A 72,089-nucleotide genomic window follows, 5' to 3' on the forward strand; every position below is an offset into this window, starting at 1 on the left:
ACCTCTTTCAGACTCAAGTTTCCTTATTTTAAAAATGAGAATAATCAGCATTGGCATTCCCTATACAGCTTTGGTAAGGTTTTCTCCATCTCAGAAAAATGAATTCTTCTGTCATTATTATTAATTCAAGGAATCTCTGTCCTGGTACTAGGAAAGAGGAGGGAGGCAACAAAAAAGATTGAGTAAAGACCAGGAATGACAGAAAAGTGGGAATGCCAAGTATACACAGTACCAGGGAACATCATCATCTGCAATGGGGACAAACTAGAAGCCTTCCCAATAAGACCACCTCTATTATTTAACATTGTACTAGAAACTTTAGCTGCAGCAATTAGAGAAGAAAAAGAAATTGAAGGTATTAAAATAGGCAATGAGAAGACAAGGTTATCACTCTTTTTAAAAAAAAACATTATTTTTATTTGGTCAATTTCACACTTTATTTCTTGGATGCAAAAATTATTTTCTTTTTTTTTAAATATATTTTATTTGATCATTTCCAAGCATTATTCGTTAAAGACATAGATCATTTTTTTTCCTCCCCTCCAACCCCCATAGCCGACGCGTAAATCTACTGGGCATTGGATGTTTTCTTGATTTAAATGCATTGCTTTGTTGATACTATTTGCATTAGAGTGTTCATTTAGAGTCTCTCCTCTGTCATGTCCCCTCAACCACTGTATTCAGGCAGTTGCTTTTCCTCGATGTTTCCACTCCCATAGTTACACAGAGACTGATACACTGTGGTACAATCGAAGGTAATGGACTTCTCCATTAGTGGCAGTACAGTGATCCTGAACACCTAGGAGGAATTTATGAGAAAAACCACTATCCACACCCAGAGGAAACAGTGTGGGAGTAAAAATACCAAAGAAAAACAACTGCTTGAATACATGGGTCATAGGGATATGGTTGGGGATGTAGACTCTAAATGAACATCCTAGTGTAAACAACATGAAAAATGGGTTCTGATCAAAGACACATGTCATACCCAATGAAAGTGTGTGTTGGTTGTGGGAGGACTTGGAGGAGGGGAGAGAGGGAAATAATGTGATTATTATAACCAAGGAATAATGTTCTAAATTGACTAAACTCCTTCAAATGAAAAAATAAGGAAACTGAGTCTGAAAGAGTTTAATAAGCAAGAGAAGCAGAGGCATAGGTGAGAGAATAGCAATAAACCAGGGATGAGGGGAGCCCTGGTGACAAAGAGGACACTGGATTTTCTCTGTGGTCAAGGAGAGATGGCAGTGAGAGGGGTAAATTCACTCAGTTACCCAACTTCCTCTTAGGAGAGTACAGTGTCAAGGGTGACAAGCCTCACCTGGTTGAGAGTGAAGTTTGTTTGGGCCCCATTGTCATAGCAACAAGGGAATGTTTGGTAACAGAGCCAGTGACTTCACAGAAGCTGGTCTTAATTCCACATTTCTGAAGCTCATGGAAGAGCAGAGCCAGCCAGGAGAGAATGTGGAGGCAGAGGAAGACAATAGTTCCCTTGGAAGAGCTGTGACTACTAGAAAAGTACTGTCCCGGTGAGTGTACTCCTTATTAATCTTAATACTCTAAAAAAATTTGGTAAAATAAGGAAAGAAGGAATCCCACCAAGTTTTTATGACAGAAATATGGTGCGGATACTTAAATCAAGAAGACCAAAAACAGAAAGATAATTACAGATAAATTTCCTTAAATGAACATTGATGCAAAAATCTTAAACTGGCAAAGAGATTACAGCAATATATCACAAGGATTATTCAGAGGTCGGTATTTATAATAGGAATGCGAAGCTAATTTTATATTAGGCAATCTATCAGCAAAATTTACCATATGAATTATTAAACCAACATAAATTTCATGTTTATCTCAATAGATGCCGAGAAAGACTTTGACAAAATAAATCACTCATTCCTGTTGAAAACACTAGAAAGTGTATTCCTTTTTGTCCCTATTTATTTTTCTCCATATATGTGTTAACACTAATTTTTCTAATATTTCATTCACAGCTTTAACCTCTTTCTTATTTATTTTTTGTTTTGATTTATCTAAATTTGATAGTGGTTGGATCAGGTCTCCCACTAATATAGTTGTACTATCTATTTTCTCCTTCAGTTCTCCTAGTTTCTCCATTAGAAATTTGGGTGCTATACCATTTGGTGCATACATGTTGATTAGTCATTGTATATACTCCCTTTTATCAGGATGTACTTACCTTCCCTATCCCTTTTGATCTGGTCTATTTTTGCTTTGGCTTTGTCAGAGATCATGCTTGCAACTCCTACCTTCTTTCTATCAGTTGAGGCTCAATACATCTTACTCCATCCTTTAATTCTGACCTTGTGAGTATCTATCCGCCTTATGTGTGTTGCTTGGGTTTTGGATTCTAATCCAGTCTGCTATTTTTCTACGTTTCATGGGTGAGTTCATCCCATTCACGTTCAAGTTATGATTGTCACTTGTGACTTCCCTGGCATTTTGATCTCCTCCCCTAATTCTGACCTTTCTTCTTTTGCTATAACCGTTTAAACTGGTAGATAACTTTAAATCAGTCCCCATAATCCCCTCCCTTGATATGCTTCCCTTTCTAGTCCCTCCCTTTTTGTTCCCTTCTTTTTTTAGAGTCTGTTAATTTCTCTTCCCCCTTCTCCTTCCCTCCCTTTTTGAACTCCCTACCCTCTTCTCCCCCTTAATTTCCCCTTCCCTTTTACCCTGTTGTATAAGATAGAATTCAAGATCCCAATGGGTCTAGATGCTCTTCCCTCTCAGATTTGATTTCATGGAGAGTAAGGTTTAAGTCGTGCCAATAAACACTCTCTTCCTCTCATTCTTATAAGAGAATTCTTCCCCTCCCCTTCCCATGTGTATATTTGTGGGACAAGTATTATTCTATTTAATTTATTTCTATTTCTTCTAGTATATCTTGATACCATCACCGATTCCCTCCATCCCTTTTTTCATACTGGCTCCTGGTGTCAGTTTTGGAAAACACACAAAGACTAAAGCAGTTAGAAAGGCCAAGTCTTTAATCAGGACCAGAGTGTGCTCAAGATTCCTCCACCACCCAGAGTCAAGAACTTCATACCACACAGAGTCAAAGCTCTGAGACTCTGGGAACAGTGTCTCTTGGAAAATATTCCCCAACCCAGAAATTTTCCAAAGAGTAGTAAAACTTGAGGGTCTTATATAGCTGTTGGGGAATAAAAGACAGGGAATGATGACTGATTAGCTTTACAATGACCTCAAGGAAATGAGGAGTCCAGGGCTGGATTGTCAGGGAAAGTCTGATGCTTTACAATGGATATAAAAGGATAATTCTAGGCTTGGTCTGGGCTACCTGGGAAGAGGTCTCTGATACAATTGGAAAGACCTCTAAGAACAAAAGTTTACTTAAGATTTGATCAGGTACTAATCTTATGTAAACTGGAATCATTAAATACTTTCAGTTTCCCAAATTTTTTTTGGCACTACAAAGAGCGCATTTATAAATATTTTTGTACAAGTCTTTTCCCTAATTATCTCTTTGGGGTAAAAACCCAGTAATGGTATTGTTGGATCAAAGGACAGGCAGTCTTTTAAAGCCCTTGGGCATAGTTCCAATTGCCTTCTGGAATGGTGAGATCAAATCACAACTCCTTTGTCACATCCCCTCCAACATTTATCACTTTCCTTTGTTGCCCTATTGGCCAGTCTGCTAGGTGTGAGGTGGTACCTCAGAGGTGTTTTGATTTGCATTTCTCTACTTATGAGAGATTTAGAACTCATGTCCTTATTGATACTTTTGATTTCTTTATCTGAAAAGTGCCTGTTCATGTCTCTTGCCCATTTATCAATTGGAGAATGGCTTGATTTACAATTGATTTAACTCCTTATGAATATGAGAAATTAAATCTTTGTCAGAGGTTTCTGTTATAGATTTTTTCCAATTTGTTGCTTCCCTTCTCATTTTGGTTACATTGATTTTGTTTGTACAAAAACATTTAATGTAATCAAAATTATTCATTTTACATTTTGTAATATTCTCTATCTCTTGTTTGGTCTTGAAAGCTTTACTTTCTCATAGATCTGACAAGTATACTTTTCTATGTTCACATAATTTACTTAAAATTTCCTTTTTTATATTTGAGTTATTTACCCATTTTAAATTTGGTATAGGGTGTTGTGAATCTTAAAACTGCTCAGACTGTACCTTAGAAGATTTGGTTAAGTTTTTCCCCCATTTTGACAATGGAGATACTTGATCAGGAATGTATTGAGAACTTTTAGAATTACTCCACCCTACTCAGACAGTGCCTTAGAGCAAGATGAAGTTGAAAACTCCTGGTTGAACAATGAAAAGTCCCTAACTCATACTTATAGTGAAGCTCAAACCTTAAGCTAGGTCTATTTTTAGATCTAATACAAAATGGTGCTCAGTACATATAAAAGTTAAATTAGTACCTAAAAGGTCAAGCAACTTACAAAAGGCAAGCTTAACAAAAGAGGTGTGAAGTACTCAATAGATTTTATCTAACCAGAGAAGGTGAGAACAAAAGAAAATGAGAACTAAGAATGGGCAGTCCTGGGGAAAAGCTTCTAATGTGATTTGTAGAAGTGAAAATTTAGAGGAGGTGACATAAGAGAAAATTTCTTTAAAAGGAAGGGACTTATTGAGTTGGAGGGAGTTTTTGGATTGGAAGTTAGTTGGGGTGGGAGTTCAGAGGTTTGGAGCTTGCTTGAAAGCAATCTTGTGGTGAGTGATAAAGACTGACTTGCTCTCCCTTAGGCTCTGGCCTAGGCTCTTGTGACTATTTTATCTTTCTCTCTCTCTCTCCTTCCCTTAATTCCTTCATTTATATTAATTTAAACCTCCATAAAACCCAGCTGACTTGGGTATATTCATATTTGGGTATTTTTCCATGGTTACCACTTATTTTTAGATTTTAAGTCATCTTTACAGTTTGGCCAAAACCTTTACAGTTTTGGCAATTCACAGTCTTGGCAAACCACATTTTCACGATTACAGTGTAAGATGTAGATCTAAACTTAATCTCTACCATAGTGTTATTTTTTTTTTAAAAAAACTCTTACCTTCTGTCTCAGAGTCAATCCTTTGTCTTTTGGCTCCAAGGTAGAAGAGTGATAAGGGCTAGGCAATGGGAGTCAAGTGACTTGCCCAGGGTCACACAGCTGGGAAGTGTCTGCGGCCAGATTTGAACCTAGGACCTCTGCTCTCTAGGCCTGACTCTCAATCCACTGAATCACCCAGCTGTCCCCTCCCATACTGTTTTCCAGTTTTCCCATCAGTTTTTGTCAAAGAGTCGATTCTTGTCCTCAAAGCTAGGCTGTTTATCATACACTATATTACTGACGTCATTTACCCCAAGTTTATTCCATTGGTCCTTCCTTCTGTTTCTTAGTCACTAGCATGTCATTTTCATGATCACTACTTTATAATATAGTTTAAGATCTGATACTGCTAGGTCTCCATTCATCACATTTTTTTCATTAGTTCCCCTGATATTCTTGATCTTTTGTTCTTCCAAATTAACGTTGTTATAATTCTATAAAAATGTTTCTTGGTAGGGTGATAGGTATGGCACTAAGTAAGTAAATTAACTTGGGCAGGATTTTCATTTTTATTATATTCGCTCTTTCTACCCATGAGCCATTAATGTTTTTTTTTCCAATTCTACAGAACTAGTTTTAAGTCTGTGGAATGTGTTTTGTAGATGTGTTCATATAATTCATGTGTTTGTCTTAGTGATTATATTTCTTTTTTTTTTGCTTCAAATATTTATTTTCATGGCAAAAATAGACTATAATATATTCATTTCACATATATTACATTCAGTCATTCAAGGTTTTCTGCCCACCAAATGCAATTTATACATTGTTTTACAAACCAATTTCAGTTTTACAACAATTAAAGCTGTTCTGATTATACATTTTTTACAATATCGATGACCAGACAATGAGACATACAGAATTATTTTTGAAAGCGGAAAATAATACTTGACAACTCAGTTGTGCTATCATTGAATAAGAAAACTCCCATTGCACTGGCCTAAATGATCTGGAAACAATTCTACCCACCAATTTTCTCCAAATTTAGTTTCAAGTTTCCATGAGAATTAACAAATTGTAGCAAGAGTTATTTCAAATGATCTAATATTTACCAGGAAAAACTTTTTTTCTTTCCCCTGAAAATTACCTCCTTACAAAGTTTGCTATATGGTAGGATTTGAATGGTTTCCTTTTTTAAAATTATGTAACAGAATATAAACAAAATAACTTTGTAACCTGCTATAGGCATCTGCTTTCTTTTATATGAACTTATTAACTTTTTTTCCACATCAAATTGTGTTCTCCCCATATGAAGACTACTTCATGTCATTAATCTTTTTATTATAAAATAATAATTTAAAACAAGTTTCTTAACCATTTCATTGAATCAAATAGGATGAACACAGGCAAACACACTGTCAAGTGTGAGTAGACATTCATCTGTTTTAAAATTGCTCTTCCAATATAGCAAGGAGAATTTCTTCCCCCTTGCATGTGTTGTTTAGAGATTTGGAAGCATATTGATACACCTGAACAGCTTATATCTGCAAAGACAAAACTGAGCTACTGAACTTTTAAGTTGGATGCTATTAACCAAAGAAATTTGTATCCAAAAATATTCAAGATGACCATTAACAAGATCTATAACTACTTATTCAATACCATGAAAAATATTCTATGTAATTAAAGCCCACTGGCTTTGCTAACATTATAAAAAACATGTTCCAAGTTCCACAATTTCCTCCTTTAGCTAAGTTCTGTTTCTCATGTTAATTTTAAGAAGTAATGCCACCTCCATTATTGGTGGCACAAAATATTTATATTTAACAAAAATAAAACCATCTGGTTTTGTAGATTTACAATGTCCTATCATTACAGGCCAAATTGTACTACTACAAATAACATTACTATAAAATTATATCCATAATGAAAAGAATTCCAAATCTGTAGCCAAATGAATTTTTTAAGTGAAACATGAAGCAAAAAAGCTTCAGTACAAGAAAATTTGGAAAGTCCCTTAACATGTGTAGTAATAATTTCTCCTATCTGCATTTACTCTTTAGAAAGTTGTACATTTAACCATGAAATCTGTCCTGATCTCCACAGTCAATTCAGGCAACTGAAGCAAAAATAGATTGCTCTTCTAAAGTATCCAGATAATCATAAAATCTCTCCATTTTGTTTTGGTTGTTGTGAATCAGCTCGTAAATGGCATACTGTCTTAATGTCCACATACTGACTTTTTATTGTGGGAATTACACACACACACACACACACACACACACAATTTCAGTAGTATCCATACACACACTTGGCATTTCATCTAAGCAAGAACTTCTTTTAATATAGACTGAAAACTTTTTCAATCTGCCAATGGTATGAATTTGGTATAAATTTATAAATTAATTCTACACAAAAATGTTATTATAATTTTTACAGTCTAATAATGTACAGATGCAGCCAGAAATAAATATAATGCCAAGATCTTATATATTTTCATAGTGGTTTTTATATGCTGAAATGTATAATTAATTAAAAGTTACTGAAATCATAAATAATATATAGCTGTTTTATCTTGTGAATGCTTCTTTAGAACATTGGAACATTTTGTTAGTAACAGAGATTAAATTTAGAAATTAAAATGCAATTATTCCCACTTGAATTTAGAGCTCATTAACCAAAATGAGATTAAACACCCCTACACACATACACCCCCCTACACACAACTATGGTCACCATTTCTTCCTTACTAATTAGAACACCCAACAGTCCAACCAGTTATGGAATACTTTAAGGAGTTTCTCTGAACTTTTAAGAACTGAACATTATTTAAAGTGTCTTGAGGAATAAGTCAGCATCTTAACATTTGCTTATGTATGCAATACATTGTATCTACAAATTTCCACTTTAATCATCCCTCCACCTTGAAATCTCTTCAACTGAATTTTAAAACAATTCTATGTTTTTTTTAAATCTAGAAATGCACAACCTTCCTAATATGCTGATAGCAACAGTTAATGATAGTTATGTGCCTTAATAAACACCTATCGCAATCTAAACTATCATTTTTCTTATCTGAGTAACTTTTCCCCCCTCAAAATTACTCCTTATAACCAGTTCTTTCTTAAGCCTTCATATTTAAAAAAATCAACTGAATTTTTAATTTACATTAAATTCTCAAACTAATTTATATTTCCAATAAACATCTTTCCCTAAATTAACCTTTTTTAAAAAAAAAGGTTTGCGCAAAAGAAAATAACTCTTGGCTCCATTCTTTCTTGCAAATTGTCCCAAATGAAACCTGCTCTTAATAAATTAATCAAAATACAGCTTCATATAAGTTTTCTGAAAGGTAAAACTACTTCAACCTATGAGTTATGGTGATTGAAAGTTGAAAGAAAACTTGGCCAGTTTTAAACTCAACTAAAAAGAAATATGCGGTTAAAAATCTTGAAATCCCGTTGTCCTATAATTTAGTAGGGAGGGGAAGAAGGGTACTGTTCATTGTGCTCTTTGCTTTCTGAAAATTTATACTAGCAGGCTCCTTCACTTACTCCTATCAAAACATTCTAAGAACTTGGAACTAAATTCTAGGGCTCACTTTCATGCTTCACAGTAGATGTTCCAGAAGAATATCATCAATTATTTCTATAAATACCTGTATGATATTCTAAAATAAGACATTTGCTTCTGTTTAAAATTATGCAGTAGAGTATTTCTTCAAAAGTACCTCTAATCAAGAAAAAAAGAGGGGTATGAGAAATGACAACAATTGGTCATTGGTAAATACTGTATTATAGCCTATTTTTGTGAAAGTATATATTTTGATATAAACTGGATAACACTTTTTCCCTTAGAATCTAAAAATAGCCCCTCAAATTAAGTATTTTCTAATTTTGATAGGCAGTAATATAATCAACTGCTAGGTAATAGTCAAGGTAAGGTCACAAACTTCTGTTGTTTTTGCTATATCCTCTGTGAGATCACATTTTTGTTTGAAAGACAAATTTGGAGAATTCGTAGCATAGGTATTTTCCACTAATCCCTTTTACAACTACCACAAAATGTTCAAATATTTAAAGGGTACAAAAAGCATTACATGGGTTCTAAGAACTATTAAAAATAATGCAACAGTTTAGGTATATTATTAAAGCTACAATAGTAATTTGTTTCTTAAATTATCACTTGCAATCAATTCATTAAAATGAAAAAATAGACATCTCATGCCTTAGTCTTTAATTCAATTTTCAAAGTGTAATATTGTCTTATCAATAGGGCATTTCTTTCAAAAAGGTTTAAACCTGATCCAGACTAGAGGGGGAAGGGTAGTAGCACCAGTGAAAAAATGTACAAAAGATGTACAAAAGACTCACTCAACACAATAATTCAGATATTTGTGGAGAAAGGAAAAATTGCCATGAGGAATAACACACATGAAGTGTCTGGTATCCTTTATAGCACTATATCTAAAGCACTGTTTTAGCCATTATTTGTATTATTATAATTCCATTCTCTCAAACAGCTAGCTTTCACTGAACATCATCCTTGGATCTACTATCCTTTAGATTGGATTTCTGAAAAACTGATATTGAAATCAATATTACATTCTATTTTAGTAATAGTCCTACATATAAATTGGTTCAGTTCATAACTTCTGATTCTTGTTTTTACCACTTAACTGGTCTCTTGTAAGTCAAATGAAGACTGGCAAATATGTCACTGTAAAAATGCCCCAAGTAATTCCTGACCCATGACTCGCAACACCACATACTTAGTTTTCAGTGATAAATTATGCTGCGTCTCTGATTTACCTTTGAGTTCAAAGCCATTCACTAATGGTCAAAGCATGGTGATGGTCTTAGAAGAGAACTGATAGGATGTTTGTTGGTGCCATAGGGAGACAACTTTGAAATGGAAGTTGGGGAAAAAATATAATAATGAGAATTTTTAAAATATGGAGGTTCATATACAAACAATTAGCCCATAATCTTCCTTCTAGCATCAACATAAAATGTAGAACCACCTTTTCTCCTTATGCCATTTTACTTGTCCCCCAAGTTAACCTTTTGTGTCCATTCTTGATGTACACAATGATTTCACCCATATAAAAAACAGGGTGGGGAGGGGAGACAAAGAACATGATGTGATTTGTCCCAGACCTTGAGTCCTCCTAGGGAGGACCCTGTCTCCTGTCAATCCTTCAACCATTTCCCTCACCCCTATACTCTCAGGAATAATGTTAAGTACTAAAGAATGAAATCAGTAATACTGTATCTTTGTAACAACAATAGAAAACAAAACTTTCTCATGTTTGCAGCCATGTTGCACTTCCTCACAACTTACTCTTCCTACATACTCAAAATCCTTATTTCTTACATTCAAACTATAAAGCATTTCTTTCAAAACATCACTTTCATTACAGGTGTTAATGTTTCCGCTCATAAAACAATACATGAATGAAACTTAAATGTACTGTTTTTAATATTTTTTAAAAGTGCCTTAAAACAATCTTATTTCAACCAATAAAAATCAAAGGGTCATCTATGGTTATGAATAATACTGAAAATATATTGAATGCTGTTGACTCTATTACTTAAAGCTTGAAGTAATTGTGCATTCAATTCCAACTTTTTCCTTTAAGAAACCCTGAAAATAATTTGAGAATATTTTCATTTTTACTTATAATTTGGATAATTTAGAAACTGAAAATAAAAAATTAATTTTAAGAATACAAAGAAGCTTTCTGTTTCCTTAATAAGACCTTTAAAGGTCTTTTTGTAGTTTGTAGTTTGATAACTAAACCCTAAGTAACCAAGAATAAAAAACAAACAAAAAGAAAACAATGAACAGAAAAGATATTAACATTTTAAAAATATATATAAAGTTGATGTGTCCAGTTGTAATTGTGGACAAGTCCCATGGAAAGTTGGGTTTCTAACTAAAGGAACCCCTAGATATTTTAGTCACAAAATAAAATTCTCCTATCAAAAAGTAGTTTTTAGATAGAAATCTATACATTGCCTTTACAATTGCTAGAACTGCCCAGCATAGCTTCAGTAAGGTAGAGAATTATTTTATCTAGAAAACAAAACCTCAAGAATGTGTGCAAGTACCGCAAATCAGCATAGACAGGAGCTGAGCCCAGTTACTCCAACTAAGTCCCCAATTCTCCAGCACTTCCCCCAAGCAGAAATCCACCTCTTTGGCCTTGTGACTTCCAAGGCTCAACACAATGCACCACCATGAGTTAACATTAGCACCCTACACCTTGTGTAAGAAGACTGGGGGAAAGTCCAAGAACAAATGGATTTTACTTGACAAACCCACTTTTTTTCCCCTTGTAAACTATAGGTAATTGGGTCCCAGGAGAAACAAGTAGAGGTTATATAAGCCTTGAGTTTCTCAGGAACTGAATGAGAACTCTATAGACAAAAGTATATTGACATAGTGTCTGCACCATCATCATCCTTTGATGCCTCAACATTTCAAGCACGCGTGGGATGTCCAGCATATCATTGTGCTCCAAACAGGCGATCATGATTTCCGACAAAATGACCACTCCACTTCTTCCTACACCAGCACTGCAATGGACCAGCAAAGGAGGGTTGGGACTTTTAGGTTCTGTTGTGCTGTTTGTGTGGCTACGAACTGATTGGATCTCCTCCAGGTATGACAAAAATCCCTTTAAGTCCTCTGGACAGCCATGCTCAGGCCAATCCGTATACTGAAGATGCCAAATTGTTCTTTCTTGCCCAGTGAGGAGATGTTTGATCTTCAAGCCAGTTGTGGCATAACACCCAGAGTCAGTGCGGAATCGTGTTGTGATCTTAAATCTTCCATAGGTGACAGTGTTATGTCTTGAACCAAGCCTTGGCCAATACCGAAAGCTCTTCTCTCGTCCACCTTCTTCTTCTGCTGTTGCCATTGCTATGATAGCAATCCCTTGTTCCCATACCATCAGCCAAAAATCCTGACATGTATTTTGCAAAGGTCCTTGGGTGGCAATATAATCCCATTCAATGCCACCAACAGAGACCTTAATATGTGATGCATTGATATAACCAGTATTATTTTCTTTGGTTGGGACCAGTTCTACTCTGGTATCATCATAAGGGAGCACATCTTGGAATCTGTTTCTTTCTGCATTGTCAGGGAGCCGTGCTATTGCACATTCCCCATCTATCCGCCGCTTTTTCAGAATGCGTTCATATTCTGTGAACACCATTCCCTGTTCTAAACGCTGTTCCAGAATCTTACACCTTTCATCATTGGTTGCTCTGGTAGGTACTTCTTTTCCTTCATCAGGCAAGGGCATTCTTGATAATGATAATCCATTTAAGGCAGCCAGTTTAAGAGGACCACATTTTTTTGCATCTGCTCGATTCTTTTTCATTCCCCCTAATGGAGGAAGACCTTCAACAACATTCTTCTTCCCTGAAAGAATATCCAACACAGGTCTCTTCTTCAGAGAATCCCTCTTGCCCCTATAGCGTCCTGATGTTGTTAGGTCAGACTCTGACATAGATGGAGTCAGTAACCCTTCTCTTCTAGGTACCTGGGCTTCCACTATCAGATGAACTGGACTGATGGCCCTAACTGACTTCTCAGTCTCCAGCATATGTGACTTTGGCTCAAGAATATGCAAAGGGTTGGGCCCTGGGGTTAATGAGCCATAAGGGTAGCCCAGCAAAGGTTCTTTGGAGAAGCCACCTATTCCCGAGGAAAGCTGTGTGGTCTCATCAGGATGAGGAGAGAGCACTGTACGTGCTTTACTTTCTTCCTCGAAATCTTCTTCTTCTTCTTCACTGCTATGAATCAGCATAGTGGCATCTGAAAGAGATTTCTTATGACCATATCTCACATTTTCCTGTTCTTCATTTTCCTCTTGTTTTGTTCTTTCGATAAAAACGTTCGGCTGAGAGCTGGCTGCTATCACCCGGGGCAGCGCCACATCAGCTGCAGAGGCAGACATGGTCCTCTCTTTAAGTCTTATTCCTTCAAAACTATGGGTCAATCCAGCGATCTCAATACTGTTCCTCTTCTTTAACTGAGCATGCCGGACTGAAGTCAAGGGCTCGCTGACCTCTTGCAGAGAGTGGGCAACGGGGAGACTGTCTTCTTGGAACGTCTGCACCGAGTGGTGGACTCGCCTTGTGATGAGGTCTGGATTGCTACTGCTGATGTACAGATGTCGGGATAAGTCCGGGGTGCTATTGGCAGGTCGTGGATATGGGTACGGTGGGGGTGGTCTATAAACCTGTGTTTTCATGATGTTGGGCGCCGGATAATCCTGAGCCTGAAGCTGGACGTTAGTCAACTCAGGCACACTCACTGCTCCAACAACAGGTCGCCTCTCAGTGGGATAAGGATAAGGAGACTGGCTATGAAAACTGTAATTTAGATTGAACGGATAGTGAGCCGACTATGGAGAAGTAAACTGAGCGCGGTCTCTGATTTCAGGCTGACTGTAGACCAAAGCGTCAGGTCTACTATAAGCATATGAATTTCCAATATTGAGATTTCTCAGGGAGTGGCTCTGCCGCTCTGCGTGGCTTACTCCGCGGTTAAGCTGCCGCATCACGGTTTCATAATCTGGGGTGGGGCAATAGGACGGTGGTATCAGGGCACTATGTCTATGTGTTGGGACATAGTCGGGTCTCATAACATCACTTCCAGTGATGCTTGGGTTGGAAGACATCGGGGAGGGTTGCAAGAAAGGCTGTGGGTTATTTAAAGAGTTTGTGCTGTGGGCACTATAGACGCTTCCATTGCGGATTCTTCCATTGTAGTCGAGTGCTCTATCTAGACTTGTCTGAGAATGGCAATAATATCCATTCTGGTTGTTCCCAAAGAGGTTATCTTGGGAAGAAGAATATGGCTCTGTGTAGTGTCCATTGTAATGTAACTGAGGTGGTGGAGGCATCACATATGGCTGTGGCTTAGGCAGAGACATCCTTGATGAAGACCTCCTCCTGACTGGATTCACTGCAAGAGTCTGGGTTTGCAAGTTGCATTTGTTTAGTCTGTAAAATTTGTGTCTTGCAACACACAGCCTCCATACATATTTTGCAGTTTCCATGTCTTCAGTTTGAAACTGGATGGTCTCCTCTTTATTTGTCAGTTCTAATGCAAAGAAGGACTTATTGTGTGATATATTGGCAATGTCATGCCACCTAAATATAACTGGAGGTCTTCCATTTTTGTGTTTCACAAAGATACCATCAAGACAGGCTCCAATACAGATGTCACTTCCTTGGCTATCCTTAGCAGGATAGCTCTCTTCCCCATAACCATCCATCCTCTCTACCTCTTGCATATATAGCATTTCAGCATCAGGTGGGGTAAGCCCTCTGTATTTTTGGTGTAGCAAGGCCACTTTTTGTGTTGCTTCTTCCAATACTTTTTCATCTTGTAACCATCCCACTGGAAACAAGGCAAATCTTTGTAAAAAGTCCTGAGATTCATACTGATCAAAGTCACCAAAGTCAGCTTGAACAGCTAAGCCAGCCAGATGAATTGCCTGTTCTAATGTGCAAGGAATATTTCCTTCCAATATATCTTTCTTCAGTTGCAGATAATACTGATACCTGGTAATTTCCTGCTGAAGTTGGGAAACTGTGGGCACATAATACACCACCCCAAAATAGACAGTTGGTTCCAGTGCATACTTGTCTAACTGCTTTTTCAAAGGCTTGTCCAAATCTACCCATCGGCTCTGATTTTGCTTGTTGTAATACCACAGGCTGAAGTAAGTAATCTGTTGCAGTGATCCAGCTGAAGAGGATCTGGGGTCACGCATCCTCAACTACAAAATGCAAACAGCACAGGTTCTCCCCTGGAAGACATCTCTCACCGGTCTCCTTTCACAGGGGTCTCGGTGCGTCCTGTGGGTAAGGAAAGGCATGCCAGGCTCCCCTCCAGCTCAGTGATAGTTTAGTGAATATATTTCTAAATATTTTATATTGTCTAGAGTGATTTTAAATAGAATTTCTCTTTCTAACTCTTGCTGCTGAGTTGTGATGGAAATATATAGAAATGCTGATGATTTACGTGGGTTTATTTTGTATCCTGCAACTTGGCTAAGTTGTTGATTATTTTTACTAGCTTTTTAGTTCATTCTCTAGGATTCCTACAGTAGATCATCATATCATCTGCAAAAAGTGATAGTATAGTTACCTCATTGCCTACTTTAATCCCTTTAACTTCTTTTTCTTCTCTAATGGCTATAGCTAGTGTTTCAAGTACAACGTTATATAACAGAGGTGACTTGCATCACTCCTGATCTTACTGGGAAGGCTTCTAACTTGACCCCATTGAAGATGATGCTAGCTGATTGGTTTAAATATATACTGTTTATTAATTTTAGCAAAGGCCCTTCTACTCCTCTACTTTCTAGTATTTTCGATAGCAATGAGTGTTGTATTTTGTGAAAGACTTTTTCTGCATCTGTTGAGATAATCATGTGATTTCTGTTGGTTTGGTAATGATATGGTCAATTAAGTGGATAGTTTTCCTAATATTAAACCATTCTGGTATAAATCCCACCTGATCATAGTGAATAATCTTCGGGATAACTTCCTTGAGTCTTTTTGCTAGTATTCTATTCAAGGTCTGGTAAAAGTCCTTTGTTTCTTTTGTCAAAGAGTTTGGGGATATGATTAGGGTTTTGACATCAAAAGATGACTCTATTGAAAATATGAATAACATGGAAATAGATTTTGAACAATGATACATGTGTAACCCAGTGGAACTGCTTGTCATATCTGGGAGGGGGGAAGTGAGGAGGGGGAATCATGAATCTTGTAACCATGGAAAAATATTCTAAACCAAAAAACATTTTTTAAGTTTTTTTTAATATATTTTATTTGATCATTTCCAAGCATTTTTCATTAAAGACATAGATCATGTTTTTTTCCTCCCCACCACCCCCATAGCCAACGCGTAAATCCACTGGGCATTACATGTTTTCTTGATTTGAACCCATTGCTATGTTGATAATATTTGCATTAGAGTGTTCATTTAGAGTCTCTCCTCTGTCATGTCCCCTCAACCGCTGCATTCAGGCAGTTGCTTTTCCTCGGTGTTTACATTCCCATAGTTTATCCTTTGCTTATGAATAGTGTTTTTTTCTCCTAGATCCCTGCAAATTGTTCAGGGACATTATGCCGCCACTAATGGAGAAGTTCATTACGTTCGATTATACCACAGTGTATTAGTCTCTGTGTACAATGTTCTCCTGGGTCTGCTCCTCTCGCTCTGCATCACTTCCTAGAGGTTGTTCCAGTCTCCATGGAACTCCTCCACTTTATTATTCCTTTGAGCACAATAGTATTCCATCACCAACATATACCACAATTTGCTCAGCCATTCCCCAATTGATGGGCATCCCCTCGTTTTCCAGTTTTTGGCCACCACAAAGAGCGCAGCTATGAATATTTTTGTACAAGTCTTTTTGTCCATTATCTCTTTGGGGTACGATACGGCTGGATCAAAGGGCAGACAGTCTTTTATCGGCCTTTGGGCATAGTTCCAAATTGCCCTCCAGAATGGTTGGATCAGTTCACAACTCCACCAGCAATGAATTAATGTCCCTACTTTGCCACATCCCCTCCAGCATTCATTACTTTCCTTTGCTGTCATGTTAGCCAATCTGCTAGGGGTGAGGTGATACCTCAGAGTTCTTTTGATTTGCATCTCTCTGATTATAAGAGATTTAGAACACTTCTTCATGTGCTTATTAATAGTTTTGATTTCTTTATCTGAGAACTGCCTATTCATGTCCCTTGCCCATTTATCAATTGGAGAATGGCTTGATTTTTTGTACAATTGATTTAGCTCTTTGATAAATATGAGTAATTAAACCGTTGTCAGAGGTTTCTATGAAGATTTTTCCCAATTTGTTGTTTCCCTTCTGATTTTAGTTACATTGGTTTTGTTTGTACAAAAGCTTTTTAGTTTGATGTAGTCAAAATTATTTATTTCACATTTTGTGATTCTTTCTATGTCTTGCTTAGTTTTAAAGCCTTTCCCCTCCCAAAGGTCTGACATGTATACTATTCTGTGTTTACCCAATTTACTTATGGTTTCATTCTTTATGTTTAAGTGACTCACCCATTTTGAATTTATCTTGGTGTAGGGTGTGAGGTGTTGATCTAGTCCTAGTCTCTCCCACACTGTCTTCCAATTTTCCCAGCAGTTTTCATCGAATAGTGGATTTTTGTCCCAAAAGCTGGGATCTTTGGGTTTATCGTATACTGTCTTGCTGAGGTCGCTTTCCCCCAGTCTATTCCACTGATCTTCCTTTCTGTCTCTTAGCCAGTACCAAATTGTTTTGATGACTGCTGCTTTGTAATATAGTTTGAGGTCAGGGACTGCATGGCCCCCATCATATGTGTTTTTTTTTTCATTATTTCCCTGGATATCTTTGATCTTTTGTTGTTCCAAATGAATTTTGTTATGTTTTTTTCTAAATCAGTGAAGAAGTATTTTGGTAGTTCAATGGGTATGGCACTAAATAGATAAATAAGTTTGGGTAGGATGGTCATTTTTATTATATTGGCTCGTCCTATCCATGACAGTTAATGTTTTCCCAATTGCTCAAGTCTAGTTTTAGTTGTGTGGAGAGTGTTTTGTAGTTTTGTTTATATAGTTCCTGTGTTTGTCTCGGGAGGTAGATTCCTAGGTATTTTATTTTGTCTGAGGTGATTTTGAATGGGATTTCTCTTTCTAGTTCTTGCTGCTGAGCTGTGTTGGAGGTATATAGGAAAGCTGATGATTTATGTGGGTTTATTTTGTATCCTGCAACTTTGCTAAAGTTGTTGATTATTTCAATTAGCTTTTTGGTTGAATCTCTAGGTTTCTTTGAGTAGACCATCATGTCATCTGCAAAGAGTGATAACTTGGTCTCCTCCTTGCCTATTTTGATGCCTCCAATTTCTTTTTCTTCTCTAATTGCTACTGCTAGTGTTTCTAGTACAATGTCAAATAGAAGAGGTGATAATGGGCATCCTTGTTTCACTCCTGATCTTATTGGGAATGCATCTAGTTTATCCCCATTGCAGATGATATAAGCTGATGGTTTTAGATATATACTGTTTATTATTTTTAGGAATGACCCTTCTATTCCTATGCTTTCTAGTGTTTTTAATAGGAATGGGTGTTGTATTTTATCAAATGCTTTTTCTGCGTCTATTGAGATAATCATGTGGTTCTTGCTGGTTTGCTTGTTGATGTGGTCAATTATGTGGATGGTTTTCCTAATGTTGAACCAGCCCTGCATCCCTGGTATAAATCCTACTTGATCATGGTGAATGATCCTTTTGATCACTTGCTGAAGTCTTTTTGCTAGGATCCTATTTAAGATTTTTGCATCTATATTCATTAGGGAGATTGATCTATAGTTTTCTTTCTCTGTTTTTGACCTGCATGGCTTTGGAATCAGTACCATGTTTGTGTCGTAAAAGGAGTTTGGTAGAACTCCATCTTTGCTTATTATGTCAAATAGTTTGTATAGTATTGGGATTAACTGTTCTCTGAATGTTTGATAGAATTCACAGGTGAATCCATCAGGCCCTGGGGATTTTTTCTTAGGAAGTTCTTTGATGGCTTGTTGGATTTCAATTATTTCTGATATGGGATTATTTAAGAATTCTATTTCCTCTTCTGTTAGTCTAGGCAGTTTGTATTTTTGTATATATTCATCCATATCTCCTAAATTGGTGTATTTATTGCCATATAATTGGGCAAAGTAATTTCTAATGATTGCCTTAATTTCATCTTCATCGGAGGTGCTGTCCCCCTTTTCATCTTTAATGCTGTTAATTTGCTTTTCTTCCTTCCTTTTTTTAATTAGATTGACCAGTACTTTGTCTATTTTGTTTGTTTTTTCAAAGTACCAGCTTCTTGTCTTATTTATTAAATCAATAGTTCTATCACTTTCGATTTTATTAATTTTTGCCTTAATTTTTAGGATTTCTAGTTTGGTTTTCTGCTGGGGGGGTTTTAATTTGATTGCTTTCGAGTTTTTTCATTTGCATTTCCAATTGATTGATCTCTGCTCTCCCTAGTTTGTTAATATAAGCATTCAGGGATATGAATTTACCTCTGATTACCTCTTTGGCTGCATCCCAAAAGGTTTGAAAGGATGTCTCGCCATTGTCATTTTCCTCGATGAAATTATTAATTGTTTCTATGATTTCTTCTTTAACTAAATGGTTTTGGAGTATCATATTGTTTAATTTCCAATTGGTTTTAGATTTGGTTTTCCATGTACCATTACTGATCAATATTTTTATTGCCTTGTGATCTGAGAAGGCTGCATTCATTATTTCCCCTTTTCTGCATTTGTGTGCTATGTTTCTGTGACCTAATGTATGGCCAATTTTTGTGAATGTGCCATGTGGTGCTGAGAAGAAGGTGTATTCCTTTTTTATTTATTTATTTATTGCCATATAATTGGGCAAAGTAGTTTTTAATGATTGCCTTAATTTCCTCTTTATTGGTAGTGAGTTCCCCCTTTTCATCATTAATGCTGTTAATTTGCTTTTCTTCTTTCCTTTTCTTAATTAGATTGACCAGTACTTTGTCTATTTTGTTTGTTTTTCAAAGACTAATTCTCGTCTCATTTATTAGTTCAATAGTTAAGTAGAGAAAAATAAATAGGGACAAAAGGGAATACACCTTCTTTTCAGCAGCACATGGTACATTCACAAAAATGCACCATGTACTAGGGCATAAAAACATTGCAAACAAGGGCAAAAGAGTGGAAATAATAAATGCACCCATCTCAATCCAAAATGAAATTAAAATAATAATTAGTAAGGGTATATGTGAATATTATTCTCCCTTTGAGCTAATCCTGATGAGAATAAGTTTCAAACATTTCCTGTCATCCTTCCATCTTCTTTACACTGTATGAACTTTTATGTGCCTCCTCAAATGAGATTATTTAACCCCCGTCTGTGTACCCCTTTTGTTCTCTCCTATTATTCATCCAATATTGGGGAATTTTAGATACCATTCCATTCTACTCCAGTTACTTCCATACTTATATTCATTTTCCTTTTCACTGCCCTAATAGTAACAAAGTTTTTAAGAATCTCAAGCATCATAGATGTCATTAGTGTCTTAATTATGACCTTTTCATGTAGGAAAGGAACCAATTTAACCTCATCGATGCCTTAAATTTTCATTTTTCTCTTTCTCTTTTTCTTTTTCCCTTTAATGGCAAATTTGGTCATTGAATTTTCATCCCAGCTCGTTTTTTCCTCTTCAGACATGCTTAGATAGCTTTTATTTCATTAAATATCAATTTGTTTTACCCTTGGATAATTATTCACAGTTTTGCTGGATATAGTTCTAAACTGTAAACTTAGATCCTTTACCTTTGGGAAGATCATATTTACTGCTTTCCAGTTCTTTAAAGTAGAAGCTGCTAGATCTAATGTAATCCTGACTGTGCCACCATGATATCTGATATTTTTCCTTTTCGCTTTTTTGGCCTGGGAGCTCTGGAATTTGGCTATAATAATCCTGGGATGTTTTATTTTAGGGGTCATTTTCAAGGAGGAGAACAGTGGATTCTTTCCATTTCTATCTTCTCATCATATTTGTGAATATCAGAGCAGTTTCCCCTAATGATTTCTTGTAATATGGTATCCAGGTTTTTTTCTTAATCCTGATTTACATTAAAATGATCTTTCTTGTAAATATTCATCCATATCACCTAGATTGCCATATTTATTGCCATATAATTGGGCAAAATAGTTTTTAATGATTGCCTTAATTTCCTCTTCATTAGAGATGAGGTCTCCCTTTTCATCTTGGATACTGTCAATTAGGTTTTCTTCTTTCCTTTTTTTAAATTCGATTGACCAATACTTTGTTTATTTGTTTTTTCAAAGTACCAGCTTCTAGTCTTATTTATTAATTCAATACTTCTTTTATTTTCAATTTTATTAATTTCTCCTTTAATTTTTAGGATCTCTAATTTAGTTTTCATCTGGGGATTTTTAATTTGTTAACTTTCTAGTTTTTTTTAATTTGCATGCCCAATCCATTGACCTCTTCCCTCTCTAATTTATTAATATATGAACTCAAGGATATGAAATTCCCCCTGAGTACTGCTTTAGCTGCATCCCATAGATTTTGAAAGAACATCTCATCATTGTCATTTTCTTAAAAGAAATTATTAATTGTTTCTATGATTTGTTCTTTAACCAATTTTGGAGAATCATATTATTTAATTTCCAATTAATTTTTTACCTCTCCATATAACCTTACTAATTATTATTTTCATTGCATTGTGATCTGAGAAGGTTGCATTTATTATTTCTGCTCTTTTGCACTTGTTGGCAAAGTTTTTGTGCCCTAATACATAGTCAATTTTTGTGAATGTACCATGTGCGACTGAAAAGAAGGTGTATTCCTTTTTCTCCCTATTTTTTTTGCCATATATCTACTAACTCTAATTTTTCTAAGACTTCATTCACTTCTCTTACTGCTTTTTAAATTTATTTTTCGATTTGATTTATCTAGTTCTGATAGAGGAAGGTTCATGTCTCCCACTAGTATAATTTTTCTATCTACTGTATCCTTGAGCTCCACTAGTTTCTCCTTTAGAAATTTGGATGCTATGCCATTTGGTGCATACGTGTTGAGTACTGATATTTCCTCATTGTCTATACTGCCTTTTATCAGGATGTAATAACCTTCCCTATCTCTTTTAATTAGATCTATTTTTTACTTTGGCTTTGTCAGATATCATGATCATGATATCCTGCCTTCTTTTTCCCAGCTGATGCCCAATAGATTTTGGGCCAATTGCTTATTTTTATTCTATGCATATATACCTTCCTGGTGTGTGTTTCTTATAGACAAAATATGGTAGGATTGTGGTTGCTAATCCACTCTGGTATTTGCTTTGGCTTTATGGCTGAATTCATCCCTTTCACATTCAAAGTTATGATGACTACCTGTGTATTCCCCATCGTTTTGAGTTTTCGTTTCTTGTCCTGCCCTTTCTTCTTTTGTTATTTCCTTCTACACCAGTATTCTGTTTTTAATCAGTCCCCCTAATCCCCAAACTTATTTTACTTTCCTCCCACCCTTCTCATTCCTCTCTTAATTTTCATTTGGGGTCTTTTTGAGCTACCACACACACACTCTCCCCCTTGTATTGCTTCTCTCCCCACCCTCCCTTTCTGCCCCTCCCTTTTTATTCCCCTTTTGGTTTTTTGAATATATGAAATTCCTTTCCACCTCTCTTTCCCTCTGCCCTCTTTAAAACTCCCCTCCCCATCCCATACCTTAGTTTTCCCCTCTAAGCTTCCCTATAGGGTAAAATGCTCTTCCCTCTCAGGATTGATTCCACTGAGAATAATGTTTGAGTGTTACCTTTTAGCACTCTCTTCTTCTCCATCTTATAGTTATATACTTTCCGTCCCAATCCCGTCTGCTTTATTGTGTAATATAGATTATCCACATTTTCTTATTCCTTCCAAATTTCTTTTGGTGTCATTTTCTCCCCTCCCCTTTTTTTATTCTTCTTTTTTTAATATATGATTTTAAACCACTTAGTACCCCAATTTCTATCTATGGATAATTCTTCTAACTACTCTAATAGTAAATACAGTTTTTTCAAAGTTACAAATAACATTTTCCATATAGGAACATAAACAATTTGGCCTTATCTGAGGCCCTTAGAGAACAGAAAAATAAGACTCCTCTCTTTCTTATTTACCTTTTCATGTTTCTTGTGCTTTTTGCATTTTGATGTCAAATTTTCTGTTTAGTTCTGGTCTTTTCTTTACAAATATTTGGAAGTCTTCTATTTCGTTAAAAGCCCATACTTTCCCATGGAAGTATATAGTCCTGGGAGTTGGAGGCCATTTCCCTGTTCCTCCCTGATCAGATGTCTAAGTGAGGAATGGGAGTGATCTTTGTATTCCACTCTGAAGAGGTTTTAGCCCTGAGGATATTTTTCCCAGTCCTCAACAGTGTCTAGCTGCATTTAGTGGCAGGTCCATCCCCTAAGAACTTGAAGATTGCCACCCCCTCTCCGCAAGCTCTACTGCACCTCATCTCCAAGTTTCCTCTGCCTCCTGCTATGCTTAGACTTGCTGTACTTATGGGCAGATGCAGCCCCTGAGAAATTAGAGAATGCCTGGAAGAGGTCTGGGTGTGGAGTGTAGGGAGGTCTCTGTATTGAGCACTGGAGAGGTTTTAGCCTGAGGGCTTTTTTTGGTTTTCTGTGGAATTTTGCTGTCAGCAGCCCCCTCTCCCCAATCTCCACCAAACCCTATCTCCATGTTTCCTCAGCCTTCCAGTATTCTGAGTCTAGTTTCTCTTAGAGGAAAGTCTATGTTGATCTCAGTCAGCCTCCCTCTTACAACTTAGGAGTTTGTCCCTTACTTGCTCTGACTCTGGAAAGGTAGGTGAAGTGGGGGTGGGGTGATGAGCTTGCCCCTTAGTGGGGGAAATTTCTCCCCCTTTTACCATGGAAATGCCATAACTTTGCCTACCTTCTGTGCTATGTCCTACTGTGGAACTCTTTCGCTTCTTTGATTTTGGTTTTGTCGTTTTGAGGAATGGTAGAGAGGAAAAGTAGAGTCTTGCTTTTACTCTGGAGCCATCTTGACCCGTAAGTCCCTGGATATATGATTTAAAGACTGATACCACAACTCCAAGTTAGGGGAACACAAAATAGTTTCCCTTTGGATAAGGGAAGTATTTATGACCAAACAAGAAATAGTATTATAAGATGTAAAATGAATAATTTTGATTATGTTAAATTAAAAAAGCTTTTGTAAAAACAAAACTAGTATAACCAAGTTTAGAAGTGAAATAGGTGTGTTACATAAGGGTTTAAATATACCCACACACACACATATATATATATATACACACATACATATACACATATATACATATATAACAAAATAACAGATTTATTTAACTCAAGGGGAAAAGGAAATGGGATCAGGGAATAACTAACTTTATTTGAAAATCAGAGACTAAAACCCTAACAACGTTTTATAAATCTTCTAAACTAACTCCTTAATTACTAATTAATATTGGGGAGTGTTTGGAAGGAGTTAAAACAAACAAGGGCCTAAATTAAAAGAAACATGATTTCCTAACAATGTTGAATTTCATCTAGTAATTTCATTCAAGTGATGCTTTTTAGATTGAACATGGCCTTTTAACTTCTTGGGTACATGATGCTCATTGCATAAGTTCCCTTATCTCAGCTTTGCCTTTTGATGAAATGAAAGATTGAAAAGAATTTTCCTAAAAAATTGGTTTATGGCAGATACCAATGACTATAATATCAACTCTTAAGTAAGAAAGATGATGAAAAATGTCTGCAAGTGGGTGTCTCAGTGGATTGAGAGCCAGGCCCAGAGATGGGAGATATGTGAATTCCACCAATTTCACCAAAATATAACATTCTAAACTTAATTCCATACTATCGGATTTCTTGATGGATGGTGAATGGGAAAATCTCTCCTTGACTACTGGGACTGAAGATCAAAACCTTTTAGTGTATAGGAAATTCAGGGAAGAAGAAAAGTCAAAAAGACTAATTTCCTGTGCTTCAGTCATAGAACTTCTGGAAAGAGGAAAAGAACATCACTGATCTTCAGAGACAAATAGATCCAATCCCGCCTCAGTCGGTATTTTTATTTTTATTCTCTTCTCTCTTCTGTTTAGAGATTTGGTCCTGGGAGATGCCATTGAGATATTGGTTCCCTAATATGACATTCAAGTATTTTCACCTCCCTTGGTTGGGTTCCTCATCTGGATAAGGAGGATGGTGGAATAGATGGCACCCGAGGTGCTGTCTAAGCCATAGATCCATTTAGGGTTGAAATGTAATGGACTGGGTGGAGAGGGAACTGAGAGAGAACTTTTAGGTTGCATATTAGAAATGTTGGCAGTGACTGAAAGGAGAGAGGGATAGCTTTCTTCAGAAAGGAATGATATAGGTTAGGGATGGAGAGTGGCTGGGGGAGATGGAGAGCATGGTCCACATGCAAGAACACTGGGAACATATGCTTATTTTCCCCACTTATCATCAAAAATCGTTGACTTGGTCCTTCCATGTCCATGACCTTCTCATCCTATTTTTCTCCTTTTTCTGGTTAGATTCCTAGTGAAGAGTATTGGCAATAGTTGTTTTCATTTCTATTCTTCTCCTTGTAATCATTTAGTCTTCTTTGAGCATATGATTCAATGAAAAATTCTCTTTCCAAAGTTACTAACCATATTTTAATTGTGACATCAAGTGGCCTTTTCTCAGTCCTTGTCCTTGTCCTAATCAATCATCCTTCCACGACTTTTATTCCCCAACAGGTATATAAGACCCCCAAGTTTGGTTACTCTTTGGAAAATCGCTGAGGTGGGGTTCCAAGAGACACTGTTTCCAGAGCTTTGACACTTGGTGGTATAAAGTGCTTGATTCTGGGTGGTGGAGAAATCTTGAGCACTCTCTTGTCCTGATTAAAGACTTGGCCTTTCTAACTACTTTGGGGCTTGTGTGTTTTCCAAAGTTGACACCTGGAACCAAACCTCCATCTCATTTCCTAGTCTGCAGCTTGACACTCAGGTGCCCCCAGAGTTCTATTCTCTTCTCTGCTCACTAAGGGCAGGGGTTGTTTTCCCTTATTGGATGGTTAAAGTCTACGCTTAGCAAGTCCCTGTTACATAGTAAGTACCCAATAAATATCACAACTCTGTCTATCTTTCTGTCTTTTGTCCATCTCTCTGTCTTTCTCTCTGTCTGTCAGTCAGGCTGTCTGACTGTCTAGCCATCCATTTCTCTATCTTTCTATCTATCTTTCTATACTTTGTTGTCCTGGTGAATGTCTGAAAACCAGCTCTTAGAAAAAACGCTTGCACAGCAGTCCTTTGAATTTTTTTGTGTTACGAATATCTTTTTCATCACTTTCATAAGTGTAATCATTAAAGTAAATCAAGCCTAGATCTGTACCGTATTTGTGCCAGATTCCATGATGTAAATGTTCAGACTGAAAATGTATTATGGGCTCTTATATATATGGATATAAGTTTGTCTGTCTGTCTGTCTATGTCTCTAGCTGTGTGTCTGCCCATGCATGGTTGGTCATTTCATTGCCATACAGGCAAGTACTTCTATGACATTTATTGTCCAAAAAGGATGCTGCAAAATCTTGAAAAGTTTATGCCAGAAAATGTTTTTCTCCTTCCGTGATCCACATATTACCTGCTTTTCTATCCTTCATTCTCCTTCAGGTCCTATAGCCAGTCAGGTGCCAGGTTTTATATTAACCCCATGAACATTCATCTGCTTTTCTCCACTCATATAACCTCATCCCTGCTCCCATTGCCTTTTACAGTTGTCTTCTGAAGGGTCTCCCTGCCTCCAGCCATTTCCCTCTCCATTCCATTCTCCAATAAGCTGCCAAAGGGATTTTCTTGCTCTGTGGTCCTGATTATGTCAATTCTGCACTCAAAAAACTCCACTGGCTCACTATTAGCTCTGGGATCAAATTTCAACCACTGTATCATTGACTACCACTTATAAATACCTAAAACGTACCGATCTAAACTTATCAGATGTTATTTCACTTTGTACACTCTAAGGCCAAGGCATATTAACCTCGTCGCTATTCTTCAACAACAACAAATCCTTTCTTCTCCATAAGCTTCTTCGCTGTGGCTCGGAATTCAATCCATTCTCACTTTTGCCTCTTGCAATTCTTAGTTTCCTTTGAAACCCAGCTAACATGTCATCTTGTCCTATTTATGGACTTTCGTAAGCTCTCTGCACTCAAATATTGAGTTCCTCCTTTCCCCCCTAATCTTGAATTCATTATGTTTTAAACATAAATATGTATATGTTTTCTCCACGAATAGGATTTAAGCTCCTGGGATCCAGAGAGTATTTAATTATTTCTCTATATCCCCAGTACCTAGCCTCTGGACTCACACATAGTAGGTGCTTGAAAAACATTTCTTGACCACTTCATTGCCAGGTAGGAAGTCAGGACATCCATTCACTGGCGTCTTCTGGCCAGATAGAATACTGCAGTCTCTAAAAAAGTAGGACAGAAACCAGTTGATATAAAGAGCAGTCTTGTGTCCATCACCTATCCAAATCTTAGTATTGCATTCTGACCCATCCCAAACCAGATTTTTATTGGTTCCATTATGTGATCACTGTTCTGACCAGTAGAAGAGAACAAAAGAAATCCTTGAGTGTAAACAGAGGTCAATCTGAAAAAAATATTTAAAAGCAGGTATGATGATGGCCTTTAACTGAGACAGAAAAACTAAGCTGTGACTTCCACTGAACTCCAGAATGAAGGGAGAGGACTTATGCCCTGTCACTCACATGGGACCTGCACTACTCACACTCTCATATGACTAAGAGAGGCCTCCATTCCATAGCAGAGGCTGGGGTACCGGAGAGCCACCTAGATAGGACAGGAGAAACCAAGAAGAGAAAAAGGTACATAAGATTTGACTTGTCCAGAGTGCTCAAGTTCCAATGGGACAAGGGGTCAACCTGGGGCTTCCTAAAACAAGGTTGTCCCAGGAAGTCAGACTAAATCAACAAAGAATTCAACTATTTTACTCTTAACCCAATTGAAGGAGAAATGATGCAGGTTAAGATGAAAGAGGAGTAAAAACAAAATGATTAGATGTCGAGAAACCATTTTATAGATTTTTGCCTACAATGTATGGGTTTTAAGGGTAAAGGACTAATATAGTCCAATCGCAAGAGCAAAACTTGGGAGAAATAAGGCCTCCTCCCCCACTTCCTCACCCCATTTGTCAAAGAGCTTTGGGGAGCCTCCCTCTGCCGACATTTTGTCAGGAAATGACTGAGAATAATTCGGCACAGGGGAGGGAAAGGTAGATTGGTCACCTTCAAGGTGATAAAAGAATGGAAATGCCTCCATCCTGTATCCACTCATACAGAGTACTTACTGATGCCAACATCCCCTGTGCCAGCAGTCACCTTCCAAGGACTGTGATGTAGAGGAGTTTTAACTCAGAGCTCAAGGTACTGGGGGCTGGAGGGCTTGGCCTTGTGGCAGCTACTGATGATTTAGAATCTCCTGCTCTACCTCAGGTGGCCCCAGGAGAGAGAGTGTGCTTGGGAGATAATGTCTTAAGTTCAGGATTTTTGTTCTGTTATTTCCTGAGTCATCCTTATTTTCAATAAGTGGTTTTCAATGCACTGAATTCTCCAACTTCCCAGTCATGTGACTATAGATAATTTTTATTTCATCATCTGAAAACTGCCTATTCATGTCCCATGATAATTTGCCAATTAGGAATGACTTGATTTCTTGTACATTTGAATAAGTTTGTTAAAAATTTGATAAATTAGACCTTTGTCAGATATTTTTGTTATACAATTTCCCCCTAGTTTACTGCTTCCCTTTTAATTTTGGTTGCATTGGTTCTGTTTGTATAAAAATTTAACTTTATATAACCGAAATTATTCATTTTTCATCTTGTAATATTCTCTATCTCTTGTTTGGTTTTAAATTCTTTCATTTCCCATAGATCTGACAGGTATGCTGTTCTATGTTCACCTAATTTACTTAGAATTTCTCCTTTATACTTAAGTCATTTACCCATTCTCAGTTTATCTTGGTATAGGTGTGCGATGTGGATCTGATCCTAATTTTTCCCATACTGCTTTCCATTTTCCCCAGCAGTTGTAGACAAATAGTGAGTTCTTGTCCCAAAAGCTGGGATCTTAGGGTTTATCAAACACTTCCTTGCTGAAATCATTTACCTCTAGCCTATTCCATTGATCCATCCTTCTATCTCTTAGCCAGTGCTATATTCTTCTTCTAAAATGTATTTTGGTTTAGAATATTTTTCCATGGTTACAAGATTCATGATTCCCCCTCCTCACTTCCCCCCTCCCAGATATGACAAGCAGTTCCACTGGGTTACACATATATCATTGTTCAAAATCTATTTCCATGTTATTCATATTTTCAATAGAGTCATCTTTTGATATCAAAACCCTAATCATACTCCCAAACTCTTTGACAAAAGAAACAAAGAAGGACTTTTACCAGACTTTGAATAGAATACTAGCAAAAAGACTCAAGGAAGTTATCCCGAAGATTATTCACTATGATCAGGTGGGATTTATACCAGAATGGTTTAATATTAGGAAAACTATCCACTTAATTGACCATATCAATAACCAAACCAACAGAAATCACATGATTATCTCAACAGATACAGAAAAAGTCTTTCACAAAATACAACACTCATTGCTATTGAAAATACTAGAAAGTAGAGGAGTAGAGGGGCCTTTGCTAAAATTAATAAACAGTATATATTTACCAATCAGCAAGCATCATCTTCAATGGGGTCAAGTTAGAAGCTTTCCCAGTAAGATCAGGAGTGATGCAAGGATGCCCTTTATCACCTCTGTTATATAACATTGTACTTGAAACACTAGCTATAGCCATTAGAGAAGAAAAAGAATTTAATGGGATTAAAGTAGGCAATGAGGTAACTATACTATCACTTTTTGCAGATGATATGATGGTCTACTGTAGGAATCCTAGAGAATGAACTAAAAAGCTAGTAAAAATAATCAACAACTTAGCCAAGTTGCAGGATACAAAATAAACCCACATAAATCATCAGCATTTCTATATATTTCCATCACAGCTCAGCAGTAAGAGTTAGAAAGAGAAATTCTATTTAAAATCACTCTAGACAATATAAAATATTTAGAAATATATTCACTAAGACAAACATATGAATTACAAGAACACATCTACAAAACACATTCCACACACTTAAAACTAGTTCTGTAGAATTGGAAAAAAAAACATTAATGGCTCATGGGTAGAAAGAGCGAATATAATAAAAATGAAAATCCTGCCCAAGTTAATTTACTTATTTAGTGCCATACCTATCACCCTACCAAGAAACATTTTTATAGAATTATAACAAAGTTAATTTGGAAGAACAAAAGATCAAGAATATCAGGGGAATTAATAAAAAAAATGTGATGAATGGAGACCTAGCTGTATCAGATCTTAAACTATATTATAAAGTAGTGATCATGAAAATGACATGCTAGTGACTAAGAAACAGAAGGAAGGACCAATGGAATAAACTTGGGGTAAATGACCTCAGTAATATAGTGTATGATAAACATCCTAGCTTTGAGGACAAGAATCCACCCTTTGACAAAAACTGATGGGAAAACTGGAAAACAGTATGGGAGGGGACAGCTGGGTGATTCAGTAGATTGAGAGTCAGGCCTAGAGAGCAGAGGTCCTAGGTTCAAATCTGGCCTCAGACACTTCCCAGCTGTGTGACCCTGGGCAAGTCACTTGACTCCCATTGCCTAGCCCTTATCACTCTTCTACCTTGGAGCCAAAAGACAAAGGATTGACTCTGAGACAGAAGGTAAGAGTTTTTTTTTTAAAAAAAATAACACTATGGTAGAGATTAAGTTTAGATCTACATCTTACACTGTAATCGTGAAAATGTGGTTTGCCAAGACTGTGAATTGCCAAAACTGTAAAGGTTTTGGCCAAACTGTAAAGATGACTTAAAATCTAAAAATAAGTGGTCACCATGGAAAAATACCCAAATATGAATATACCCAAGTCAGCTGGGTTTTATGGAGGTTTTAATTAATATAAATGAAGGAATTAAGGGAAGGAGAGAGAGAGAGAAAGATAAAATTGTCGCAAGAGCCTAGGCCAGTGCCTAAGGGAGAGCAAGTCAGTCTTTATCACGCACCACAAGATTGCTTTCAAGCAAGCTCCAAACCTCTGAACTCCCACCCCAACTAACTTCCAATCCAAAAACTCCCTCCAACTCAATAAGTCCCTTCCTTTTAAAGAAATTTTCTCTTATGTCACCTCCTCTAAATTTTCCCGTCTACCAATCACAGTAGACACTTTTCCCCAGGACTGCCCATTCTTAGTTCTCATTTTCTTTTGTTCTCACCTTCTCTGGTTAGATAAAATCTATTGAGTACTTCACACCTCTTTTGTTAAGCTTGCCTTTTGTAAGTTGCTTGACCTTTTAGGTACTAATTTAACTTTTATAGGTACTGAGCACCTTTTTGTATTAGATCTAAAAATTGACCTAGCTTAAGGTTTGAGCTTCACTAAAGTATGAGTTAGGGACTTTTCATTGTTCAACTGGGAGTTTTCAACTTTATCTTCCCCTAAGGCACTGTCTGAGTAGGGTGGAGTAATTCTAAAAGTTCTCAATACATTCCTGATCAAGTATCTCCATTGTCAAAATAGGGGGAAAACTTAACCAAATCTTCTAAGGTACAGTCTGAGCAGTTTTAAGATTCACAACACCCTATACCAAATTTAAAATGGGTAAATGACTTAAATATAAAAAAGGAAATTTTAAGTAAATTATGTGAACATAGAAAAGTATACTTGTCAGATCTATGAGAAAGTAAAGCTTTCAAGACCAAACAAGAGATAGAGAATATTACAAAATGTAAAATGAATAATTTTGATTACATTAAATGTTTTTGTACAAACAAAATCAATGTAACCAAAATGAGAAGGGAAGCAACAAATTGGAAAAAATCTATAACAGAAACCTCTGACAAAGGTCTAATTTCTCATATTCATAAGGAGTTAAGTCGATTGTAAATGAAGCCATTCTCCAATGGATAAATGGGCAAGAAACATGAACAGGCACTTTTCAGATAAAGAAATCAAAAGTATCAATAAGGACATGAGTTCTAAATCTCTCATAAGTAGAGAAATGCAAATCAAAACACCTCTGAGGTACCACCTCACACCTAGCAGACTGGCCAATAGGGCAACAAAGGAAAGTGATAAATGTTGGAGGGGATGTGACAAAGGAGTTGTGATTTGATCTCACCATTCCAGAAGGCAATTGGAACTATGCCCAAGGGCTTTAAAAGACTGCCTGTCCTTTGATCCAACAATACCATTACAGGGTTTTTACCACAAAGAGATAATTAGGGAAAAGACTTGTACAAAAATATTTATAACTGCGCTCTTTGTAGTGCCAAAAAAAATTTGGGAAACTGAAAGTATTTAATGATTCCAGTTTACATAAGATTAGTACCTGATCAAATCTTAAGTAACATTTTGTTCTTAGAGGTGTTTCCAATTGTATCAGAGACCTCTTCCCAGGTAGCTCAGACCAAGGCTAGAGTTAAACTTTTGTATCCATTGTAAAGCATCAGACATTCCCTGGCAATCCAGCCCTGGACTCCTCATTTCCTTGAGGTCATTGTAAAGCTAATAAGTCATCATTCCCTGTCTTTTATTCCCCAACAGCTATATAAGACCCTCAAGTTTTATTACTCTTTGGAAAATTTCTGGGTTGGGGAATATTTTCCAAGAGACACTGTTCCCAGAGTCTCAGAGCTTTGACTCTGTGTGGTATGAAGGTCTTGACTCTGCGTGGTGGAGGAATCTTGAGCACGCTCTGGTCCCGATTAACGACTTGGCCTTTCTAACTGCTTTAGTGTTTGTGTGTTTTCCAAAATTGACACCTGGAACCAAACCTTCATCTCATTTCCTAGTCTGCAGCTTGATACTCAAGTGCCCCCAGAGTTCTATTCTCTTATTTGAAAGTTAGTACAGTACCTGTTACATAGTAAGTACCCAATAAATAGCACAATTCTGTCTGTCTATCTATGTATCTGTCTATCTATTTGTCTCTCTGTCTGCGGTTTATTCTTGTCTCTTTGTTCATCTCTCTGTCTGTCTGTCTGTCTTTTCTTTAGTCTGGCATTTTAAGTGAGTATTGTGTAATTAGAATTTTGAACCTCAGGATTTGCTTTCCCAGCATCCCACTTTTGTTTTGTTACATTCATCAGTTTTGGGGATAAAGTTTGTGTGTGACACACACCCTCTCTTCTCTTTTCCTGTGAACGTGGCTGGGAAAGCTGGCTGTACTTAGCCTTTTACTTTTGTCCTTTTATTCTTTCTGCTTCAAGTAATTATTATTAAATCTTATAAAATCTAATTCTTGAAGTCATTGGATATTGATTTAAATTGACAGTATCAAGATTTTCCTGTATTTGAATAACGTGACACTCTGTGTGACCTTGGGCTAGTCACTACCCCCCACCTCCTCCCACAGCACTAGGACTTGGGGCCGTCTTTTTCTTTACAAGCAGCAAAAAGCTGAGTGGAGTCTCAGTGGGTCCCTTTCCCCAGCAGACCTCCCCTCTTGCTCCCTCCCCCAAAATTTTGGATGAGAGATAAAGAGTACACTCACCAGGACAGTACTTTTCTAGTAGTCACAGCTCTTCCAAGGGAACTATTGTCTTCCTCTGCCTCCACATTCTCTCCTGGCTGGCTCTGCTCTTCCCTGAGCTTCAGAAATGTGGAATTAAGACCAGCTTCTGTGAAGTCACTGGCTCTGTTACCAAACATTCCCTTGTTGCTATGACAATGGGGCCCAAACAAACCTCACTCTCAGCCAGGTGAGGCTTATCACCCTTGACACTGTAGTCTCCTAACAGGAAGTTGGGTAACTGAGTGAATTTACCCCTCTCACTGCCATCTCTCCTTGACCACAGAGAGAATCCAGTGTCCTCTTTGTCACCAGGGCTCCCCTCATCCCTGGTTTATTGCTATTGTCTCACCTATGCCTCTGCTTCTCTTCCTTATTAAACTCTTGCAGACTCAGTTTCCTTATTTTTTCATTTGAAGGAGTTTAGTCAATTTAGAACATTATTCCTTGGTTATAATAATCACATTATTTCCCTCTCTACCCTCCTCCCACTCTTCCCACAACCAACACACACTTTCATTGGGTATTACATGTGTCCTTGTTCAGAATCCATTTTTCATGTTGTTTACACTAGGATGTTCATTTAGAGTCTACATCCCCAACCATATCCCTATGACCCATGTATTCAAGCAGTTGTTTTTCTTTGGTATTTTTACTCCCACACTGTTTCCTCTGGGTGTGGATAGTGGTTTTTCTCATAAATTCCTCCTAGGTGTTCAGGATCACTGTATTGCCACTAATGGAGAAGTCCATTACCTTTGATTGTACCACAGTGTATCAGTCTCTGTGTACATTGTTTTCCTGGTTCTGCTCCTGTCACTCTGCATCAATTCCTGGAGATTGTTCCAGTCCCCAAGGAATTCTTCCACTTTATTATTCCTTTGAGCACAATAGTATTCCATCACCAACATATACCACAATTTGTTCAGCCATTCCCCAATTGATGGGCATCCCCTCATTTTCCAATTTTTGGTCACCACAAAGAGCACGACTATGAATATTTTTGTACAAGTCTTTTTCCCCATTATCTCTTTGGGTTGCAAACCCAGGAGTGCTATGGCTGGATCAAAGGGCAGACAGTCTTTTATCGGCCTTTGGGCATAGTTCCAAATTGCCCTCCAGAATGGTTGGATCAATTCGCAGCTCCACTAGCAATGAATTAATGTCCCAACTTTGCCACATCCCCTCCCACATTCATTACTTTCCTTTCCTGTCATGTTAGTTAATCTGCTAGGTGTGAGGTGATATCTCAAAGTTGTTTTGATTTGCATTTCTCTGATTATAAGAGATTTAGAACACTTTTTCATGTGCTTATTAATACTTTTGATTTCTGTAACTGAAAATTGCCTATTCGTGTCCCTTGCCCATTTGTCAATTGGAGAATGGCTTGATTTTTGTACAATTGGTTTAGCTCTTTATCAATTTGAGTAATTAGACCTTTGTCAGATGTTTTTGTAATGAAGATTGTTTCCCAATTTGTTGCTTCCCTTCTAATTTTGGATGCATTAGTTTTGTTTGTACAAAAACTTTTTAATGTGATGTGATCATAAGTATTGATTTTACATTTTGTGATTTTTTTCTAGCTCTTTCTTGGTTTTAAAGTCTTTCCTTTCCCAATGATCTGACAAGTACCTGTGTTTGCCTAAGTTGCTTATAGTTTCCTTCTTTATATTCAGTTCATTCATCCATTCTGAGTTTATCTTGGGTTGGGGTGTGAGATGTTGATCCAAACCTAATCTCTCCCATACTGTCTTCCAATTTCCCCAGCAGTTTTTATCAGAAAGTGGGTTTTGGTCCCCAAAACTGGGATCTTTGGGTTTATCATAGATTGTCCTGCTCAGGTTATTTACCCCAAGTCTATTCCACTGATCCTCTTTTCTTTCTCTTAGCCAGTACGAAAAAATGGAGGGAGGGAATCGGTGATGGGATCAAGATATACTAGAAGAAATAGAAATAAATTAAATAGAATAATACTTGTCCCACAAAGATACACATGGGAAGGGGAGGGGAAGAATTCTCTTATAAGAATGAGAGGAAGAGAGTGTTTATTGGCACGACTTAAACCTTACTCTCCATGAAATCAAATCTGAGAGGGAAGAGCATCTAGACCCATTGGGATCTTGAATTCTATCTTATACAACAGGGTAAAAGGGAAGGGGAAATTAAGGGGGAGTAGAGGGTAGGGAGTTCAAAAACGGAGGGAAGGAGAAGGGGGAAGAGAAATTACAGACTCTAAAAAAAGAAGGGAACAAAAAGGGAGGGACTAGAAAGGGAAGCATATCAAGGGAGGGGATTATGGGGACTGATTTAAAGTAATCTACCAGTTTAAAAGGTTATAGCAAAAGAAGAAAGGTCAGAATTAGGGGAGGAGATCAAAATGCCAGGGAAGTCACAAGTGACAATCATAACTTGAACGTGAATGGGATGAACTCACCCATGAAACGTAGAAAAATAGCAGACTGGATTAGAATCCAAAACCCAAGCAACACACATAAGGCGGATAGATACTCACAAAGTCAGAATTAAAGGATGGAGTAAGATGTATTGAGCCTCAACTGATAGAAAGAAGGCAGGAGTTGCAAGCATGATCTCTGACAAAGCCAAAGCAAAAATAGACCAGATTAAAAGGGATAGGGAAGGTAAGTACATCCTGATAAAAGGGAGTATAGACAATGACTAATCAACATGTATGCACCAAATGGTATAGCACCCAAATTTCTAATGGAGAAACTAGGAGAATTGAAGGAGAAAATGGATAGTACAACTATATTAGTGGGAGACCTGATCCAACCACTATCAAATTTAGATAAATCAAAACAAAAAATATATAAGAAAGAGGTTAAAGCTGTGAATGAAATATTAGAAAAATTAGAGTTAACAGATATATGGAGAAAAATAAATCGGGACAAAAAGGAATACACTTTCTAGTGTTTTCAACAGGAATGAGTGTTTTATTTTGTCAAAGGCTTTCTCGGCATCTATTGAGATAAGCATGCAATTTATGTTGGTTTAATAATTCATATGGTAAATTTTGCTGATAGATTGCCTAATATAAAATTAGCTTCGCATTCCTATTATAAATACCTACCTCTGAATAATCCTTGTGATATATTGCTGTAATCTCTTTGCCAGTTTAAGATTTTTGCATCAATGTTCATTTAAGGAAATGTATCTGTAATTTTCTTTCTGTTTTTGGTCTTCTTGCTTTAAATATCCGCACCATATTTCTGTCATAAAAACTTGGTGGGATTCCTTCTTTCCTTATTTTACCAAATTTTTTTAGAGTATTAAGATTAATAACTCTATAAATAGTTGATAGAATTCACTTGTGAATCCATCTGGTTTTGTCATTTTTTTTTCTTGGGGAGTTCATTGATTCCTTGCTCAATTTCTTTTTCTGAGATGGGATTATTTATTTAAGTGTTGCATTTCCTCTTTTTTTAATCAGGCAATTTATACCTTTGTAAATCTTCATCCATTTCCCCGAGATTATCAGATTTATATGCATATAATTGGGCAAAATGGTTCCTGACAATTGCTTTAATTTCCTCTTCATTAGAGGTGAAATTGCCCTTTTAATTTTTGACAGTATTCATTTGATTCTCTTCCTTTTTAAAAAACTTAAATTTACCAATACTCTATTTTTTCATTGAACCAGCTCCTCTTATTTATTAATTCAGTAGTTCTTTTACTTTCAATTTTATTAATTTCTGCTTTGAGGGTTAGGATTTACTAATTAGAGTTTAATTGGGGATTTTTACTTTGTTCTTTTTCTATGGTTTATTTTGGTTGCCTGCCCTGATTCAGTGCTGTATCTACATCATCATTATTGATATTGCTTGTAGGAGCCTCTGTGAGCAGTCTTCACCACATCATTCTCTTGGGCACACATGGATGTTTGCTTCATTCATTTACCTCCACCTTAAACACACCCATTCTCTTACATTTGTCATCTCCTCATTTTTCTTTTGTGAGTAGAAAGTATCAATAATATATGCAGGGGCAAGTTATGCTGTAGGATGAAACCTGCTTAATGATGGCTTCACCACTACCGTATTTATCTTTATTGATATTCATATTTATAGGTTATCTCATGTGAGAAGCTTATTTCAGTGTTAGTAATTTAGCCTTAACATTTAAATTCAATCTTAAACCTCCTACTTCATTTCCTAAATTCAGAATTACATTTGGCTACATTATGCCCATTTTGACAGTGTTTTGCTGTTTGGAGCGGTGTAAGCCAAGAAGCCAGATTCATCAGAACAACTGTTGCATGTTCTAAAATCCAGTAAAATTGGTTTTAGAATGGGTGGAAATGTAATGCTGCCGTTTGGACACAGGATGGCAGACTAAAATTGCAGTATCTGAGATGGCCACAAGAGGGCAATAACCCTATTTTTTTTTTTTTTGAATTGCAGTATCCTGGAGGGTCACCAGATGGAACCAAAGACCATGTTATTTAAGTCAATCTGTCAAAAAGTAAAACCTTAATTTACAATGAAAAAGTTTTTAAAAAAAAATAAACAATCTAAATGACTACTTTCCTGAGCCTGTTCTGAGAGCTAGAGATACAGCTATAAATACAAATAAAAATGAAAATAGTTAAATGAAACTGCTCAATCCAATTAAATATTTGTTCAAAAACTTTTCATGAGCACCCATTAATGCCTCTGGTTGCTATAGGTAGTAGGGACAAAAAGGTACCGAGCTTCTGTCTAGGAGAGGATGTACATGTATAATTGTATACAAAATATCAACAAAAGCCAAGCTAAGGAGGCAGGAATGAAAAAACTATGCAAGAATATATTAACTCATCAGAAATTATTTAAGACACAGAAGCTGTGTGCCAGGCTCTGTGCTAAATTCTGGGGATAGAAAAGAGGAAAATGGTCATCTCTTGCACACCACAAGCTCACAATCAAATGAGAAAGGCACAAAGTAAGCAAATACATTCATACAAAAAAATCCAATAATCAGTATAAAAAATGAAAAGCGTTAAATCACCACCAATGAAGAGGATATTAAATAAAACTTTAGGAGATATTTTGCCCAAATATATGAAAATAAATCTAACAATCTCTGTGAAATGGATGAATAGTCACAAAAATATAAATTGCTCAGATTAACAAAAGAGGAAGTAGAATACTTAAATGCTCCCATCTCAGAACAAGAAATTGAATAAGCCATCAAGGAACCTGTAAGAAAAAAAATTCCTTGGGCTAGGTGGATTCATAAGTGGATACTACTAAAGATTTCAAGAGCAATTAATTCCAAAATTGTATAAATGATTTGGGAAAATACACAGAAAAGGACTTCCTACCTAATTCTTTTCATAATTCAACAATGATAGAGCAAAAACAGAAAATAATAGCTTTAACAAAGTTGAAGAATACAATATGAATGAATATTATCATCTGCATTTTATTTATTTTCACTATAATTTCCAATATAATTGCCATCCCTAAAGAACCAGGCTCAAATCTGACCTCAGACACTTCCTAGCTATGTTACCCTGAGTACGTCACTTATCCCCTATTACCCAGCCCTTACCGTTCTTCAGCATTGGAACCAATAAAAAATAATGATTCTGAGACAGAAGGGAAGGTTTAAAAAACATATTAAAATGTTCTAAATTCCTCTTGATTAGAGAAATGCAAGGTAAAACAATTCTGAGGTACCACCTCATGCCTATCAGATTGATCAATATGATAGTTAAGGAAAATGATAAATTTTGGAGGGGATGTGGCAAAATTGGAGCACATGCATTAGTGTGGAATCTGTGAACTTAGCCATCATTCTGGAGGGCAATTTTGAATTATGCTGAAAGGGAAATAATGCACACCTTTTGATACAATAATATCACCACTGTATCTGTATCATGGCGAGATAAGGGGGGGGGAGATTTTCTTGCACAAAAAATATTTATTATATATATATATATATTATTATTATATAATATATTATATTATATAATATAAAATATTATAGCTGCTGTTTTTGTAGTCACAAAAAAATAGAAATTAAAGGGATGTCCATGAACTGTGGTATGTGATGGTGATGTAATACTATTGTACTCTAAGGAATGATGAACAGGATGATTTAAAAAAGAAAATGAAAGAAAAAGAAATGATAATGGAAACCTAGCTTAATATTCCAGAACCAAAAGGTAAGATAAACATTTTAAAAGTGCGCCAATCACCTCTTGAAAGAGATTCCAAAAGCTTAACTCGCAGTGAATATTATATCCAAATTCCAAAATCATCAGGTCAATGAGAAAATATTTCCAACAGCCAAAAAGAAATCATTTAAATATCATGGAGACATAGTCAAGATAACACAAGATTTAGCATCTTCTATATTAAAGGATCCGAGAGCCTAGAATATGATATTCCATGGGACAAAAGAACTAGACTTTCAACCAAGAGTCATTAAGCAAAACTGAGCATAATACTTTATCAGGAAAAATGGGTATTCAATGAAATAGAGGACTTTCAACGCTTCCTGATAAAAAGAGCAGAGCTGAATGGAAAAGTGGGCTCAAATACAAAACTGGAAAGAAGGGAAAAAGGGTAAACTAGAGATCTCAAAAGCCAGTCCATGAGGTTAAACTGTGCACATACCTCTGCAGGAAGATGGTTTTCATAACTCTTAAGATCATTATCGTTACTAGGGCAGTTAGAAGGAGTTTACACAGGCAGAATGTAAGGGTGTAAGTGAAATAGGAAGGGATGATATAAAAAATAAATTAAGACATGAGAAAGACAAATGCATTGGTTGAGGAGGCAGGGAAAAATAGAATGGAGAAAATTCAAAGAGCAGACGAAAGGCTTGGTTTGGGGAAAAGGAAAACCTTCTCATTCCTTCCCTACCAGGGACTTCAAAATTTCTCTGAGTAGTGTAGCTTGTGGGTTAAAAGGTGAGAATAACAAAAAAAATTAAAAATCAACATCCTCAACCACATGAAAATCAAAGGAGAATATTCGAGTCTCTTCTTTGGACACGCCATCATGGGTTGATATTGCCATGGAGTTTGTGTCAGGAAGGGTTATTGATAGGTAGGGGGAGAAGTCCCATTTCCTGAGGGAGATATCTGGTATAAACTACAAGCCAAACATGATTTCATTCTCAATTCTGAAAATATTAGAAGTCAGGGCTGTAGACCTTCACCTTTCCCAAACCCCACAGAAACTTGTTCTTACTCTCCCTGGTCTAGCAGAGCTTCTTTTCTCCAACTTAGAGGCATGTAGACCAGGAAACCAGATTCATACCTGAAGGTTTTCTCCTAGAAGAAACTGTTGGCATGATCCTGGGCAAGATGGTCCCCACTCCACCCTCCACCTCCTTACCCAGGATCAGAACAAATTCTTTCCAGAATTCCTGACAGAAAGAATCCAAGAGCAGAACAAAATCCAGCAAGAAACTGATTCTGCAGGGACCTCCCCACACATACACACAAACCCAACTGCTTAAAACACAGGAATCTGGACTTTGCTTAAATTTCTATGAAAACTCATGTCTTCTGGTCAGGTGTCCCACTCACTCCCCCGCTGGGCTGCCTCAGGCAAACATACACTCCACCCAAGCATAGTAATGGCACTGTGGTGCTTGATATCTACATGGTTGTAGATGTTCTCCAATACATACAACCAACACAATAAACATCAACAACAATTTATACTAAAAGAGGAATCTTCCAGAAAGACAATTTAATGTAAGTCTGTTCTAGCACTAAACACATTATGATCACTCCTAAAGAGAATCAAGTTGGACTTTCCAGTAAAGGAGGTAATCAAACCAAAACATATTATTTCCTAAACATAGATGAGCTCTCAAATTATGTGGTTCCACTGGAAAGAATAGTCACTTTACTTATCTCATGGAAATTTTTTCTAACAATATCAAAATGTCATTTGGATTCAATGAGTGTAAAATTCTTAAGGTACATTAAGGAAGAATAGAATAGGTTGAAATAAACTTGCAAAAAAGGTGATCTTCTCCAGGCAAGACTCGTGAACCTAAGGACACCAAGAAAAAAAAGTCAGGCTACTTAAGAAACTGACCATTTTCCTAAAGTCAAAGATTAAGGAGGAAATATTTAGAGCAATTAACAACTATGTGATAGCAGCCTTAACATGTTTTAAAAAGGGAGTGGGGGTGTAGCTGGGTGTGCCAGTGGGTAGAGAACCAGGCCCAGAGACCAGAGGTCCTAGGTTCAAATCTAGCCTCAGACACTTCCTAGCTGTATGACCCTGGGCAAGTCTCTTACCCCCCCACCCCCTTACCTAGCCCTTACCTAGCCCTTACCACTCTTCTGCCTTGGAACCAATACATAGAATTAATTCAAAAGTGGAAGGTAAGGGTTTAAAAAAACTTCAGCATTATAAAATGTACCAAAATGGATCTAGAATGTATCTAAATAAAAACCCATACAGTGTTGTAGTGGTAAGCACTTCTTGCCAATGGCAGAAAAAAGAGTGAAAGAGGTTCTTAGTATGCATAATAAAAAATAAATGAACACAGATTAGAAGTTGAAAAAAACCTTTTAAAACAAATAGCAATATTAAAGGTTGGCAATGAGTATAGGCTACTAGATTTGTCAAATGGAACCCAAAAAATGGCTTACTTCCAGACAGGGCCTCTTGTAATAATTAAAATAGTTGAGGCCATAAACTGTAGTGATTAAATAGTGGAAGACTTAAATTGTAGTAGATATAAGAGTGTATGAGTAAGTTGTGACCACAGGAAATATGTTTTCACGACAGTGTTTCGTTTTTAAATCAAATATAAGGTGGTCGCCAGGGAAATATTCCCAATTATTTAAATATACCCAAGTCAGCTGGGTATTATAGAGATTTTAATTAATACAAATGAGGAGTTAAAGAAAAGAAGAGAAAGAGAGAAAAAGGGGAATAATAAGAAAAGGATAGGCCAGCCCAGGGCAGCCCTGGACAACCCAGGCCTAAGCCCTTAAGAGAAAGATCAGTCAGTCCTTAATCATTCACCACAAGATCTGTCCAAGCAAGGATTCTAGTCACACCAGGCCAGCATCATCTCAGCTGCCTCCACCAGCTCAATCCTCAATCTGAATGCACCATCTGAATGAATCTGAGCTCCTATTTAAAGGGCATTTTCTCTTATGTCACCTCCCCTAAGTCCTTATATCTACCAATCACAGTAGACATTTTTCAAAGGACAGACCATTCTTAGTTCACACCTGAGTAGACTAATCTTTTTGAGTAATTCACACCTGAGTAGACTAGAATCTCTGAGTAAGTTTTCACCTCTTTGCTCCTTGTAAGTTCACAAGTTGTCTGACCTTTATAGGTACTTAGCACCCTTTTGTCCCAATTATTCAATAAACCCAAAATAGGCATAGCTTAAGAACTTTTGTCCTACTCTAAGTATGGGTTTAAGCATCTTTCATTGTTCAGCAAGGAGTTTACAACTTTATCTTCCCCTAGGGCAGACTTAAGTAGGGGTGGAGTAGAGGTCTCACATTCCTGATCTAAGTACCTTCACTGCCCAAATGGAGAATTGGTCCCAATGGGGAATGGTCCCAATGGGGAATTTTCAAGGTTCACAATCCTAACCTTATGAAGTAGGGTCTGAGAACTTTTAAGGTTCACACTCTGAAACTACCAAGATCCACAAACATAGTAACAAAAGGTCTTCCACATATAACATCTTCATGCATTCAAACAATATGTCAGAAAAGAAGCATCAAAATATGCTGAGTGATATAGATTTATTTAGAGATGTGAAAGGACTTTTCCTTGCAATTCCAGATTAGGTTAATGAAAAGATTTTCCTTAAGGACATGAGATTTACTGATCAGTTTGGATTTTGGAATAAAGTGGTAAAAAAAACAACAAAGCATGCGCAATCTATCACTGTAGATTACAGTCACCAAGTATCCACTGGATACTTACTTATATAAGCATGTAACTGGAATTATACAGCAAAAGATTACTATCCTTTATTCACCAAGGGACAATAAATCCCAGACTACAAACACAAATCCTACATTTCCTTCAGAATTCAACAAACTCTAGCGGAAATGGAATAGCATTACAAAAGTTGATGTTGCTTACCCACAATTTCCTCATGATCTGTTCACTGAAAAGTAAAAATATTTAATAAAAACAAGATAATTATAATAACATAAATATTTAATAAAAATAAATAAAAGAATCATTTAATTCATTAAGCCACTAAATACTAAATGTCCGAAACATTTAGAATGAAAACCTTTCAAAATATAAAGTTGTAGCAGAAGACATTAAAATCACATTTCAGAGACTCTTTAAGTCAGTTGCAAAAGGCAGTGCTTTTATTTGTTCTGCAAAGAATTGGATATAATAACAAAATAATTCTATCTAAATTCTATCCAAAAATTAGAACAAAATACTTTGGATAGTCTCTCTTTAAGTCAATTTAAAACAGTTACTCAGACCCTCAAGTGAACGCTGAGGCTCTCACACTCCAACTCGAGTTTCCCATTCAAAGCGTTCAGTCATCCATTCACGCCTCTGACCAGCTCTCCGGACACTCACCTCTCTCTTGTTCTTACCCTTTTGGTCTATGGCCCCTTCTGACCTGGTTTTTCCTTGGGTGCATTCCTCGAGCCTTTGGTTGAAGACTTCTCTTTCGTCTTCTTCAATTTCTTGACCTGCTTTGCTTAAAACAGACCATAGAAACAATTATCGTTTCCCCATTAAGTGAATCCCACCTTGGCCAGCTTACCTTCGGATTGGCCTTTGTCACTGTTTGCCATTTATCCAATTACTTGCTTGCATCAGGTCCATACTTCGAAACCAGGTAACTTGTGCTCGTATTTCTAGGTGCTTCTTTGGGCTGCTGACTGCCCCCACTGGGCTGCTGTCCTCCCCCACCAATATTTGGGACAACAGACAAGCTTTTGGACCCACATCCAAAAGCGCCAGGTGGCTATGGACCATGAGGCTGTGTACCCCACAGACACTGGACTAAGGATCCCTTTATTAAAGAGCAAGTCGCTCCCCAACCAGAGATGCGAGTCCTACCTCCGAGAGCCACTTACCTGGCCCTAGCCAACCGGACTCCTGACCCAACCCCAAATGGGTTGGGTGAGGTACCTCAAGTCTGGGGTCCTTGTTAGCTGGAAGGCTCAGGCCACGGGGACTTTGGATCTCCCTGGGGCCTCCATTAATGTCAACTAGAAAAAACACAGAACTATCAAATAGTCAAAATCACTCTTTAATCAAGGGAAAAGGGGTTCGCGCTATTAATGCGACAACAGAGCTGCTTCCCATGACTGTACACAGTCAAGAAGCCCTGGTCACCAGTCCCTGGGAGTGCCATGGACTCAGGATGGACTCCGGGGAACAAAAGAACTTGGGGAACCTCTAGACCCTTTGGGAAATCCAGGGGCAGGGAAAGATGATGGACATCACTATGGCTACAAGGAAATTGGGAGTGTTCAAACTACACTGACACGATACAATCATAGCTAGAAGCTAGGGTGCAAGAGAAGGGGCTGCTTACAAAGTTACTAAAGGATGGTTCATGCCCAGGTCTGACCTTCCTGAGAAAGGTTCTAATACAATAGGGGAAGCTACCTAAAACAAAGAAAGTCCTTAGCATATGTGTATAAACCCAGCAGTTCTATGGCTGGATCAAAGGGCAGACATTCTTTTCCTACCCTTTGGGAAGGTGTTAAATGTTGGAGGGGATGTGGCAAAGTTGGGAAACTAATGCATTGCTGGTGTAGTTGTGATTTGATCTCACTGGTACTGGGTTTTTACCCCAAAGTGATAATAAGGGAAAAGACTTGTACAAAAATATTTATAACTGCACTCTTTGTAGTGCTAAAAGTTTTGGAAAACTGAAAGTATTTAATTTTCCCAGTTTATATCAGATTAGTACATAATCAAATCTTAAATCAAACCTTTTGTTCTTAGAGGTCTTTCCAATTGTATCAGAGACTTCTTCCCAGGTAGCCCAGACCAAGCCTAGAATTATCCTTTTATATCCATTGTAAAGTATCAGACTTTCCCTGACAATCCAGCCCTGGATGCCTCAATTCCTGAGGCCATTGTAAAGCTAATCAGTCATCCTTTCCTGTCCTTTATTATCCAAAAGGTATATAAGACCCCCCAAGTTTAGTTACTCTTTGGATAATTCCTAGTGTGGGGGATGTTTTACAAGAGACACTGTTCCCAGAGTCTCAGAGCCTTGACTCTCTGTGGCATGAAGGTCTTGACTCTGGGTGGTGGAGGAATCTTGAGCACGCTCTGGTCCTGATTAAAGACTTGGCCTTTCTAACTGCTTTAGTGTTTTTGTGTTTTCCAAAACTGACACCAGGAACCAAACCTCCATCTCATTTCCTAGTCTGCAGCTTGACACTCAGGTGCCGCCAGAGCTCAATTCTCTTATCTGCTTACTAAGGGCAAGGGTTGTTTCCTCTTCTTTGGATGCTTAAACACTTAGCACAGTACCTGTTACATAATAAGTACCCAATAAGTAGCACAATTCTGTCTGTCTATCTATCTGTCTATTTGTCTCTCTGTCTGTTTTCTATTCATCTGTCTGTCTCTTTGTTCATCTCTCTGTCTGTCTCTCTGTCCATCTGCCTTTTGTTTAGTCTGTCATTTTAAATGAGTATTGTGCAATTCGAATTTTGAACCCCAGGATTCTCTCTCCCAGCATCCCACTTTTGTTTTCATGTTATATCCATCTGTTTTGGGGATAAAGTTTGTGTGTGACACACACCCTCTCTCTCTTTTCCTGTGAACATGGCTGGGAAAGCTGGCTACATTTAGCCTTTTACTTTTGTCCTTTTATTCTTTCTGCTTCAAGTAATTATTATTAAATCTCATGAAATCTAATTCTTGGAGTCATTGGATATTGATTTAAATTACAGTATCAAGATTTTCCTGTATTTGAATAATGTGACACTCTGTGTGACCTTGGGCTAGTCAACACCCTGCCCCCCACCTCCTCCCACACCACTAGGGCTTGGTGGTAGTCTTTTTCTTTACAAGCAGCAAAAAGCTGAGTGGAGGCTCAGTGGGTCCCTTTCCCCAGCAGGCCTCCCCTTTGCTCACTCCCCCAAATTTTTGGATGAGTGCTAAGGAGTACACTCACCAGGACAGTACTTTTCTAGTACTCACAGCTCTTCCAAGAAAACTATTGTCTTCCTCTTTCTCCAAGTTTTCTCCTGGATGGCTCTGCTCTTCCCTGAGCTTCAAGAAGGTGTGGCTATGACCAGCTTCTGTGAGATCACTGGCTCTGTTACCAAACATTCCCTTGTTGCTGTGACAACGGGGCCCAAACAAACCTCAATCTCAGCCAGGTGAGGCTTGTCACCCTTGGCACTGCACTCTCCAAAGAGGACCATGGGAAAGTTAGTGAATTTACCCCCTTCACTGCCATCTCCTTGACCACAGAGAGAATCCCGGGTCCTTTTTGTCACCAGGGCTCCCTTCATCCCTGGTTTATTGCTATTCTCTCATCTATGCCTCTGCCATTCTTGCCTATTAACCTCTTTCAGACTCAAGTTTCCTTATTTTAAAAATGAGAATAATCAGCATTGGCATTCCCTATACAGCTTTTGTTAGGTTTTCTCCATCTCAGAAAAATGAATTCTTCTGTCATTATTATTAATTCAAGGAATCTCTGTCCTGGTACTAGGAAAGAGGAGGGAGGCAACAAAAAAGATTGAGTAAAGACCAGGAATGACAGAAAAGTGGGAATGCCAAGTATACACAGTACCAGGGAACATCATCATCTGCAATGGGGACAAACTAGAAGCCTTCCCAATAAGACCACCTCTATTATTTAACATTGTACTAGAAACTTTAGCTGCAGCAATTAGAGAAGAAAAAGAAATTGAAGGTATTAAAATAGGCAATGAGAAGACAAGGTTATCACTCTTTTTAAAAAAAAAACATTATTTTTATTTGGTCAATTTCACACTTTATTTCTTGGATGCAAAAATTATTTTCTTTTTTTTTAATATATTTTATTTGATCATTTCCAAGCATTATTCGTTAAAGACATAGATCATTTTCTTTTCCTCCCCTCCAACCCCCATAGCCGTCACGTAAATCCACTGGGCATTAGATGTTTTCTTGATTTAAACGCATTGCTTTGTTGATAATATTTGCATTAGAGTGTTCATTTAGAGTCTCTCCTCTGTCATGTCCCCTCAACCACTGTATTCAGGCAGTTGCTTTTCCTCGGTGTTTCCACTCCCATAGTTACACAGAGACTGATACACTGTGGTACAATCGAAGGTAATGGACTTCTCCATTAGTGGCAATACAGTGATCCTGAACACCTAGGAGGAATTTATGAGGAAAACCACTATCCACACCCAGAGGAAACAGTGTGGGAGTAAAAATACCAAAGAAAAACAACTGCTTGAATACATGGGTCATAGGGATATGGTTGGGGATGTAGACTATGTAAACCTCAAAATTTCTTAGACTTATAAATGTTGGAAATTTCACCATTGGAAAATTTCATACTTGAAAAATTTCCTATTGATAGTGGGTCTTGACTATTGGAATGTGAACCCCATTGGCATGGGAGATTTCTTCTCCTTCCCTTCTTAAGATTACTTTAGGACAGAAACCTTTTGCTGAACAATGGAAAGGACTTTGACCTATGCTTAAGCATAGAACAGGAATTTCTTTGAGTCATGATTGATTTTAGAATTGAAACAATGGAGATACTTGGAATCAATCTCCACCCTATTCAGTCCTAACAGGATTGAGTAAGGGCTGCAGCCTAGATCAGAATTTAATTATTCCAATCTCTACCCTACTCAGGTTAACAGGATTTAGAAAGGGCTGTAGCAAACGATCAAAGATTTAATTATTTGAAAATATGACCTTCAACAGACATGTGCAAAAGCCAGAGACATCTGGGCGGTCCTGGGTTAAGCTAGAGCGTCCATTGGCACAGGGAAATTGATGGACAGGTGATTGGTAGATGTGAGGACTGAAGGGAAGGAACTTGGATGGTTTCCTTAAAGATAGGGGGGTCTGAAGACTCGAGGGGGTGGTTGAGAAGATGGTCGGTGTGGTTGGTGTGTGCTCTGAGAAACTTGCTCTGAAGGAAGCTTAAAGTGGGGGCCTCTGAGACTGTTTCTCCATTTTGGTCATGTGAGTAATAGGGACTGATCTCTTTTCTTTGCCCCAGCTATCTAAGGGCTTGGTCCTTTTGGCCGAGCCTAAACAGAAGGGGTATTTAAGGCCTATTTCCTTTTCTCTCTCTCTCTCTCTCTCTCTCCCTCTCTCTCTCTCTCTCTCTCTCTCTCTCTCTCTCTCTCTCTCTCTCTCTCTCTCTCTCTCTCTCTCTCTTTAATTACTTCCTCCTATTGTAATTAAACTCCATAAAAGATTGACTGCTGACTTAAGTTTCCATTTAGGAATTACACAGCTGATTCCTTGGCGACCTTAAATTAATATATATCAGTCTTTTAAAGTGATTGCCTTGTCAAATTGTGGCGACCACGAAGGGACTCTAAAGAATCCTCTCAATAAACTTTTGAAATTCCTTGCCTTTTTACTATACCGTCTCACCACTTAGTCCCTTTTTTTTTTTAACAAAAAACTTGGCTTAAAGACACAGCTGCTAGAACACGTGAGTAAAAAAACTTTTTCTCTTTTCTCTTTTCTCCTTAAATTAAATTGGAATCAGCAGTTTTTTTCTTTTTCTTCCCTTTAATCTTAAGGGACAGCTGGGTAGCTCAGCAGATTGAGAGCCAGCCCTAGAGACAGAAGGTCCTGGGTTCAAATCGGACCTCAGATACTTTCCAGCTGTGTGACTCTGATGGACAAAAAACAGCTGTTTTAAATCTCAGCAACAGGACTCTAAACTCCTGGCTGGAAGAGCTGTTTCTAAATATCCTTTCCCTTAAGGAACAACTTCCCGGATTAGAAAAAAAAAACCACCTCAGGGCAAAGCCACAAAATTTCCACAACTCTAAATGAATATCCTAGTGTAAACAACATGAAAAATGGGTTCTGATCAAGGACACATGTAATACGCAATGAAAGTGTGTGTTGGTTGTGGGAGGAGTGGGAGGAGGGGAGAGAGGGAAATAATGTGATTATTATAACCAAGGAATAATGTTCTCAATTGACTAAACTCCTTCAAATGAAAAAATAAGGAAACTGAGTCTGCAAGAGTTTAATAAGCAAGAGAAGCAGAGGCATAGGTGAGAGAATAGCAAGAAACCAGGGGTGAGGGGAGCCCTGGTGACAAAGAGGACAATGGATTCTCTCTGTGGTCAAGGAGAGATGGCAGTGAGAGAGGTAAATTCACTCAGTTACCCAAATTCCTCTTAGGAGAGTACAGTGTCAAGGGTGACAAGCCTCACCTGGCTGAGAGTGAGGTTTGTTTGGGCCCCATTGTCATAGCAACAAGGGAATGTTTGGTAACAGAGCCAGTGACTTCACAGAAGCTGGTCTTAATTCCACATTTCTGAAACTCAGGGAAGAGCAGAGCCAGCCAGGAGAGAATGTGGAGGCAGAGGAAGACAATAGTTCCCTTGGAAGAGCTGTGACTACTAGAAAAGTACTGTCCTGGTGAGTGTACTCTTTTTGTGACTTCTAGAAAAGTACTGTCCTGGTGAGTATACTCTTTATCTCTCATCCAAAATTTTGGGGGAGGGAGCAAGAGGGGAGGTCTGCTGGGGAAAGGGACCCACTGAGACTCCACTCAGCTTTTTGCTGCTTGTAAAGAAAAAGACGGCCTCAAGTCCTAGTGCTGTGGGAGGAGGTGGGGGGTAGTGACTAGCCCAAAGTCACACAGAGTGTCACGTTATTCAAATACAGGAAAATCTTGATACTGTCAATTTAAATCAATATCCAATGACTCCAAGAATTAGATTTTATAAGATTTAATAATAATTACTTGAAGCAGAAAGAATAAAAGGACAAAAGTAATAGGCTAAGTACAGCCAGCTTTCCCAGCCACGTTCACAGGAAAAGAGAAGAGAGGGTGTGTGTCACACACAAACTTTATCCCCAAAACTGATGAATGTAACAAAACAAAAGTGGGATGCTGGGAAAGCAAATCCTGAGGTTCAAAATTCTAATTACACAATACTCACTTAAAATGCCAGACTAAAGAAAAGACAGACAGACAGACAGAGAGATGAACAAAGAGACAAGAATAAACCGCAGACAGAGAGACAAATAGATAGACAGATACATAGATAGACAGACAGAATTGTGCTATTTATTGGGTACTTACTATGTAACAGGTACTGTACTAACTTTCAAATAAGAGAATAGAACTCTGGGGGCACCTGAGTGTCAAGCTGCAGACTAGGAAATGAGATGAAGGTTTGGTTCCAGGTGTCAATTTTGGAAAACACACAAACACAAAAGCAGTTAGAAAGGCCAAGTCTTTAATCGGGACCAGAGTGTGCTCAAGATTCCTCCACCACCCAGAGTCAAGAACTTCATACCACACAGAGTCAAAGCTCTGAGACTCTGGGAACAGTGTCTCTTGGAAAATATTCCCCAACCCAGAAATTTTCCAAAGAGTAATAAAACTTGAGGGTCTTATATAGCTGTTGGGGAATAAAAGACAGGGAATGATGACTGATTAGCTTTACAATGACCTCAAGGAAATGAGGAGTCTAGGGCTGGATTGTCAGGGAAAGTCTGATGCTTTACAATGGATACAAAAGTTTAACTCTAGCCTTGGTCTGAGCTACCTGGGAAGAGGTCTCTGATACAATTGGAAACACCTCTAAGAACAAAAGGTTACTTAAGATTTGATCAGGTACTAATCTTATGTAAACTGGAATCCTTAAATACTTTCAGTTTCCCAAATTTTTTTTGGCACTACAAAGAGCACAGTTATAAATATTTTTGTACAAGTCTTTTCCCTAATTATCTCTTTGGGGTAAAAACCCAGTAATGGTATTGTTGGAACAAAGGACAGGCAGTCTTTTAAAGCCCTTGGGCATAGTTCCAATTGCCTTCTAGAATGGTGAGATCAAATCACAACTCCTTTGTCACATCCCCTCCAACATTTATAACTTTCCTTTGTTGCCCTATTGGCCAGTCTGCTAGGTGTGAGGTGGTACCTCAGAGGTGTTTTGATTTGCGTTTCTCTACTTTTGAGAGATTTAGAACTCATGTCCTTATTGATACTTTTGATTTCTTTATCTGAAAAGTGCCTATTCATGTCTCTTGCCCATTTATCAATTGGAGAATGGCTTGATTTGCAATCGACTTAACTCCTTATGAATATGAGAAATTAGACCTTTGTCAGAGGTTTCTGTTATAGATTTTTTCCAATTTGTTGCTTCCCTTCTCATTTTGGTTACATTGATTTTGTTTGTACAAAAACATTTAATGTAATCAAAATTATTCATTTTACATTTTGTAATATTCTCTATCTCTTGTTCGGTCTTGAAAGCTTTACTTTCTCATAGATCTGACAAGTATACTTTTCTATGTTCACATAATTTACTTAAAATTTCCTTTTTTATATTTAAGTCATTTACCCATTTTAAATTTGGTATAGGGTGTTGTGAATCTTAAAACTGCTCAGACTGTACCTTAGAAGATTTGGTTAAGTTTTCCCCCTATTTTGACAATGGAGATACTTGATCAGGAATGTATTGAGAACTTTTAGAATTACTCCACCCTACTCAGACAGTGCCTTAGGAGAAGATAAAGTTGAAAACTCCTGGTTGAACAATGAAAAGTCCCTAACTCATACTTATAGCGAAGCTCAAACCTTAAGCTAGGTCTATTTTTAGATCTAATACAAAAAGGTGCTCAGTACCTATAAAAGTTAAATTAGTACCTAAAAGGTCAAGCAACATACAAAAGGCAAGCTTAACCAAAGAGGTGTGAAGTACTCAATAGATTTTATCTAACCAGAGAAGGTGAGAACAAAAGAAAACGAGAACTAAGAATGGGCAGTCCTGGGGAAAAGCGTCTACTGTGATTGGTAGACGGGAAAATTTAGAGGAGGTGACATAAGAGAAAATTTCTTTAAAAGGAAGGGACTTATTGAGTTGGAGGGAGTTTTTGGATTGGAAGTTAGTTGGGGTGGGAGTTCAGAGGTTTGGAGCTTGCTTGAAAGCAATCTTGTGGTGAGTGATAAAGACTGACTTGCTCTCCCTTAGGCTCTGGCCTAGGCTCTTCCGACTATTTTATCTTTCTCTCTCTCTCTCCTTCCCTTAATTCCTTCATTTATATTAATTAAAACCTCCATAAAACCCAGCTGATTTGGGTATATTCATATTTGGGTATTTTTCCATGGTGACCACTTATTTTTAGATTTTAAGTCATCTTTACAGTTTGGCCAAAACCTTTACAGTTTTGGCAATTCACAGTCTTGGCAAACCACATTTTCACGATTACAGTGTAAGATGTAGATCTAAACTTAATCTCTACCAGTCTTTTGGCTCCAAGGTAGAAGAATGATAAGGGCTAGGCAATGGGAGTCAAGTGACTTGCCCAGGGTCACACAGCTGGTAAGTGTCTGAGGCCAGATTTGAACCTAGGACCTCTGCTCTCTAGGCCTGACTCTCAATCCACTTAATCACCCAGCTGTCCCCTCCCATACTGTTTTCCAGTTTTCCCATCAGTTTTTGTCAAAGAGTGGATTCTTGTCCTCAAAGCTAGGATGTTTATCATTCACTATATTACTGAGGTCATTTACCCCAAGTTCATTACATTGGTCCTTCCTTCTGTTTCTTAGTCACTAGCATGTCATTTTCATGATCACTACTTTATAATATAGTTTAAGATCTGATACAGCTAGGTCTCCATTCATCACATTTTTTTCATTAGTTCCCCTGATATTCTTGATCTTTTGTTCTTCCAAATTAACTTTGTTATAATTCTATAAAAATGTTTCTTGGTAGGGTGATAGGTATGGCACTAAATAAGTAAATTAACTTGGGCAGGATTTTCATTTTTATTATATTCGCTCTTTCTACCCATGAGCCATTAATGTTTTTTTTTTCCAAATCTACAGAACTAGTTTTAAGTGTGTGGAATGTGTTTTGTAGATGTGTTCATATAATTCATGTGTTTGTCTTAGTGAATATATTTCTAAATATTTTATATTATCTAGATTGATTTTAAATAGAATTTCTCTTTCTAACTCTTGCTGCTGAGTTGTGATGGAAATATATAGAAATGCTGATGATTTATGTGGGTTTATTATGTATCCTGCAACTTGCCTAAAGTTGTTGATTATTTTTACTAGCTTTTTAGTTCATTCTCTAGGATTCCTACAGTAGACCATCATATATTCTGCAAAAAGTGATAGTATAGTTACCTCATTGCCTACTTTAATCCCTTTAATTTCTTTTTCTTCTCTAATGGCTATAGCTAGTGTTTCAAGTACAATGTTATATAACAGAGGTGATAAAGGGCATCCTTGCATCACTCCTGATCTTACTGGGAAGGCTTCTAACTTGACCCCATTGAAGATGATGCTTGCTGATTGGTTTTAATATATACTGTTGATCAATTTTAGCAAAGGCCCTTCTACTCCTCTACTTTCTAGTATTTTCAATAGCAATGAGTGTTGTATTTTGTGAAAGACTTTTTCTGTATCTGTTGAGATAATCATGTGATTTCTGTTGGTTTGGTAATGATATGGTCAATTAAGTGGATAGTTTTCCTAATATTAAACCATTCTGGTATAAATCCCACCTGATCATAGTGAATAATCTTCGGGATAACTTCCTTGAGTCTTTTTGCTAGTATTCTATTCAAGCTCTGGTAAAAGTCCTTCTTTGTTTCTTTTGTCAAAGAGTTTGGGGATATGATTAGGGTTTTGACATCAAAAGATGACTCTATTGAAAATATGAATAACATGGAAATAGATTTTGAACAATGATACATGTGTAACCCAGTGGAACTGCTTGTCAGATCTGGGAGGGGGGAAGTGAGGAGGGGGAATCATGAATCTTGTAACCATGGAAAAATATTCTAAACCAAAATACATTTTAGTAGAAGAATATAGCACTGGCTAAGAGATAGAAGGATGTATCAATGGAATAGACAAGAGGTAAATGATTTCAGCAAGGAAGTGTTTGATAAACCCTAAGATCCCAGCTTTTGGGACAAGAACTCACTATTTGTCTACAACTGCTGGGGAAAATGGAAAGCAGTATGGGAAAAATTAGGATCAGATCCACATCGCACACCTATACCAAGATAAACTGAGAATGGGTAAATGACTTAAGTATAAAGGAGAAATTCTAAGTAAATTAGGTGAACATAGAACAGCATACCTGTCAGATCTAAGGGAAATGAAAGAATTTAAAACCAAACAAGAGATAGAGAATATTACAAGATGAAAAATGAATAATTTTGGTTATATAAAGTTAAATTTTTATACAAACAGAACCAATGCAACCAAAATTAAAAGGGAAGCAGTAAACTAGGGGGAAATTGTATAACAAAAATATCTGACAAAAGTCTAATTTATCAAATTTTTTTTTAAATTTTAATATTATTTTATTTGGTCGTTTTCATACATTATTCACTGGAAACAAAGATTGTTTTCTTTTCCTCCCCTCCCCTCCCCCCCCACCCCCCCGCCTTTCCCTCTCCCATAGCCGACGCATGATTCCACTGGTTGTCACATGTGTTCTTGACTCGAACCCATTTCCCTGTTGTTGGAGTTTGCATTATAGTGTTCATTTAGAGTCTCTCCTCAGTCTTATCTCCTCCAACCCTGTAGTCAAGCAGTTGCTTTTCAGCGGTGTTTTTACTCCCACAGTTTATCCTCTGCTTGTGGGTAGTATTTTTTTTTTAGATCCCTGCAGATTGTTCAGGGATTGCATTGATACTAATGGAGAAGTCCATCACCTTCGATTGTACCACAATGTATCAGTCTCTGTGTACAATGTTTTCCTGGTTCTGCTCCTCTCGCTCTGCATTACTTCCTGGAGGTTGTTCCAGTCTCCATGGAACTTCTCCACTTTATTATTCCTTTTAGCACAATAGTATTCCATCACCAACATATACCACAATTTGTTCAGCCATTCCCCAATTGAAGGGCATCCCCTCATTTTCCAATTTTTGGCCACCACAAAGAGCGCAGCTATGAATATTTTTGTACAAGTCTTTTTGTCCATTATCTCTTTGGGGTACAAGCCCAGCAGTGCTATGGCTGGATCAAAGGGCAGACAGTCTTTTATCGCCCTTTGGACATAGTTCCAAATTGCCCTCCAGAATGGTTGCATCAATTCACAACTCCACCAGCAATGAATCAATGTCCCCACTTTGCCACATCCCCTCCAGCATTCATTACTTTGCATAGCTGTCATGTTAGCCAATCTGCTAGGTGTGAGATGATACCTCAGAGTTGTTTTGATTTGCATCTCTCTGATTATAAGAGATGTAGAGCACTTTTTCATGTGCTTATTAATAGTTTTGATTTCTTTGGCTGAGAATTGCCTGTTCATGTCCCTTGCCCATTTGTCAATTGGAGAATGGCTTGATTTTTTGTACAATTGATTTAGTTCTTTATAAATTTTAGTAATTAAACCCTTGTCAGAGGTTTTTATGAAGATTGTTTCCCAATTTGTTGCTACCCTTCTGATTTTGGTTACATTGGTTTTGTTTGTACAAAAACTTTTTAATTTGATGTAATCCAGATTATTTATTTTGCATTTTGTAACTCTTTCTAATTCTTGCTTGGTTTTGAAGTATTTCCCTTCCCAAAGGTCTGACATGTATACTATTCTGTGTTCGCCTAATTTTCTTATAGTTTCCTTCTTTATGTTCAAGTCATTCATCCATTTTGAATTTATCTTGGTGTAGGGTGTGAGGTGTTGATCTAAGCCTAATCTTTCCCACACTGTCCTCCAATTTTCCCAACAGTTTTTATGAAATAGTGGATTTTTGTCCCAAAAGCTGGGATCTTTGGGTTTGTCATATACTGTCTTGCTGAGGTTGCTTGCCCCCAGTCTATTCCACTGATCCTCCTTTCTGTCTCTTAGCCAGTACCAAATTGTTTTGATGACCGCTGCTTTATAATATAGTCTGAGATCTGGGACTGCAAGACCCCCTTCCTTTGTGTTTTTTTTTCATTAATTCCCTGGATATCCTTGATCTTTTGTTCTTCCAAATGAACTTTGTTATGTTTTTTTCTAAATCAGTAAAAAAAAAAATTTGGAAGTTCCATGGGTATGGCACTAAATAGATAGATGAGTTTGGGTAGGATGGTCATTTTTATTATATTGGCTCGTCCTACCCATGAGCAGTTAATGTTCTTCCAATTGTTCAAGTCTAGTTTTAGTTGTGTGGAAAGTGTTTTGTAGTTGTGTTCATATAGATCCTGTGTTTGTCTCGGGAGATAGATTCCTAAGTATTTTATTTTGTCTTGGGTAATTTTGAATGGGATTTCTCTTTCTAGTTCTTGCTGCTGAGCTGTGTTGGAATTATATAGAAATGCTGATGACTTATGTGGGTTTATTTTGTATCCTGCAACTTTGCTAAAGTTGTTGATTATTTCAATTAGCTTTTTGGTTGAGTCTCTAGGATTCTTTAAGTAGACCATCATGTCATCTGCAAAGAGTGATAATTTGGTCTCCTCCTTGCCTATTTTGATGCCTTCAATTTCTTTTTCTTCTCTAATTGCTACTGCTAGTGTTTCTAATACAATGTCAAATAATAGAGGTGATAATGGGCATCCTTGTTTCACTCCTGATCTTAATGGGAATGGGTTTAGTTTATCCCCATTGCAGATGATATTAGCTGATGGTTTTAGATATATACTGTTTATTATTTTTAGGAATGACCCTTCTATTCCTATGCTTTCTAGTGTTTTTAGTAGGAATGGGTGTTGTATTTTATCAAAGGCTTTTTCTGCATCTATTGAGATAATCATGTGATTCTTGTTGGTTTGCTTGTTGATGTGGTCAATTATGTGGATAGTTTTCCTAATATTGAACCAGCCCTGCATCCCTGGTATGAATCCTACTTGATCATGGTGGATGACCCTTCTAATCACTTGCTGGAGTCTTTTTGCTAGTATCCTATTTAAGATTTTTGCATCTATATTCATTAGGGAGATTGGCCTATAGTTTTCTTTCTCTGTTTTTGGCCTGCCTGGCTTTGGAATTAGTACCATGCTTGTGTCATAAAAGGAGTTTGGTAGGACTCCCTCTTTGCTTATTATGTCAAATAGTTTGTGTAATATTGGGGTTAACTGTTCTCTGAATGTTTGATAGAATTCACTGGTGAATCCATCAGGCCCTGGGGATTTTTTCTTAGGCAGTTCTTTGATGGCTTGATGGATTTCGATTTCTGATATGGGATTATTTAAGAAAACTATTTCTTCTTCTGTTAGTCTAGGCAATTTATATTTTTGTAAATATTCATCCATATCACCTAGGTTGGTATATTTATTGCCATATAGTTGGGCAAAGTAGTTTTTAATGATTGCCTTAATTTCCTCTTCATTTGAGGTGAGATCCCCCTTTTCATCCTTGATGCTATTAATTTGCCTTTCTTCTTTCCTTTTTTTAATTAAATTAACCAGTACTTTGTCTATTTTGTCTGTTTTTTCAAAGTACCAGCTTCTAGTCTTGTTTATTAGCTCAATAGTTCTGTCACTTTCTATTTTATTAATTTCTCCCTTAATTTTTAGGATCTCTAGTATGGTTTTCTTCTGGGGGTTTTTAATTTGTTCATTCTCAAGTTTTTTTATTTGCATTTCCAATTCCTTGGTCTCTGTCCTCCCTAATTTGTTAATATATGCACTCAGGGATATGAATTTTCCTCTAAGTACTGCCTTGGCTGCATCCCATAAGGTTTGAAAGGATGTTTCGCCGTTGTCATTTTCTTCAACGAAATTGTTAATTGTTTCTATGATTTCTTCTCTAACTATCCGATTTTGGAGTATCATGTTATTTAATTTCCAATTAATTTTTGATTTGGGTCTCCATGTACCCTTGCCGATCAATATTTTAATTGCCTTGTGATCTGAAAAGGCTGCAGTTAATATTTCTGCTTTTCTGCATTTAAGTGCCATGTTTCTATGACCTAGTGTATGATCTATTTTTGTGAATGTGCCATGTGGCGCTGAAAAGAAGGTATATTCTTTTTTGTCCCTATTTGTTTTTCTCCATATGTCTATTAATTCTAATTTTTCTAAGATTTCATTCACCTCTTTTACCTCTTTCTTATTTATTTTTTGATTTGATTTATCTAAATTTGATAGTGGTTGGTTCAAGTCTCCCACTAATATGGTTTTACTGTCTAATTCCTCCTTCAATTCTCCTAGTTTCTCTATTAAAAATTTGGATGCTATACCATTTGGTGCATACATGTTGATTAGTGATATTTCCTCATTGTCTATATTTCCTTTTAGCAGAATATATTTACCTTCCCTGTCCCTTTTGATCAGGTCTATTTGTACTTTGGCTTTGTCAGATATCATGATTGCAACTCCTGCCTTCTTTCTATCGGTTGAGGCCCAAAAGGTCTTACTCCAACCTTTAATTCTAACCTTGTGAGTGTCAACCCGTCTCATATGTGTTTCTTGAAGACAACATATGGTAGGGTTTTGTGTTCTAATCCAATCTGCTATTTGTCTGCTTTTTATGGGTGAGTTCATCCCATTCACGTTCAAAGTTATGATTGTTATTTGTGGATTCGCTGGCATTTTGATGTCTTCCCCTAGTTCTGACCTTTCTTCTTTAGCTTTCTTCTTTTGAACCAGTGATTTACTTTAGGTCAGTCCCCCTAGTCCCCTCCCTTGAGATGCTTCCCTTTCTAGCCCCTCCCTTTTTATGCTCCCTTCCCCTCCCCCCTCTCCTTCCCTCCCTTTTTGTACTCCCTCCCCCCCCTCCTTAATTTTCCTTTCTTTCTTGCCATAATGGATAAGATAGAATTTAGGATCCCACTGGATCTAGATGTTCTTCCCTCTCAGATTTAATTTCACTGAGAGTAAGGTTTAAGTAATTCCACTTCACGCTCTCTTCCTCTCCTTCTCATATGAGAGTTCTTCCCCTCCCCTTCCCATGTGTATCTTTATGTGGGAAAGTTTATTCTATTGATTCCCCCCCTATTTCTTGAAGTTAATCTTAGTATTATCACGGTTCCCCCCTCCCTTTTCCTTTTTTTGCCCCAACTTTCCCCAAATCTTCTTAATTCCCCAATCTTTCCCTATGCATGTTTCTTCTAACTACTCTTATGATGATACAATTTATAAGAGTTCCACAAAACATTTTCCCCACATATTAATATATATAATTTTTAACAAACTTATTCAAATGTACAAGAAATCAAGTCATTCCTAATTGGCAAATGGTCATGGGACATGAATAGGCAGTTTTCAGATGATGAAATAAGAACTATCTATAGTCACATGACTGGGAAGTTGGATAGTTCAGTGCATTGAAAACCACTCCCAGAAACAGGAAGTCCTGTACTCAAATTTGGCCTCAGACACTTCCTAGCTGGGTGACCTGGATAAGTTACCTAAGCCCCATTGTCTAGCCCTTACCACTGTTCCACCTTAGAACCAATACACAGTATTGAGTCCAAGTGTAGCAGTCCACACCTATCTAGGGACAAGGGAAACAGTTAGAATGTAAAGATTGTCTTAGAAGAGAGCATGCTCAGTCTTGCGCATGGCTAGTAAAGCCTCTAACCCTTGATCCCAGCTTCCCCCAGTTAGTGTGCTCACCTGGCCTGAGACAAACCACACCTATACCTTGTGGTAATTTACAAGTGACCAATGATAATAAGCTTGCACTCATCCCTATGTATTGTGCATATTTGCATCTCAAAGGAAATAAATAGGAGCTCCAGAGAAGGCCAGCCCTCTTTGTCACATTACCTCTCACCTATGTCTGTCTTTCCTGGAGCTCTGGCCAAGCTCCATCTTTAACTTCCTCCCTCTCTCTCTCTCTCTCTTCCTGAAAGACCTTTCCTCCTCAATTTCTTAGAGTACCAGCTCTAAGGAACCAGTGAATTCTTTCATGATCTCCTCTCCTCAAGCCGGACTGATCTGTGCCTGCAGCCCAGGCTGCAAGGGATCATGGCTTTTCCTCTCAGCTAATCTCCATACTCCTGTGTCCACATATTGCTTATTTGGGACTGCTTAGTGGTATCATGTCCTTCTGATAGCTAAGTGGTCAGGGCTTTTACTGTGGAGCTCCATAGGCAAATATTACGTGTGTGTCTGCCTGTTTCTTGTCCATCTCCTCGACTGTAGTCCTTCCCCCAAGGGCAGCTTTCTTTCTATCTTTCCTATTTGTGGGAAGGCTGCAGGCCTGCCTTCCTGCTTTACCAAGACAGAAAGTAAGGGTTTAAAAAATCATCACATGAAAAATGTTGTACATCCATCCTATTTAGAGAAATGTAAATCAAAATATCTGAGATACCACCTCACACCTAGCAGATTGGTCAATATGACAGGAAAGGAAAATAATATATGTTGGAGGGGATGTGGCAAAATTGGGACACTAATGTATTGCTGGTGGAGTTGTGAATTGATCCAGCCATTCTGTGGGGCAACTTTGAATCATTCAAAAGACCTTTAGAAGAATGCAAACCCTTTGATCCAACAATATCACTACTTGGTTTATACCTCACAGCGATCATAATAAATGGTTGTACAAAAATATTCATAGTGTTGATGGGAAAACTGGAGGGAAAGGTAGGGAAAAAGGAAGGTAGCTGGGTCTCCCCCAGTCCCTGTAGGGAAATTGACCAGGCTTTCTTTTCTAGTATAGTTATGCAAGGGAATTAAATTAAATCAAGTCAGACTCTAGGGATAGGTAGGCATGTTTGGGTTAGAAAAATAAAGGTTTGGGAAAGCTAGAGAAAATGTGATCTCTGGCAGCAATGCAGAGACCAAAGGCTCTTTCCTGGGAAAAGGCACCAAAATCCACACTTCTCTCTTCTTTTATACTTTCTCAGACATCTCCCCCAAAGGAAGTGGGATGTGTCTGAGGAAGTTGAGGTAGGGAGTCCTGGGAGATGTAGTCTCCCAGAGTTCAGATCCATTTTTTTTATTTAGTCAATTTAGAACATTATTCTTGGTTACAAGAATCATATTCTTTCCCACCCTCCACAACCCCCTTCCTGTAGCCAACATGCAATTCCACTGGGTTTTACATGTGTCCTTGATCAGAACCTATTTCCATGTTGTTGATGTTTGCACTAGGATGTTCATTTAGAGTCCCCATTCCGAATCATATCCCCCTCGACCCATGTAATCAAGCATCTTAGTGTCTAAATTCAGAAGTGGATAATAAAAACATTTGGGACTTCAATTGTGAAAATTTCAGAGTCAATATTTGGATGTGAATTTGGTAAACTTCAATTAAATTATAGGAATGAAATGTCAGATTGTTTTGGGGAACTAGAGATGAACCCTCAAGTTTCATGAAGGATAACTTTGAAGAATACAAGATGCCAAAACTTAGCGCAAAAATAAAAGGAGAAAATTTAGAAAGTAATGTTGAATCTGGCCAGGAGGATAGTATAGGTGAAACAGCAAGATGAAAGGCTTCTCCCAGAAACTATCAATTCTGGGGATTATATACTCTTTATAGCAGCGGGAACGTGATACTGTGTCATAGTGACTCTAGAGTGGTAAACACTCAGGCATTCAGTCAGGGATTGGGTCATCTGACTGGGTCTGCCTGGACACATAAGGGATGACCCTCATAGTTTAGAGGATAGATGATATTTGAGATACAGTCCGATGGTATCAAGGTGTGGAGGTGCATCTCTATATCTACCTCAGATTTAAAGGACTATCCAAGGATGATAATTCTCTCCGGGTCTTCTACAAGTTATCAAATGTTATTGGATTAGAAGTCACAAGGACAGAAGGGAGCAAAAGAATTTCCCTGCTTACAGTTTGCCTGAGCTTGGGGGGTATGATGGCCATGCCAAGATATTGGGAAAGAAAATGTCAAAATGTTGGGGTGAATGAGGGCAGCTAGGTTACTCAGTAGATTGAGAACCAGGCCTAGAAATGTAAGGTTCTGGTTCAAATCTGGCCTCAGACACTTTCTAGCTGTGTGACCCCCAAGCAAGTCATTTAATCCCCATTGCCTAGCCCTTACCACTCTTCTGCCTTGGAACAAATATAGAGTATTGATTCTGACATGGAAGGTAGCAGTTTACTCTCTTAGTCATATGAGAGTGTGAGTAGTGCAGGTCCCATGTGAGTGACAGGGCATAAGTCCTCTCCCTTCATTCTGGAGTTCAGTGGAAGTCACAGCTTAGTTTTTCTGTCTCAGTTAAAGGCCATCATCATACCTGCATTTAAATTTTTTTTTCAGATTGACCCCTGATTACACTCAAGGATTTCTTCTGTTCTCTTCTACTCATCATAACAGTGGTCACATAATGGAACCAATAAAAATCTGGTTTGGGATGGGTCAGAATGCAATACTAAGATTTGGATAGGCGATGGACACAAGACTGCTCTTTATATCAACTGGTTTCTGTCCTACTTTTTTAGAGGCTGCAGTATTCTATCTGGCCAGAAGACGCCAGTGAATGGATGTCCTGACTTCCTACCTGGCAATGAAGTGGTCAAGAAATGTTTATCAAGCACCTACTATGTGTGAGTCCAGAGGCTAGGTACTGGGGATATAGAGAAATAATTAAATACTCTATGGATCCCAGGAGCTTAAATCCTATTCATGGAGAAAACATATACATATTTATGTTTAAAACATAATGAATTCAAGATTGGGGGGAAAGGAGGAACTCAATATTTGAGTGCAGAGAGCTTACGAAAGTCCATAAATAGGACAAGATGACATGTTAGCTGGGTTTCAAAGGAAACTAAGAATTGCAAGAGGCAAAAGTGAGAATGGATTGAATTCCGAGCCACAGCGAAGAAGCTTATGGAGAAGAAAGGATTTGTTGTGGGTGAAGAATAGCAACGAGGTTAATATGCCTGGGCCTTAGAGTGTACAAAGTGAAATAACATCTGATAAGTTTAGATCGGTAGGTTTTAGGTATTTATAAGTGGTAGTCAATGATACAGTGGTTGAAATTTGATCCCAGAGCTAATAGTGAGCCAGTGGAGTTTTTTGAGTGCAGAATTGACATAATCAGGACCACAGAGCAAGAAAATCCCTTTGGCAGCTTATTGGAGAATGGAATGGAGAGGGAAATGGCTGGAGGCAGGGAGACCCTTCAGAAGACAACTGTAAAAGGCAATGGGAGCAGGGATGAGGTTATATAAGTGGAGAAAAGCAGATGAATGTTCATGGGGTTAATATAAAACCTGGCACCTGACTGGCTATAGGACCTGAAGGAGAATGAAGGATAGAAAAGCAGGTGATACGTGGATCACGGAAGGAGAAAAACATTTTCTGGCATAAACTTTTCAAGCTTTTGCAGCATCCTTTTTGGACAATAAATGTCATAGAAGTACTTGCCTGCATGGCAATGAAATGACCAACCATGCATGGGCAGACACACAGCTAGAGACATAGACAGACAGACAAACTTATATCCATATATATAAGAGCCATAATAAATTTTCAGTCTGAACATTTATATCATGGAATCTGGCACAAATACGGTACAGATCTAGGCTTGATTTACTTTAATGATTACACTTATGAAAGTGATGAAAAAGATATTCGTAACACAAAAAAATTCAAAGGACTGCTGTGCAAGCATTTTTTCTAAGAGCTGGTTTTCAGACATTCACCAGGACAACAAAGTATAGAAAGATAGATAGAAAGATAGAGAGATGGATGGCTAGACAGTCAGACAGCCTGACTGACAGACAGAGAGAAAGACAGAGAGATGGACAAAAGACAGACAGAGAGATAGACAGAGTTGTGATATTTATTGGGTACTTACTTTGTAACAGGGACTTGCTAAGCGTAGACTTTAAACATCCAATAAGAGAAAACAACCCCTGCCCTTAGTGAGCAGAGAAGAGAACAGAACTCTGGGGGCACCTGAGTGTCAAGCTGCAGACTAGGAAATGAGATGGAGGTTTGGTTCCAGGTGTCAACTTTGGAAAACACACATCACCAAAGTAGTTAGGAAGGCCAAGTCTTTAATCAGGACAAGAGAGTGCTCAAGATTCTTCCACCACACAGAATCAAGCACTTCATACCACCAAGTGTCAAAGCTCTGGAAACAGTGTCTCTTGGAACCCCACCTCAGCGATTTTCCAAAGAGTAACCAAACTTGGGGGTCTTATATACCTGTTGGGGAATAAAGGACACGGAAGGATGATTGATTAGGACAAGGACAAGGACTGAGAAAAGGCCACTTGATGTCACAATTAAAATATGGTTAGTAACTTTGGAAAGAGAATTTTTCATTGAATCACGTGCTCAAAGAAGACTAAATGATTACAAGGAGAAGAATAGAAATGAAAACAACTATTGCCAATACTCTTCACTAGGAATCTAACCAGAAAAAGGAGAAAAATAGGATGAGAAGGTCATGGACATGGAAGGACCAAGTCAATGATTTTTGATGATAAGTGGGGAAAATAAGCATATGTTCCCAGTGTTCTTGCATGTGGACCATGCTCTCCATCTCCCCCAGCCACTCTCCATCCCTAAACTATATCATTCATTTCTGAAGAAAGCTATCCCTCTCTCCTTTCAGTACCTGCCAACATTTCTAATATGCAACCTAAAAGTTCTCTCTCAGTTCCCTCTCCACCCAGTCCATTACATTTCAACCCTAAATGGATCTATAGCTTAGACAGCACCTCGGGTGCCATCTATTCCACCCTCCTCATGATCCAGATGAGGAACCCAACCAAGGGAGGTGAAATTACTTGAATGTCATATTAGGGAACCAATATCTCAATGGCATCTCCCAGGCCCAAATCTCTCAACAGAAGAGAGAAGAGAATAAAAATAAAAATACTGACTGAGTCAAGATTGGATCTATTTGTCTCTGAAAGTCAGTGATGTTCTTTTCCTCTTTCCAGAAGTTCTATGACTGAAGCACAGGAAATTAGTCTTTTTGACTTTTCTTCTTCCCTGAATTTCCTATACACTAAAAGGTTTTGATCTTCAGTCCCAGCAGCCAAGGAGAGATTTTCCCATTCACCATCCATCAAGAAACCTCATAGTATGGAATTAACTTTATTTTTATTTATTTTTTTTCTGCAAAACATTTTATTTTATTTTTTTACTTTTAAACATTATTTTATTTGGTCATTTTCAAACATTATTCATTGGAAACAAAGATCATTTTCTTTTCCTTCTCCCACCCCCCTTCCCATAACCAACGTGCGATTCCACTGGGTTTCACATGTTTCCTTGATCTGAACCCATTTCCATGTTGTTGGTATTTGCATTAGGGTGTTCATTTAGAGTCACTCCTCAATCTCCCACAGTTTGTCCTCTGCTTGTGGATAGTATTTTTTCTCCTAGATCCCTGTAGATTGTTCAGGGACATTGCATTGACACTAAAGAAGTCTATTTGTTCTTTTCCTCTCTCCAGAAGTTCTATGCCTGGAGCATATGAAATTAGTCTAGACTTTTGACTTTACATCTTCTCTGACTTTCCCATAAACTAAAAGGTTTGGATCGTCAGTCTGTTTAGCCAAGGAGAGATTTTCCCAGTCACCATCCATCAAGAAATCCCATAGTATGGAATTAACTTTAGAATGTTATATTTTGGTGAAATTGGTGGAATTCACATACCTCCCGTCTCTGGGCCTGGCTCTCAATCCACTGAGACACCCACTTGCAGACATTTTTCATCATCTTTCTTACTTAAGAGTTGATATTATAGCCATTGGTATCTGCCATAAACCAATTTTTTTAGGAAAATTCTTTTCAATCTTTCATTTCATCAAAAGGCAAAGCTGAGATAAGGGAACTTATGCAATGAGCATCATGTACCCAAGAAGTTAAAAGGCCATGTTCAATCTAAAAAGCATCACTCGAATGAAATTACTAGATGAAATTCAACATTGTTAGGAAATCATGTTTCTTTTAAATTTGGCCCTTGTTTGGTTTAACTCCTACCAAACACTCCCCAATATTAATTAGTAATTAAGGAGTTAGTTTAGAAGATTTATAAAACATTGTTAGGGTTTTAGTCTCTGATTTCTGAATAAAGTTAGTTATTCCCTGATCCCATTTCCTTTTCCCCTTGAGTTAAATAAATCTGTTATTTTGTTATATATATGTGTGTGTATGTGTGTGTGTGTGTATTTAAACCCTTATGTAACGCACCTATTTCCCTTCTAAACTTGGTTATACTAGTTTTGTTTTTACAAAAGCTTTTTTAATTTAACATAATCAAAATTATTCCTTTTACATCTTATAATACTATTTCTTGTTTGGTCATAAATACTTCCCTTATCCAAAGGGAAACTATTTTGTGTTCCCCTAACTTAGTTGTGGTATCACTCTTTAAATCATATATCCAGGGACTTATGGGTCAAGATGGCTCCAGAGTAAAAGCAAGACTCTACTTCTCCTCTCTACCATTTCTCAAAACGACAAAACCAAAATCAAAGAAGCGAAAGAGTTGCACAGTAGGACATAGCACAGAAGGTAGGCAAAGTTATGGCATTTCCATGGTAAAAGGGGGAGAAATTTCCTCCACTAAGGGGCAAGCTCATCACCCCACCCCCACTTCACCTACCTTTCCAGAGTCAGAGCGAGTAAGGGACAAACTCCTAAGTTGTAAGAGGGAGGCTGACTGAGATCAACATAGACTTTCCTCTAAGAGAAACTAGACTCAGAATACTGGGAGGCTGAGGAAACATGGAGATAGGGTTTGGTGGAGATTGGGGAAAGGGGCTACTGACAGCAAAATGCCACAGAAAACCAAAAAAAGCCCTCAGGCTAAAACCTCTCCAGTGCTCAATACAGAGACCTCCCTACACTCCACACCCAGACCTCTTCCAGGCACTCTCTAATTTCTCAGAGGCTGTATCTGCCCATAAGTATAGCAAGTCTAGGCATCCCAGGAGGCAGAGGAAACTTGGAGATGAGGTGCAGTAGAGCTTGGGGAGAAGGGGTGGCAATCTTCAAGTTCTTAGGGGATGGACCTGCCACTAAGAGCAGCTAGACACTGTTGAGGACTGGGAAAAATATCCTCAGGGCTAAAACCTCTTCAGAGTCCAATACAAAGATCACTCCCATTCCTCACTTAGACATCTGATCAGGCAGGAACAGGGAAATGGCCTCCAACTCCCAGGACTATATACTTCCATGGGAAAGTATGGGCTTTTAACGGAATAGAAGACTTCCAAATATTTGTAAAGAAAAAACCAGAACTAAACAGAAAATTTGACATCAAAATGCAAAAAGCACAAGAAACATGAAAAGGTAAATAAGAAAGAGAGGAGTCTTATTTTTCTGTTCTCTAAGGGCCTCAAATAAGGCCAAATTGTTTATGTTCCTATATTGAAAATATTATTTGTAACTTTGAAAAAACTGTATTTACTATTATAGTAGTTAGAAGAATTATCCATAGGTAGAAATTGGGGTACTAAGTGGTTTAAAATCATATATTAAAAAAAGAAGAATAAAAAAAGGGGGAGGGGAGAAAATGACACCAAAAGAAATTTGGAAGGAGTAAGAAAATGTGGATAATCTATATTACACAATAAGGCAGATGGGAGTGGGAGGGAAAGTATATAAGTATAAGATGGAGAAGAAGAGAGTGCTAAAAGGTAACACTCAAACATTATTCTCAGTGGAATCAATCCTGAGAGGGAAGAGCATTTTACCCTATAGGGAAGCTGAGAAGGGAAAACTAAGGTATGCGATGGGGAGGGGAGTTTTAAAGAGGGCAGAGGGAAAGAGAGGTGGAAAGGAATTTCATATATTCAAAAAACCAAAAGGGGAATAAAAAGGGAGGGGCAGAAAGGGAGGGTGGAGAGGGAAGCAATACAAGGGGGAGAGTGTGTGTGTTGTAGCTTAAAAAGACCCCAAATGAAAATTAAGAGAGGAATGAGAAGGGGGGGGGGGAGGAAAGTAAAATAAGTTTGGGGATTAGGGGGACTGATTAAAAACAGAATACTGGTGTAGAAGGAAATAACAAAAGAAGAAAGGGCAGGACAAGAAGCGAAAACTCAAAAAGATGGGGAATACACAGGTAGTCATCATAACTTTGAATGTGAAAGGGATGAATTCAGCCATAAAGCCAAAGCAAATACCAGAGTGGATTATCAACCACAATCCTACCATATTTTGTCTATAAGAAACACACACGAGGAAGGTATATATGCATAGGATAAAAATAAGCAGATGGCACAAAATCTATTGGGCATCAGCTGAGAAAAAGAAGGCAGGAGTCACAATCATGATATCTGACAAAGCCAAAGTAAAAAATAGATCTAATTAAAAGAGATAGGGAAGGTTATTACATCCTGATAAAAGGCAGTATAGACAATGAGGAAATATCAGTACTCAACACGTATGCACCAAATGGCATAGCATCCAAATTTCTAAAGGAGAAACTAGTGGAGCTCAAGGATACAGTAGATAGAAAAACTATACTAGTGGGAGACATGAACCTTCCTCTATCAGAACTAGATAAATCAAATTGAAAAATAAATTAAAAAAGCAGTAAGAGAAGTTAATGAAGTCTTAGAAAAATTAGAGTTAGTAGATATGTGGAAAAAAATAAATAGGGACAAAAAGGAATACACCTTCTTTTCAGCCGCACATGGTACATTCACAAAAATTGACTATGTATTAGGGCACAAAAACTTTGCCAACAAGTGCAAAAGAGCAGAAATAATAAATGCAGCCTTCTAAGATCACAATGGAATGAAAATAATAATTAGTAAGGGTATATGTAGAGGTAAAAAAATTAATTGGAAATTAAATAATATGATTCTCCAAAATTGGTTAAACAACAAATCATAGAAACAATTAATAATTTCTTTTAAGAAAATGACAATGATGAGATGTTCTTTCAAAATCTATGGGATGTAGCTAAAGCAGTACTCAGGGGGAATTTCATATCCTTGAGTTCATATATTAATAAATTAGAGAGGGAAGAGGTCAATGGATTGGACATGCAAATTAAAAAAAAAAACCTAGAAAGTTAACAAATTAAAGATCCCCAGATGAAAATTAAATTAGGGATCCTAAAAATTAAAGGAGAAATTAATAAAATTGAAAATAAAAGAAGTATTGAATTAATGAATAAGACTAGAAGCTGGTACTTTGAAAAAACAAATAAACAAAGTACTGGTCAATCTAATTTAAAAAAAGGAAAGAAGAAAACCTAATTGACAGTATCCAAGATGAAAAGGGAGACCTCATCTCTAATGAAGAGGGAATTAAGGCAATCATTAAAAACTATTTTGCCCAATTATATGGCAATAAATATGGCAATCTAGGTGATATGGATGAATATTTACAAGAAAGATCATTTTAATGTAAACCAGGATTAAGAAAAAAACCTGGATACCATATTACAAGAAATCATTAGGGGAAACTGCTCTGATATTCACAAATATGATGAGAAGATAGAAATGGAAAGAATCCACTGTTCTCCTCCTTGAAAATGACCCCTAAAATAAAACATCCCAGGATTATTATAGCCAAATTCCATATTCTCTGACTCCTTGCTCCTTTCTTGAGTCCCAACCCACAAAGGAAAAATTTCTTTTTGTAACTGCCACTAGCAGGTTACACAAAGGAATAATAAACTGGAGGAATTCCATGGGGACTGGAACAACCACCAGGAAGTAATGCAGAGAGAAATGAGCAGAACCAGGAGAACAATGTACACAGAGACTGATACACTGTGGCACAATTGTACGTAATGGACTTCTCCATTAGTGGCAGTGCAATGTCCCTGAACAATCTGCAGGGATCTAGGAGAAAAAAACACTATCCACGAGCAGAGGACAAACTGTGGGAGTAAAAACACCAAGGAAAGGCAACTGCTTGACTAGAGGGGCCGAGGGGATATGATTGGGGATGTAGACTTTAAATGAACATTCTAGTGCAAATACCAACAACATAGAAATGGGTTTGGATCAAGGGCACATGTGATACCAAGTGGAATCGCAAATTGGAGGGAGGAAAAGAAAATGATTTTTGCATCCAAGAAATAAGGTGTGAAATTGACCAAATAAAAATAATGTTTTTTTTTAAAAAAAGAGTGATAGCTTGGTCTCCTCATTGCCTATTTTAATACCTTCAATTTCTTTTTCTTCTCTAATTGCTGCAGCTAAAGTTTCTAGTACAATGTTAAATAATAGAGGTGGTCTTATTGGGAAGGCTTCTAGTTTGTCCCCATTGCAGGTGATGATGTTCCCTGGTACTGTGTATACTTGGCATACCCACTTTTCTGTCATTCCTGGTCTTTACTCAATCTTTTTTGTTGCCTCCCTCCTCTTTCCTAGTACCAGGACAGAGATTCCTTGAATTAATAATAATGACAGAATAAAGACAGAAGAAGCTTACCAAAGCTGTATAGGGAATGCCAATACTGATTATTCTCATTTTTAAAATAAGGAAACTTGAGTCTGAAAGAGGTTAATAGGCAAGAACAGCAGAGGCATAGATGAGAGAATAGCAATAAACCAGGGATGAAGGGATCCCTGGTGACAAAAAGGACCCGGGATTCTCTCTGTGGTCAAGGAGATGGCAGTGAGAGGGGTAAATTCACTCACTTACCCATGGTCCTCTTTGGAGAGTGCAGTGCCAAGGGTGACAAGCCTCACCTGGCTGAGATTGAGGTTTGTTTGGGCCCCATTGTCACAGCAACAAGGGAATGTTTGGTAACAAAGCCAGTGATCTCACAGAAGCTGGTCATAGCCCCACTTTCTTGAAGCTCAGTGAAGAGCAGAGCCATCCAGGAGAGAACTTGGAGGAAGAGGAAGACAATAGATTCCTTGGAAGAGCTGTGAGTCCTAGAAAACTACTGTCCCGGTGCGTGTACTCCTTAGCACTCATCCAAAAATTTGGGGGAGTGAGCAAGAGGGGAGGCCTGCTGGGGAAAGGGACCCACTGAGCGTCCACTCAGCTTTTTGCTGCTTGTAAAGAAAAAGACTGCCACCAAGCACTAGTGGTGTGGGAGGAGGTGGGGGGAGGGGTAGTGACTAGCCCAAGGTCACACAGAGTGTCACATTATTCAAATACAGGAAAATTTTAAATTTAAATGTAAATTTAAATTAATATCCAATGACTCCAAGTCATTATTATATATTTTATAAGATTTATTAGTAATCACATGAAGCAGAAGGAATAAAAGGAAAAAATTAAAGGCTAAGTGTAGCCAGCTTTCCCAGCCATGTTCAGAGGAAAAGAGAGAGAGGGTGTGTGTCACACACAAACTTTATCCCCAAAACAGATGGATATAACATGAAAACAAAAGTGGGATGCTGGGAGAGAGAATCCTGGGGTTCAAAATTCTAATTGCACAATACTCACTTAAAATGACAGACTAAACAAAAGGCAGATGGACAGAGAGACAGGCAGAGAGATGAACAAAGATACAGACAGATGAATAGAAAACAGACAGAGAGACAAATAGACAGATAGATAGACAGACAGAATTGTACTATTTATTGGGTACTTATTATGTAACAGGTACTGTGCTAAGTGTTTAAGTATCCAAAGAAGAGGAAACAACCCTTGCCCTTAGTAAGAAAATACTTAGTAAGAAAATATGAGAATAGAACTCTGGGGGCACTTGAGTATCAAGCTGCAGACTAGGAAATGAGATGGAGGTTTGGTTCCTGGTGTCAATTTTGGAAAACACACAAACACTAAAGCAGTTAGAAAGGCCAAGTCTTTAATCAGGACCAGAGCGTGCTCAAGATTC

At 37.6% G+C, this 72,089-nt stretch overlaps 2 protein-coding genes across 2 annotated transcripts; both read right to left on the reverse strand.

The window, feature by feature from the left end:
- Positions 1-5,745: 5,745 nt before the first annotated feature.
- On the reverse strand, positions 5,746-13,303 carry LOC130456169 (tyrosine-protein phosphatase non-receptor type 21-like). The gene has a single exon (XM_056809729.1). It carries the CDS (start codon positions 13,301-13,303, stop codon positions 11,417-11,419), a length of 1,887 nt encoding a protein of 628 aa, XP_056665707.1. The 3' UTR covers positions 5,746-11,416.
- Positions 5,746-14,833, reverse strand: LOC100031573 (tyrosine-protein phosphatase non-receptor type 21-like). The gene has a single exon (XM_056809730.1). The coding sequence runs from the start codon at positions 14,831-14,833 to the stop codon at positions 13,457-13,459; it is 1,377 nt and encodes a 458-aa protein (XP_056665708.1). The 3' UTR covers positions 5,746-13,456.
- Between the last annotated feature and the right edge of the window lie 57,256 nt (positions 14,834-72,089).

This window comes from Monodelphis domestica, chromosome X, assembly GCF_027887165.1.
Source record: "Monodelphis domestica isolate mMonDom1 chromosome X, mMonDom1.pri, whole genome shotgun sequence".
NCBI lineage: Eukaryota > Metazoa > Chordata > Mammalia > Didelphimorphia > Didelphidae > Monodelphis > Monodelphis domestica.

Bases quoted from the DNA above. Each gene is read 5' to 3' on its own strand.
- LOC130456169 (XM_056809729.1), bottom strand. From the start codon at position 13,303: ATGAAAACACAGGTTTATAGACCACCCCCACCGTACCCATATCCACGA.
- LOC100031573 (XM_056809730.1), bottom strand. From the start codon at position 14,833: ATGCGTGACCCCAGATCCTCTTCAGCTGGATCACTGCAACAGATTACT.